General features: G+C 42.6%; 1 protein-coding gene across 1 annotated transcript; it reads right to left on the reverse strand.

Annotated features, from left to right (window-relative positions):
* Positions 1-1033: 1033 nt before the first annotated feature.
* Positions 1034-37150, reverse strand: LOC144671980 (uncharacterized). The gene is made up of 11 exons (XM_078533919.1): positions 37119-37150; positions 31448-31541; positions 30871-30925; positions 21312-21452; positions 20186-20346; positions 13610-13708; positions 11870-12015; positions 5743-5914; positions 2382-2494; positions 1276-1363; positions 1034-1090 (listed from the first exon to the last, which is right to left on the reverse strand). The coding sequence occupies exons 1-11, from the start codon at positions 37148-37150 to the stop codon at positions 1034-1036; spliced, it is 1158 nt and encodes a 385-aa protein (XP_078390045.1).
* Between the last annotated feature and the right edge of the window lie 34939 nt (positions 37151-72089).

Below are 72089 nucleotides of genomic sequence, written 5' to 3' on the forward strand. Positions count from 1 at the left end.
CCTAGTTTTGAAGTTTTTAATTGACCTAGACGGTACACAATTTCCCGCCGAAAAGTCCCAGGTTTTTAATGCACTTTGTACCTGGAGGTGCATTCAGAAATCACCTCTGTAGCACCTGCTACAGTAATGCCCCTTTAGGGAAGGAGACCTCTGTTTTCACTTGGTCTGACCAACATGTGAATCCTAACCCACAGCAATGAGATTGACTCTTAAATGCCCTCTGCACAACGTCCCTTAGGGGCGGGCAATAAATGCTGGCCCCAAAAAAGTGTCAATCACATTGGCACGACGTGAGTGAACATTGACAAAAATGAAAGGATCTAACCCTCTCCCTTGACATTCAATAGTATTGTAGTTGCTGAATGCCCCCATTATCATCCTCCAGGAACCGTTGTTTACATGCTGTAACTAAATTTGCAGTTCGAGCCTGGGAATCCTGCGGAATGTAACTCAGTTTAACATCCGAGAGGAAGAATTCACAGTATTTACTATTACAACACTGAAACAAATGCTTAGTCAATCGTGTAGGGGTCTTGAAATACAACGTTAAAATCGTCTTTCAGGGAGCTTCTGATTGCATTCCGGCTCAATGTAATGGAAATAAAAGATATGTCGCTGAAATGATCAAATTAAGAGAACGAAGTGCATCACTTATGATTGATTGAGTTCAAAATTGTAGCTTCCAAAATACACAACACAAGGGCTGCGTGTGGCAGGTGAACATTAAAGCATATTTTTGACATGAGTCCCATGAAATGGACCAAGGCATTGCACAGGAAGGTTTGAGTGTGACATGTTGGGCGCTAGATGAATGTCTTGCTTGAAGTATCATGTGCACAATAAGAGAAGGCTGGAAATAACGAATGCAACTTCAAGAAGAAATGAGAGGTCGGACTGCATAGCTTAACTCAGTTTATTGGAAGAAAATGTTTCCATTTGTTTACATCAACACGTGCCATACATTATCACGGAAGCTCAAAGTTAGGCACTACACAATGTTATTTTCTCCACGCAGGTTCTTTCCATTAATGTTTTAGCTTAATTCCTGTTCCGAGACACACTGATAGAGATACATATCATAGAGCTGCGCCTGCAGAAAAAAAAAAAGTTTTATAAAATGAATTATGTAAATGCAATATATCGTGTAATACATTGTGGAGGTATACATAAGTGCATACGAAAAGCTTTGGAATTTAATGCGGCAGTGGATATGAGAAGATATGAGAAGACAAGAAGAATACTTCGAATCAGGGAAGTAACAGGACAATAACAGACAGTGACCTTTTTCTCAACCACATGTTGGACGTAATCACGATTTGCTCCCAATTGTTTTTTCTCCTTCCTCGCTAGGGTGGGTTGTGTGCTGAAAAATAGAGAGAAAAATTAAGAACAGACCTGGGAACTGTGCGAAGATGAGCAGTTCTTCGTTATCCTTATTCATAGCCAGTTATTATTTCACACCTGTCAATCTGAATCTGCAGAAATTCTCCAAAGTCAATTCCCTAGCGAATATTTGAAATTTGAGGATCAACCCTGCATTTATCGATGGGGATAAGGGAAGAGGCGGTGGCCTAGTTATGTTGTCACTAGGCCAGTAATCCAGGGGCCCAGGGTTCAAATCTCTGCCGAAGCAGCTGCTGGAATTTGAATTCAATAATCACCTGGAATTAAAATTCTAACGAAGAACATGAAACCATTGTTGATTTTTGCAGAAAGGAAAAAACATTAGCTTCACTAATGCTCTTTTGGGAAGGAAATCTGCCGCCCTTACCTGGTCTGGCCTACTCCAGACACAGCAAATGTTTGACTCTTAAATGTCCTCAAAACAAGGGCAATTAGAAATGGGAATTATATTCTTACACATCCCATGCATAAAAAAAACAATCTCTGCTCAGCATGAAAAGTAAGATTTGGGTGTAGCTATTCCTTTTTTACATACATAGCAGCGATAATATTCTATTTCAGCCAGTGACTCTCTCGCGGGCTTTCTCTCTCTCTCGCCCATATCTCTAGGTAGTCCTATCTTTCACTTTCTGTCTCTGTGTCTTTGTCAAAACCTATGTTCCATTTCCTACATCGGTCTCTTAGTCTTTAAATATCTCGTTATATTTATTTTGTATCTTTTTCCCAGTTCCTCGTGGCTGCGATCTCTAAAAAAAACTCTGTCTCTGATATTCCCTTTCTTCCACTTGGACTCAGTGTATTATTGTCTTTCTATCGTTTTAACAATATCACTGATTCTGATGTCCTTTTCAGCTTCCAAATAATCTGACAGCCTCTCGTGTCATCAATAAATTATTTGTGAGTGACAATGCATGGTTCTTGAACATAACAATTCGTGTAATTTTTGTCAGTAGCCGGATAAACGGGATAGCATATACCTGTAGTAACACTTTGCAAGCATCATCGAGACGAACATGAATCCAATCAGTATAATCAGAGCCAGGAGATAACTGTCTCCAGTTAGCCAGTTCCAGATTTTTGATACGCACCACTTGCAATTGAGAGATATGAACAAGGTTACATGTTTGACAGACCCGTAATACATAAGGAGTAACTTTCATACAATTTCCTTTTAATGCAATTCACGATTACGTCCACATGCTATTGTGTTAAGTTGTGGAAAGGGGTGATCTATTCCAGGTTAAGTAAATTACGAGATATTCTAGTTCCTTCCTAACGTAGCAAATTACCTGAGATCAAGACAGTGAAAAGTAAACAAATAAAATTGAATGCCCCTTAAGGAAAGTGTGGCTACTGCACTGCAAATGCCAGGGTAACATAGAAAACAATTATTCTATCTCAGAAATATTTGAAGCTTTTCTCGCTCACCACCATATTCTGTGTATAGAGATAATTCGAGCATCCCTTCACACACACCACTAAGAGCTAAACAAATCTGCAACCAACTGTTACCATCTCGGGTAAAATATGGATTTGGTACCGAATGAATCGGCATTTACACTGTCCAATGATTATTCCTCCTTAATGTCCAAAGTGCCGATGGACTCCCACTTGATTAATCCACGAATATTTTTGCAAAATACTGCAATGGTTTGCTGTTGACTTCGGCAGTCATACTGACAAGGAAATTCTCCCGCTGTTTAAAGCCTGTATTCATGAACACTGGAATGATTTGTGTACTGATGATCAACCTGCCTCGCCACAATATTAACATTATTGCTTCCATAGCCAGCGAGTCCCGAAAAAAGGCATGAAGGTGGATCCATCTGGCTGAACAGAAGAGATGCTACCCATTCGCCACACGACCCCCTTCGACCAAGGAAGCGCTCCAGGAAAACTAGATAGCGCGTATACAGGTAAGTTTCCTCTAAACTGGCAAATTAAACACTCTCAGTTCACATTCAGTAAGATTTAGCGACAGCGTAACTTTCGATCTGTGCAGGTCGAAATGTATTCTTTCTTTCCAGTGCATGTACAAGATATGTCATACATGAACTAAAATATCCTCTGTTAATTTACATTTAACAGTCAAATCAGCTTCCATCAGCTCACGCCAGTGCTGCTTAGTGACACCATGCCTCTTCCACAGAATGGTGTTCCAACGATATTGAGCCACTAAACACGCCAGGGGTAAACACATTGCAATTTATGGACAGACTAAATCTGCACCTGCAGTGCTGCACACACTAACAGTTAAGCACTATACGGAGGACAGACAGAACAAAGGTCCTTGAACATTGTGCCCTGAAACAGTCCCAGTTTTAGTGCAATACATGGTGAAAATATTAAATGTGGAAAACAGTCAGGATATCAGTGGCATTTGCAGTGAGAGAATATTGATTTAAGTATTCTTGTCGCAGAACCGGAAACTTTCATTTATTTGACAAACGTTATGCTTGAACTGAAGGGCGGATTAGGTGGCAGGGGAATCCAAAAGCGTTGATCTGTGGGAAGTTGAGACAGGAAAGATAAACTGGTAAACATAATGATGGTGCAGCTTGAAATGCGGTGATAATGGCAAACCGTTAGCGTAGCAAAAGATGGGTTCAGAGGTGGTGTTAGTGGAAAATGCCACAATAATTACTACAGTTCCTATTCCAAACTACTGAGGTTGAGTTTATGTTCTGAAAATCTTAATCTCGATGCTGTGTCGGGAACCATGTAAAGTGCTTAATTTCAAGATCGGATACAGTTGCTGAACAAATATTCGGGAGCAGGAGGACAGAGTGAGACACCAATGACACGTTCAACGGGAGACAATGATGGAAAATGTAATCCCAGCGAACTGGAAGCTCAGTGTCACTTTTGCTAAATGGAGCCATGTGTTCAGAAAGCCTGTAACCAAGCTAGGTTTGTTCTCCAGTTGTTGAACAGGCCACGTGTGAGCACAACATATACTACAGTGACTTGTAAAGGACAATTATATTTCAAGTTCAAATTAATTGTTGTTTCACCTGGAATGCCTATGTAGGATATTGGATTTCGGAAATCGAGGATGCAAAATAATATATATTGCATCTGGTGCCTTGCCGTGTAAGGTGCGCAGAGATGAGGAAGGGATTTTCGGAGTAAATGGGCTGTTCAAGAGGGTTTCATGTAGGTAGCTGTCTTTCAGAATGCTGCTTTTGTTGCAGAACTACAGATATGGTTAGGACAACAACGCACCGGAGTTTGTGGTAATGGTGTAGGAAGGCCTATTTATTGTGAGTGTTGATGGAAAGGAAACTGAATAAGAGAGGAAAGCTATGGTGATTCTGTGCCGAAAGCTATAGCGGTGTGATGAGAAGAGTATGTAATGAAAGTTATACGCCGGAGACCTTTAAATCGTGATGCAGAAGAATCCTCGGCTTTGGAAAAGAACAGAAAGCATATGCAAATGAATTGTTTGGAAGGCAGCAAAGTAATCTGTTTTTTCGTGTTCAATCGACAATTGGCTGCAGGGGGGATTTACGCCCCTCACCCGGGCAGAAGATCCGCTTTATTTAGCTGCCGGCCAATCGGATTGGTTGACAGCTGTTCAGTCCCAGCAGTGACAGAAACTGCAATGGACAGAAAAATAAGTTCATGAGGACCTCAGAGCTTAAGTCCCTGTCATGGCGGGAAGGTTTAGCTTTCGGGACTTCAGGATGGAGAAGCTATTGAAGACTTCAGGAGTGCATAGTGTGCGATCGGGTTGTAAGGGAGACGCCGGTAAGCGATAGAGGGTTGGCAGGTGGATACGCTAATACAGCAGCCACCGGAAGATAACAGAGCGGCGGCTGCACCCAATCTTAGACGGGGGCTTCAGAAAGTGGCGCCCGCTTTCCACCCAAGGCCTAAACCCGATGATTTACGGGCTTCATTCTCACAGGAGAAATGCTCCCACAAGCCTAATATTTGAGTCTGAGCTGGAACCGGCCCCTAATTAGCCACTAATTGGCCACTTAAGGACTTCAACTGGGGAAGAGCGGAGGGCCTGCCCGCTCCTTTGCGGAAAACCGTTGGGAGTTCGGGCCAGAGGGAACCCTACGGTCGGTTAATTTCAGTCACCGATCCCCACCAGCCCACCCAACGAAAAACGCCGGCAGGGAAGCATCGACCTCAAATTTAACGTTCATTATTTCACGGCCCTTCATTACCTTGCAAAACAGAGACGTTCACCTTCTATTCTTCTAAACTCCAGATCATATATTGCCGATTTACTGAGGCACACATTATGAAACATGCTTTCTAATCGCACGGAGAATCTACTGAGCTAAATCTGCCTCTACATCTCTCCGTCAAATAATAGATCCATACCGCCCAGATGAGTGAAATATTTGCCACGTCCTCTCCCATAATATCAGTGAGATGTTCCCTTGGTGTGTTCGAAATGATAAAACTTGCCAGTAGGGACAATGGTGCCAGGTATGTCATGGAGCGGAAAAACAAACGCTTGATCCATGCTCTCCTGTTCTTCGACACCGTTTCACTGAAATGATACACATACAAATTGTTTGCATTGCTCGAAGCAACAATACATGCTCCAGAAACTCCATTATATAATTTCAACTTTAAAAATACGTCGCAGGGCGACGTTACATTTCAGCAATGTGAACAAGGTCATTACTGAAGCTGTATGTTCATATGTTAGTATCATGCCATCGTCTCCAATATCTTCTGTGGATATATGTCTAATTTTAGACTCAGCTCTTTAATTGGGTACATTGTGGACGCCATAACATGCTAGATTATTTTCCCTCTGAATTACTTTAAATTGTATCGTGGGCAGCTAACAAACATAGCAGGTAAAAATAAAATAAGTGCCCCTCCTCCAATGAACTCACACACAGGTCTTGTAACTGGATAACGTTATTTTTGTTTCGTTTTTTTTTTAGTCGTTTTTGGAGTTGCACACATCTATGGAAGCAGAGCACATTCCATCACAATCCTGACGTGTGCCATGGACAAATAGCTGAACTCCCGAGGTGAGGTGAGAGTTAAAGCCCTTAACATGAATGCAACATTTGACCGAGTGTGGCATGAAGGGGCCCGAGCAAAACTCGAGCCAAAGGAAATCAGGGGGGAAAATCTCCGCTGGTTGGAGTCATACCTAGCATAAAGGAAGGCGGTGGTGCAGGTTGGAGGTGGATCATCTCAGCTCCAGGACATCACTGCAGGGTTTCCCTCAGGGTAGTGTCCTGGGCTCAAATATTTGCAGCTGCTTCATCAAGGAGCTTCGTTCCATCATAGCGTCAGAAGTGGGGATGTTCGTTGATGATAAGACAATGTTCAGCGCCATTCGCGTTTTCTTACCTACTGGAGCAGTCCATGCCGAAATGCAGAGATTCCTGGACAATATACAGGCTTGGACAGACAATTTGCCAGCAATATTCGTGCCACACCAGTGCCAGGCAATGACCATCTCAAAAAAAAAGCAGAATGCAACCACCATCCCTTGATACTCATTTGCATTACCATTAAGGAATCCCTCACTATCAACTTCCTGGTGGTTAGCATTGACCGCAAAATGAACTGGAATAGCCCTATAAATTATTTGGCTGCAAGAACAGGTCAGATGCTAGGAATCGTGCAACCAGTAAACAACCTCCTCTCTCAAAAAAGACTCCCCACAATCTACAAAGCACAAGGCAGTAGTGTGATGGAGTATTCCCGAAACACCTGGTTGAATGCAGCCCCCTTAAGAGTCAGAAACTTAACACCGTCCAAGGCAAAGCAGCTCGCATGATTGCCACCACAAAAAATCACTCCCTCGACCACCGACGCACAGCAGCAGCAGTGTGTACCATCTATAAGATGCACTGCAGGAAATCACCATGGCTCATTCGAAAGCATGTTTCAATCCCACGGCCACTACCGTCTAGATGAGCAAGAACATCAAATTGTTGGGAACAGCACGAGCTGGAAGTTCCCCTCCATGTCGCCCACCATCCTGACTGGGAATGATATCGCCGTCACTTCACTGTCACTAGGACAAAATACTGGAAATATTTCGCTCACAGCACTATGTGTGTACCTACACCTCATGGGCTGCAGCGGTTCTAGAAGGCATCGAACCACTACCTTATGATCTACAGCTCGGGATGGGCAATAAATGCTGTTCCAGTCAGCGAAACCCACATCATTTACTTGAATGAAAATGTATTTGGAAAGTTATATGAAATCTGGTCCACACTTCCTTTCCTTTAAAATTCCTTTAGGGCTCAGCTGATACCGCCAGCTGACCGCTGGCCCGTTTAACTGTCTAAACTGACTTGTGCCGGTTCATGGGTTTGGGGTTGGGCGGGGGGGGGAGGTGGATGCTGAGGTCGGAGCACGGGATATTTATGGTTGTCGTGCAGTGGGTTTCGGAGCTTAGGGATGACCATTTGGTCGTTTCCCGAAGTCCAGGGTTCTTGGTCGGAGTCAGAGGTAGGACGGGTGCAGGTCCGGTTGTTTGTGTCGGGATCGTGGACCCGGGAATTCGGAGGTCTGGAAAGCATCATGGGGGATCGGAGCCAGGCATTGGTGGTCGACATTCCTTTGGATTGGTGGTGTCCGTGGTCGGGGCCAGTCGGTATGTACGTGTGGGAGACGCGAGGCCGGAAGCCCATGGGGCGTGGGGTTAGGCTCTGCGAGCTTATGGTCCATGGCAGATGTTTGTGAGCATGTCAGTGTGATTTGGGAAAGTTGTGTGAGTGGGCAAATGCAAGGCAGATGCATTATAATGTGGATAAATATGAGGTTATCCACTTTGGTAGCAAAACAGGAGGCAGATTATTATCTGAATGGTTATAATTCAGAGAGGGGAATGTGCAACGATACCTGCTTGCCCATGTACATCAGTCGCTGAATGTAAGCATGCAGATGCAGTAGGCGGTAATGAATGCAAATGGTATGTTGGCCTTCATAGCCAGAGGATTCGAGTACAAGAGCAGGGGTGCCTTGCTACAACTGTACTGGGCCTTGCTGAGACCACCAGGAATATTTAGTGCAGGTTTGGTCTCCTTAACTGAGCAGGGGTGTGCTTGCTACATAGAGAGTGCAGCGAGTGTTTGCCTTGCTAATTCATGGCAAAGCGGGACTGACATGTGACGAGAGATTGAGTAGTTAAGAATTGTATTCGCTGGAGTTCAGAAGAATGAAGGGGGATCTACTGGAAACCTATAAAATTCTAACAGGACTCAACAGGGTAGATGCAGGAAGAATGTTCCAGATGGTGGGGGAGTCCAGAACCAGGGGGCACAGTCTCAAGATAAGGGGCAGACCATTTGGACTGAGATGAGGAGACATTTCTTCACTCAGAGACTGGTGAGCCTATGGAATTCGTTACCACACAAAGTACTTGACAACGAAACATTGTATGTTTTCAAGAAGGAGTTAGATATAGCTCTTGGGGCGAAAGGGATCAAAGGTTATGGGGAGAATGCGGGAGCAGACTATTGAGTTGGATGATCATCCATGATGATAATGAATGGTGGAGCGGGCTCGAAGGGCCGAATGGCCTACTCCTCCTCCTAGTTTCTATATTTCTGTGTTTCTAAGTGCCAGATTCTCATAACTGCTTAATTAAATCCGTGATTTCGATTGGGTACGAAATCTGCCTCCATTTCATTAAATGAGACTTTAGACAAGTAAGAACGCGGTTGAAAGTTAATTAACCCTGAAACGCTCTTTCAAGGTAGTGAATTGTCGGGGAAAAATGAATAAAAATTCAAGGCGGATGATACATGCGGCAGCGATGGACAAGAGGAACTAAAGCAGCATTAATTGTCAGGTGAACACTGGAAAGATGTTCCAAAAATGGACAAAGCTGTTAATCGAGAAATTAATGAACAGATTCCTTTAGTCACACTGGTTGAATCCCCTTTGGGAGCCATGGTCACACTTATATTCATCATCATCCATGCCATTCGTACGGGGCATAACCGCAAAAGGTGGTGTCGCAGAAGTTCACTTTTTTTGAAGGAATTTCGCTGGGCATCCTCAAAGTTGCATCCATATCCATTGAAGTCTATTGACGTCAGGCCATACATACACAAGGCAGCATGGACACTTACTGTGTTTAGGACAGGGGAGATTAAAACCTATTACAAATAATATTGCGGTGCCACCACTACTGATTGAGCTGGACAACTCATGAAGGACATATTTGCTGGATTGTGCTTCTCGAGGTATGAAGGGAAGAGCAAGAGGGGAAAAAACTGCTCGACCTGTCCTGATTAATCTACCAACAACCATGAATAAAATAGCATCCTGAATTGGGTTGATTCACAACAGATATTGCAGTTGAATTCTTGGCATCATTGAAGCCCAGCGGTTCATGACCGGAAGGTAAATTTAATCTCACAATGTGTAACCTTATCAGCGTATATATTCTTCTCTCCATAATTTACGTCAAGACAAGGATCGCTCTTGTTTAAATGGCAATGTAAATCTGGCTAAACAAAAACAGCTCTTCTTTTTTGTTAGTTCATGGGATGTGGGCGTCGCTAACTAGGTCAGCATTTATTGCCCATCCCCAATTGCCCTGTCCAGAGGGCTTTTAAGATTCATTGCTGTGGATCTGGACTCACGTGTAGGCTAGACTATGTAAGGGTGGCAGATTTCCTTCCTTAAAGTAAACTAGTGAACGACATGAGTTTTAGCGACAATCGGAAATGTTTTCAAGATCATTACAGACTTTTAATTCCAGATTTTTATTGAATCCAAATTTCAACATCTGTCGTGATGGGATTCAAACCCCCGTCCCTAGATCACCAGGCTAGTAACAATATCTCTACGTCACCACCTACCAGTTGTTCAGTTATCCAAATAAGGATAACGGAGCTCAATAATACCACAATGATCCGATCAGATCAAAAATATTGAGCCGTGTCACATCCAGTTATGAATTGTGATGGGCAATTAAACATCTAACTGAAGGAAGCTGGTGGTGGTTCCAGGGGGGCACAAAATTTCTGCCACCCTGAATGATGGAGCAACACAAAACATCAATGAGAAAAAAAGAGGTTCAAAGGTTTGCAGTCATCATTAGCCAGCGGTATCGGGTTCTTGAGCTACCTCGGCTTCCACCTGCGGTCCAAACATTCACAAATGCCTGTGTTTAGCTAAATTGATTTATTGCACATAATATCACATTCATCCACAAGCTAAATGGACTGGATGAAGCAAGCACATGCACTCTAAAATCATACCAGCCTAAACCCTGGATACTTCTGCTCCTAAACTAAGAAGGTGGTCCTGCACAGCTACAACACTGGCGCGCACCCGACAATGTGGGGACAACGTTTCTCCGGTGTGACCTGTCCATTGAAAGCTGGACAAAATTGACCTGGGTAAGTGTCGCCCCAGCGGCCTATTCCCCATCATAAGCAATTATACACGACGCATCGATGGAATTTCTATCAAACAGCACTCACACAACAACAAATTGCTCTGTGTTTGGGCTCCCTCAGGGTCAATTGCGTACTGGCTTTGTTGCAACGATTTTGCATACATGAAAAAAAAGGTGTGAATTAAAGGTGTGAAATGCGACTGAAATCTCTTGACATCAAAGGGGCGGGGCAAGGGGTGTGCGGTGGTGAGGGGAGGGGAGGTGGTGGTGCTTTTTACTGTGTTTGGCATGAAGCAGCCCTGATACAAGTAAAGTAAAAGGAGATCAGGGAATCGCCTGAAAGGATTCATGTGCTGAATGGATTCATAGCGAACAGAGGGGAAAATTGAGATGCTTGTATGGGTCGAACATTCCCGTTCCATTTAATGGCTGCAGCATTTCATTAAATAGTTTTTCTAGACCCAAACATCTTCAGTTGTTTCATCAGCAATAACTCCTCCATAATAAGGCCAGAAATGTGGACGTTGACTAATGATTCACTCTGTTCATTGCTAATCCGGACACCGAAGGGAGAGAAGTACTTGTTTTGTTTAATTTCAGGAAGGCCTGGGCAATATTCCGCCTTTGGTTGAAAACTAACAATGGACACTCGAAGCAGACAAGTGCAAGACAATAATCATAGCCAACACGAGACACCTTAAACTTGCGCTTTCACGTTAAAAGCAATTCCCATCGCTAAATCGCCCAGAAACAACATCTTGGAGAGTCTCCATTGAGCTCTAAATCACCTTGACCAGCCATATGCATGCTACGGCTTAAGTAAAAGTCATAAACTAGTAAATCTGAGGCTATGGACTCACCTACTGCTTCTGCTAAGACTCTGCTTCAGCTACAATGCAAAATAACGAGCGTAATGCGACATGTTTCACTTGGCTGGAGAGTGTGGTTCCTAGCTTCCTTGCTAACTTTTGAGTTCTGACTGCCTGTCGCTTTCCCCACTATACTTATAATGTCTTCTTTTTTGCTGCCACGTTGCACAACCTTGTTGATATTATCATTATTTGCGAAGTACAATGCAGATTCTGAATACAGAAAATGCTAAAACGTCACCTGTTTTCCTGGAGCTTGCAAATAGTTGTGTTGATGATCAATGCGCAATCATTCTCGAGCTGATTCAGCGTGTTTTGTACAGTTCGGGTGATCGTCTTTTCTATTGTTGTGCATACTTCTTGGATCTGATTGACACACCGTATTGGCTGACAGCCCAAACGAATTGGACAGGCATAGAGAACACAAAATAACACAATATAGGTACCGCATCTAAAGGATGTATTGACGATTACTGTGTTCACATCGATCATTAAATTAAAATTCCTTTTATCCAACCCCACCACTACTGTTGGCAATTCATTGTAAAGTCGTATTACTTCAGGTTTCACCAAATTAAGGGAGAAATGGAAATTTAAATGTTGCATATCGTACGAAATTATTATATGACATTGGATAGCTTTAACACATACTAAAATCAGGTTGGTTGTGGAGGGGCGGATTTCCAGAATCACAAACATTGCGTTGTGGTTAACTTTAAATGCTGACGTTCAAAATGTGTCTGACGGCTAGAAATTTCAAAATGTATTGTCCTAGACAACTAGTATTAAGGTTATACAAACTAAGGTCTCTTTAAACTTAAACTTGATGATGGCATGCCTGTTTCAAAAGTATGATAAAACATCCACTGAGCTAAAATTTTATTTTTGGAAATTTCAATGTACGCGCCCATTCCCGATACCAAGGAACCATAAGATTTAATATCATTTTTGTCGTTGTCCTCCTGAATTTCATCACGAGCCTCTACATCACACACCTGCTCTGCCTCCAAAACTGGGTACAAGGTGCACGTAAAACCACAGCACAATGTTGTCGTACGAGATGTTGTTCGTACTTAGAAATGTAACATTGAAAACAAATCGATATTTAACATCCCAATATTCCGTACGGCAAGCCATGTCGAATTTCAAAGATTTATTAGTGATGGCACACATTTCCCTCCGTTTTTCAGCCATCAGTGTCTGTTCCTACATGATAAGGAGATCCTTGGAATTCACAAAAAATGCATCACCCCGCTGTTAAAAAATTGGAACACTTCTCTTACAGTGGGATCATTTCATAAATTAACCTGATTTAGACTCAGAAATACCTGCTCTAACATCCACCAGTGCAACTGCTCCATGAACGTGTTGCAGGATGCACTGGTGCAACTCACAAACATTACTCCTAAAACTCTCTGCTGCCCTCAAAGTTGTTACAAAATGAAGAGCAAAAGCAGCAAGCATCTCCAGTTATCTTCAAGCCTGAATTAGCCACCCTGGGGCATAGATACCCGTTGTGTTTTTTTCTCCCCCCCGCACAAGATTGACTTAATAAAGTGGCATTGGCCAACTGACTTCATTTAAGATGTACTGCATTTCAGGTGGCTGTGATTCAAATATCTGGTCATTGCCCTCTGGATGGCAACATGGGAGGAGCAAAATAATTTACATATTGGAAGAATAGGCTTCATAATGTTTTCAATTCACAGCTTCCACGCGTTAAACTACTGTATACAACTCTGTTAACATTGCATATTCTCATTCAAATTAGACCTAATGCTTACTAAGATAAGTCACCCAACCCAGCGCCGTGCAGGAAATAAATTCTGAATTGCCACCATGTAGATCCATCTCTTTGATGGCGGTCCTCAGCCCAATTGATTCCTACAAGCTAGTAATCAAAAATCCACACTGCGAGTGATCTGCAAAGCCTCTTTAAAACATCTTATGCCAGCTTTGATGTGGAAACAGACAGCCCTACCTTGTTTGGATCCGGGATATAGATGGTCGGCATATCAAAGCCACATTTGTTCAGCCCGGGTCTCTTGCACAGTTCTTGTACTATCTGCATCATAACTCTCTGAACAAGAAAGCAAATGAATTCCCCTCTATATTTGAACACATTCATATTTTAACAGGTAAAATTCAATTATAAATAAGTAGGACTTGTGCTTTTAGAGTTTTACATATTCGCAGAATGACACAAAGCACTTCAGAACATTAAAATGCATTTGAATTACGTTCCGTACTGTATTGCATTTAAACAGGGGCGGGATTTTTTGCAAGGATCGATCCAGTAATCAATATCGAGATAATCAGTTAGCTTATTTGCATGATGTCGGTGCTGGTCAAACAACATATATGTTCACGAGCATCAATATATTCGTGAAATAGTGTCGAACAATGTCTTTTTCATGGATGTTCATGCAACTATAGGGAGAGAACTTTCGTTTCGATTGTAATCCAAATTACGACCCCTATGTCTTTATATCAGTCACGAGTATGGTCTGGGAACCAGCCAGATATAGCAGGCCAGATACTTGAATAAGGTATAAAATACATAATAACATTATCAAATAAGAATTAAACAGGAGTTTGCAATTTGGCCGCCTATTCAATATCATGCATGACTGTGGCCTTAAATCCTGAGCCCTGCCTGCTGCCCCACCATCCTCAACCTTTGAAGTCCCTGTCAATCAAAAAATTGTGTAACTTATTTTTGAATACTTTTAATGATTAAGGCTCCGCTGCTAGCTGTCGAAGGTAATTAGGAAATTGTAAATGCTTCCTCATTCGCTTCTTAAATGGAAGGCTCCTTATTTTCAAACAGAGACATTTGGCGCTAGATTGATCATCACTGGGAAACAACACCTCAAAATCTACCCTGCCAAGCACCGAAGGAGTCTTATATGTTTCAAGAGGATCAACCCATTTTTTTCTGAATGCAATGAGCGTAATCCCAATCTGCTCATGATTTCCTCACAAGGCAACCGCCTCATGCCGAGAATCTCCGGATCAACCTTGCCTGAAGTTTGTCTGATTCAAATATACCTTACGGGCTATTGACTCTGGGTGAGGAAAACTGCTCACGGTACACTTGGTGTAGACTAACAAATGGCATGTACTGTTGTAGCAAGACTTCACGACTGCCTTCTTCATTCCGCTCTTCCCTTGTAATAGGGGCGATATATCGTTTCCTTTACTAACTGCTTGTTTTACCAGCAGGTTGACATGATTGCGATTCATCTGCAAGTATGCCGATGCTGTTCTGTACCACAGCATTCTGGAGCCTGTTTCCGTTTTTTTTTTTCTTCTGTTCTTTCAGTCAAGTTCTGTTCTTTGCACAGCCTCATATTTTTCCGCATCATGTTCAAGGTGCCAAATTTGCATCCATTCGCTTAACCTCTCCACATGTTTGGTGTCTGCCACCGATTGTGCTGGCCTAACGATCTTGCCTTACATTTGGCTTCGACACAGTTGACACTTTCAGGCAGGAAATTAATACAGATCATTAATAGTTAATGCCTCAAAACTGATTCATCTCTCACTCCACGAGTTATAGTTTACCAATTGAAAGTGACCCATTTATGTCGAAAGACTCCTATCCATGCTAGCATATCACAGGAAACGTATGTGTTCTTATTGCAATAAAAAAAGTTAAGTCCTGGAAAATCGCAGCAGTTCTGCCTCTGGAGAGGAATTACGCAGCGTCGAAACGTTACATCTGTCTCTCTCTCGACGTTTTTTCCCTCATGATTTCTGCTTTCACTTAAGGTTTCCAGCATCTGCCCGATTTCGCTTTTATTGATGTCCTGATTGAAGGAATCTTGAAAATCCAAATAAACTAAATATTCTGCTTCGGCTTTATCCACCCTACTTGATGAATTCTCAAAGAACTCTAATACATATGTAAAACACGAGTTCCCTTTCAAAAAAATACATAGCATCTGCTGGATTGCATTATTATTTTCCAAATGTTCTGCTACTATCACTTTAATAATGTGTTCTAGCAGTTTCCAAATGAATCACATTCGGTTAACTGACCTGTAGATTAATGTTTGCATTCGGCATCCTTTCTGGAACAGACTTCGCATTTTCGTGCTTTCAAAGCGCTAGAAAATTTCTCGAAGTTCGGGTATTTTAAAAGATAATATTTTTATTACACACCACTGCTTCCAAAATAGCCTGGTTCTTGAAAGCTTCCACAAAGTATTGAACAAAGTTTACTTTCCGCATTACATTCTATGAACTCATCTTTAAACTTACACAAGGCAAATCTTTTTTGTCCAATCGAAATCAAGATCGATTCACAACGTCTATTGCAATGTATTTTTTGCAAGCCTCAGTATTTCCTCAGGTACAGTTTTTCCTATTATGTAGCTGGACTTGCGGCCGGGGTGGGGGTGAGTGGTGCTGGGGGCGTTGAGTGTGCGAGATCAAGAAACAAATCATACAAGTGACTTCCTTAGTTTGATATTCCTTATCCCCATCCAAACTGATTCTATTTCTTCTTCTCCAGAAATAAGACAACTTCTCACTATTGTGGCCATTTGATTCTAAAATAGCAGCGATACCCTACCATTTTCCTTTCATTCTGAAAGTTTCAAAGTTCAGAAATCCTTGAATGTTCAGGACCCAGTCTGGATAAATTCTATCGACGTCTCTGTAATGGTTATCACATTATCGTTATTCATCTCTATTTGTGCTCTCATTTCATCCATCTGGCTACCAACGCTGTGGAATTCAGATGCAGAACCCTTAATTCGTTTCGTTTTTACCGATTATACGTAATTTGACTTAATGTTTGGTGTTGTCAAATATTTGCACGATTGTTCCCATAAATCTAGGCTCCTGTATCATTAATTGCTTCATTACCTGTTCTATTGCCTTTTCTTTTTCTTTAATTTTATAAAATTCCCCTCAGATGAGCCGTGCCCAACAGAAGTTTTTTTGAGCAGGCGTTCTTCACGTATCATTATGTTATTCACCGATTCATCAGAACACTAGTCCGAATGGGTTTTAGGTGAATGTGGACGCTCTGTTGAGTTCCCACGGAACTGCTGCCAGTGCAGCAAAAGTCAAATCCCCATGTTCCCACGCGATTTTTTGTCTCAACGCATTCAACTATGATCTTATTTAATCTGAACCAATTTGCTTTTGTCACGGGTAGAAGAGACTTTTGATTCCGAGGGAAGAATACATCATAATTGAGAAGTGCCTGGTATCGTCCTAAATACACTACGCACTTGCAGATATTTTGTTGAATAGAAGTACAAACGCCAATTAAATTTCGTTTTTTAAACACCACTGAGATAAACGTTCTGGCTCCCTTTTTTATGAGCAGAATGGAATTTTTTGCCAGATAAACGTGCTTAAGTCAAATAAGTTTTATCAACGCTACATTGAAATATTTTGTGCATTAAATATCCCTCATGCTTTTCGTGGCCTGCAAATATTGAGCTCCTGGGTGGACACCTGAGGATAGTCCAATGTTGTACGGGGACCACTCACCAACTCCGCCGCCAAGACCCCCCAGGACAGAGTTTCACGAAAATTGCTGCGTTGTTCACACTTCCTTTGGGCAATCACCAAACTTTTGGAATAATCCGATCAGAAAATGCGATATAATTCTCAAACGTGGGATGGTTCTGACTGTCTGACATTAACAGTTCCAAAGAAAATGTTTGTAGGATTAAAAAATATAGTTATAAATTCTTGGTACAAATAGTACTATCACCCCTCTCCACGATCCCGAAAACCCATAGGACATAAAGCTCAATGGAAGCCCACACTGCCTTCAAACCCACCATAAAGCTCACAGCACTGCCAGACTCCGAAGTGGACACACCAATACCCTTCCCATAACGGGGCTGCCTCGACACAGTAAACCCTCATAGCGGACAACCTGCACCCCATAGAACCCAAACGCAGCCGTACTCAAACCGCAGCCCACTGACTACCGGACAGTCTTCCCCACTGAGCACTTCCCCACTGAGCACCCCTTGACTTAATGACCACCCACTGACAAAAACACCGCACCAAACCGTTCTGCAGCCACCCGAGCCCAACTGACCACGCCCACTATCGATCTGTCTCCCTCTGCTGGCCACTGGACTTCACACTGACCACCCCACTCATTGCCCAACCCCGGTGATCACCCAGCAGTGAACAACTGAAAACGCCTACCCTCTGACCCCACTCGAAACCCCAATCATGTACACTTTCCTTAAGATAAAAAACCATCCCCCGGTATATCAAACAGGCTCGAGGTTGATTTTGTAGGCCGAACAACAGCGAATGCTGTAAAACAGTTGGAATGGCAGCCTGGCCTCCATTTCTCCAAGCTTGCGACACAAGGCTTCTGAAACCCTTTTGCTCTATGTTGTTCTCACGCGGCCTCCGCCAGAAAGTCAGGAAGGAAGAAGTAGTGAGGGCGTGGCGGGGTGGGTGGTTTCATTTCCAGGTAACAAGCAGCAGAGAGGTAATATGACTCTGATTACTAATCCGCGGATATTACGGGTCATTGATTATGTGCAAAATTACAGGATTATTTTGTAAACTTTCTCTTTCCTGCAATTACATTTATTGCCAATTCTATAACAAATTACATTAACAGTCGAGAACCTGACAGGTACTGAAGAACAGATTATTATTTTTTGACATTGTATTCAATTAAAGAATGTAAATTTGTAGACACATGAAATTTTAAATCGATTCTCTAGAAGTGGGACGTTTACCATGGCACAAAGTCAAGGTCAAACTGCTGTTAATTCATGGTACGCCAAATCAGATAGAAGTCACAGAATAAAATACTTTGTTAACAGGTGATTTTTTAATACGAACAATTAGCATAGTGATATGCATAGCTTTTAATTTGTTCATTGAGTTTTTTTGGTTAAAGAATGTTGGTTAGCCCCAACAAATAAATTCTCCAAATCAGGTCAGGTAAAATACCCATGTCCATCTTAACATCAATAAAATTCACAATAATACATCCTCGTCCGTTAAATTGTTATTGGATAATATATTCATTTATACAGTTTGACGGATTAATTTTAATGTCATCAGATTTGAAATGCCAGTCCTAAGCTATGACTTCATTGACCTGCATTTTTATAACAGAAAACAGTCCATCATGCTTTACCAAACCCACCTTTCCACATGCGAAGTTTTGTTACTTAAATATTAAAGCAACAAGAATACACAGCACGATATCAGAATAATTATTCATCTTGCTTTTAAGAAAAAAGGGCTTAGAAAAATTGGACTTTCCAACCAGTATTCGCTTAATGAATGAGCTGGGCGTTCTAATGATATCATGCACTTAATCATAACGTAAGCAGTATGGAACACATGCCAGAACAAGCTTATTCTGTTGGCCATAAAGAACATTTGTAAACATTCTGTAACATATCTGCTTTCTCTCAACTAATTTGAAAGCACTGATCACAGGGCACCGTTCCATTATGTTGAGGGACCAGTAATATTTTATACAAAGTAAGCAAGAAAATAATCTAATCCCAATAAACTATTAGGGGTATAAAGCCACAAAATTCCATGGTTTGAAACTGCCAAAATATAGATTGTTATACATAATGGGAAAACAGAAAAAAAAACCTCTAGAGTATCTATTTTGTAGTCTAATGTTCAGAAGTTAGATGAAGTGAATTTGAATTAGTGGGAGAACTGTTGTCAAACACACCCCACTGCACATCAAATTGCAGATGCGACCAAATCACACCAACAGATTTATCAGCAATGGAACCAGACGTCAGTGGCTACTGTGCGTAAGACAATATCATGAAACAACTGTCTCCCTCACTCCTCAATTTCGAAGATATAGCCTCTGAATTCCCTCAAATACCATTCCGACTTGGTCTGCAACAGCTACTGCTCATCTCCCGTAGTTTCAATCTCTTTAACTAAGTTGGTGTTCCACGGGATTTGCAAGGCTAAACTTGTGCCTCAAATTATTGGTATGATTCCAATTACTTCCATAATTGCCCAGAACCTGCTAGCAACTCTTCGGCCTCCCCGTGATCTATAGAGCAAATGGTGTTCTGATCGCAACCAGAACCTTTTTTCTAGCAAATGCACAAAACATTGAAACCAGTGGAATGTCTTCAGCTCTACACAGCCATTCTGACACAGGCTTTCAGCGTTTCTTGCGTATTCCAATTAAAGTTACCTCTAAAGTCCATAACTAATCAGCTCTCTGGACTCCAGTAATTTGAAAATGGTGTCGGTATCACGTCTCCAGATCGCTAGCTAAGTTAGCCCACATGTTGTGTCATGTTTCCCTGTCTCCTAGCATCACTCTATTAAAGAAACATGTTTAACTGCCTGAACTGCCATTTTCTATACGGTGTGCTGTCAATGACTAAATCTTAGAAATTTAGTTTCCTTTCCTTCTGAATAACATTCTTCCCAGAGCAAAAGAAAACTCAAAATGTGGACATGAACCATGAACTACGAATTCATCACACCTGGACAACGTTATGGGATTTAAATGTGCCAATGAAGCTAAATTGCAGATGTGCTAAATTAATCTCCGTACCTGTCTGTCACTCTCTTGACCGGCTTCATCGGCTTTGCTAAGATAAAACTTCAGTTTTTCACCGTGTGTTTCGTTTAGCTTCTCAACAATGTTCAGAGTTCGTTTACACAGAGCCTGGCCCATCGGGTCAAAGAAGACAAGGATTAGGTCGGCCTGCTCTCCTGCAAGACAGTAAACACGTGAAAATTTAGTTAATGCATATTGTGTTCGGATGTATCAAAAAGGTTAAGACCATGTCTTCAATATGTATCTAAAAACCACCAATGAGTTAGCAAACTGAAATTTGTCTGACTGAGCATACTACGGTTCACATTTTTGTCACAACCCCCGCGTATTTAACTGCTCTCAAACAGCATGTAATGAGGTACTAAATCTGGTCTTAATCATATGGGAGGTTCCAGTGAAGTTGAACCTTGCCCCTTGATATTGAGTTTCTCTACGTGCATGTTACCTGATAGGGAGGCTCTCATCTCCACTTTATTGAGTGCAAAATAAAAAGCTCATGCACATTAACCTGGATGAAATATGGTGGTGTTTCTCAGTCCCGGTACAAGCTGCCACTGCACACCCGTGGAGCAGAACCTGGAAAGACTAATTCTCCAGAATCCAATCAGCTGCAGTATTTTTCCCTCCGGCTCTACCTCCCCGCCCCCATCACCAGGCGCCTTGGGGAAACCACCATCGGCCACTTCCCCTGCAAATCACATACAATCCTGACTCAGATCTATACAGCCTCGCCTTCAATTTAGTTGCTTGGTCGTTCTAAAAATCCCTTCCTAACAGCACTGGGGGTGTAAAGGAGCGACTTGGCTGGCAACTGTGGGTGGCAGACAATCACCGTGTCAGAGATAATTGACGATTGGCAGCAAATGCAGTACTTGGCAGCGATGCTTAAACCCTATGTCCTTCCGTGTATTAATTTCACCTGCAATTCACTTCCTCCCTGCATATTCATGTTCCTTCACTCACTCAGAATTTACATTCAATCTCTCAATTGGCCTGCAAATGTAAACAACTTTTTCATTTATTTTGACAAAACTTTCGTATGGCTTCCGAAGTATTTAAAGCTGTTGTTTAAATTATACCTTGATTTATATTTATCCAACTGTGCGGGTTGATCACTTACCAAGCCAGGTGAGTGCTCTATCTACATCAAATTCGTAGGTCATGTCTCCATCCACAAGACCTGGGGTATCAATAAATGTCACGAGGTTAAACTTCTTCTGTTTAGAAGTGCTGACCTCAGTGGCCAGGTAGTCTGTCAGCCCTGTAGAAACACAAAAAAAGAGTGCCATCAGAAACCAAAGTAACATTTGTCGTGGGCTTCTCAGAATGCAACTTTCCAGTTCATTTCTTGGCATTTGGAAGTTCAAAGGTTTTCCTTTCCAGATGTCCTTTCTTTTATTGTGCGTCATTTCACGTCACAAAATTGATGCACACTTAGGATAAGTCGTAGAATAGATAGGATTTATACAACATATTAATAAACCCAAAAGTAACATGCAAACTTTACCCTTATTCATCCTTTACCTGAAGGATTGATTCCACTGTGTTGCATAAGTCGTTATATATAAAAAAGTGAAAAAAAAGAAAGGCACTTCTAGATTCTGTGTAGCCATTGCACTGAAATGTCCGACACCCCACGCATCTTCCTCTACCACAATGGGACTCCGAACGCCCTTCCAATGCCACCACACATTAACACTTCCCAACCCGAATACCCATTGAACTCCATTATAACAGCGAACCGCTTCCACTTCTCTTCATGACTTCCAGATGATATAATAGTACATCGCATTAGAACGATGAAACACTGTCGTCGGCTTTCCTGCAATACTGCCAGTTCACCCATCATCCCCTTGCTTCTGATCTACTCTCTTATGGGACATGAAATGAAAGGATTTGAAACTTGTCATATTTTGTTCAACCGCTCCCATGTACTCTCCTCCCCCTCAATCAGTCATGTGCTCCTGGCTTATGATCCTCAAAGATTTCTGGCAACCATTAATTCGGAAATTTACTAATCTTCGATATTCACTCGCACACAAATGAATCAGGTATCTTTGTTTCCTTGGAGATTCATCTCTAGGTTATGGTTTATTTTGCTCACCACCTGTATTGCACAGTCTCTGTATTTTGGTTGCATGGTGGAAGCTAATGTTGCATCAAAAAAATGTTGACTGACTAAGCTTAGTCTGCCTTGATATCAAATTCCGACTGAACTGTTTATGCCGTTACCATTTTCCAATTTGTTTATATTTTGCCTGTTGCAATTTTATTCGACGCTGCGGACTCTATCATGTTAGGCCCCCTCACACACAATTATCGCAAATTATTGCATATGCCTACAGTGTTGTTCCCACCAAGTTGCATTTCTTTTTGATTTAGTCTCTATGCATGCCTCGTAGATTTCCTCTTTCACAATAGTTCACCCCCACGCACACACCCAACCGCTCCCGTTTATTTTGCCTGTAAGTTATATTCATCTGCTTTCCCCAATAAAAATATAGTTCGTTTCTTTCGTGGCCATTTAATTTCTATTCTAATTTTAATTCCGAAAACATGCCTAATTCCTCTAAATATTCGTTATTTCGTCCGTATTCTCTTGTTTATTCAACATTTAATATTTATCATTTTGCTTCTTTGCCATTTAGGTTCCTGTTCCCCTGTTTATTCATCTTTCGCTTTCCATTCCACCTTCTATACACTGTGCAATGGCTACATTGCTGGTTATCTCTGAGTATTAACTCAGGACTGCTTTGAAACACGAACTAACCTATATACTAGATTACTGGAGTCCTGCAATGCACACCGTTAAAATTTAGGTGCGCTAACTTGGCTGTCATGGAGGGAACTGCAGGATTATGACTCATCAACAGTGAAGGAACAGCCATACATTTGCAAGTCAGGATGGTGAGTGGCTTCAATGAGAACATCCAGTTAGTGGTTGGCATTCGTGTGGTGTTTTGTATTTGGACAAGTAACCCAGAGACCCAGGTTAGTGCTCTGGGTGCCCGAGTTCGAATGCCGCCAGGGCAGATGGTGGAACTTCTATTCAATAAAAACCTGGACTTTAAACTCTGATGGTGACTATGAAACCGTTGATTGGTGTAAAACGCCTTCTGATTCAAAAATGTCATTAAGGAAGCAAATCCGTCGCCCTTTCCAGACCTGGGCCACATATCACCCAAACCAACAGGAATGTGGTTCACTGATATATACATTCTGAAGTGGCCTAGCGAATAAAGTCAGTGTATCAATCTTCTATGAAGGCTAAAAAAAAATGTGATCTTGGATGGACCAACAGACATAGATCTAGGCATTATTGGAAATGACAACAACATACTCAGTCCTGCCGGCCCTGCAAAATCCTCATTACTAACATCTGGGGGCTAGTGCCAAAAGTGGGAGCGTTTTCGCACAGGTTAGTCAAGAAACAACAATGCATAATCCTCGTGGCACCATATGTATAATAGCTTGTCACAGTCATCACCATCCCTGTTTAACTCCTGTCCCACCAGCAGGACAGATGCATCAACGGTGGTGGCGGAGTGGCATACAGTCGGGGGGGAAGTTGCTCTGGGAGCCTTCAAAATTGGCTCTGGACCCCATGAAATAACATAACATCAAGCTAAACATGAGCAAGGAAACTTCCTGCTGATTATCACGTACCACACTCCCTCAGCGGATGAATCAGTGCTCCTCCATGTTGAACACCACTTGGAAGAAGAACTTATGGGGCCAAGAGCGCAGAGTGTGCTCTGTTTCGAGGACATCATTGTCCATCACCAAGAGTGACTCGGGAGCCCCACTACGGGTGGAGCTCTCCTAATTCTAAATAACATAGCTGCTGGATTTTTTCTGTGGCAGAAGATGAGGAAGCCAACAAGAGGCGAAAGCAAGCCTGATCTCATCCACACCATCCTGACTGCCGCAGATGCATCGTCCATGACAGTATCGTTAGCAATGAATACCGCACAGTCACTGTAGAGGCAATGTCCCGCCTTCATTTTGAAGATACAGCCCATCGTGTTTAGTGCCACTACTACAGCCAAAAATGGGTTTGGTTTCGAAATGACCAAGAAGCTCCAAACTGGGCATGCATGCAGCGCTGTGGCCAACAGATGCAGCAGATTTGTGCTCAAACACATCCGGTAATCTCATGGCCCGGAATATCCCCCACTCTAACATTACAGTCAGGCTACGGGATCATCCCTGGTTCAAATAAGAGTGCAGGAAGGCATGCCAGGAGCAGCAGGAGGCATATTTAAAAATAAAATGAGTTGTCAACCTCGTGAATGTATAACACAGGACTTCTTGCGTGTCAAACAGCATTAGCAGCAACAGAAAGGTAGAGACAGGAGATCACATGACCAACGGATCAGCATTAAGCTTTGCAGTCCTGCCACATCTAGTCGGCAGTGCTCATGCCCAAGTTAACATCCTACTGGAGGAGGAGGTTACACAATTATCGCCGTCCACAATCATGGGGGAGCACAGCACATTAGTGCAATAATAAGCTGGAGCAGTTGCTGCAAGATTTAGCCAGAATGTATGGTCCATCTAGGCCATCACCGACGCCAGCATTAAGACAATTCGATGTACTCCACGTGATGCCTTGAAATGGCAGAAGGCACTGGGTGATGAAAAAGGCTGTGAGCCCTGACATTATTCTGGCAATAGTACTTAAGATACATGCTCCAGAATGTGATCCATCCCTAGCTAGCCTTTTCAAATGTAGCTACGAAACTGGCATCTGCCCGGCTACGTGGAAAATTACCCAGGCATGCCCTGTATGCAGTGAGCAGGACAAATGCAAACAGGCAATTTGTGCAGCTACTCATTAAAACTAGTAAAGTAATAGAAGACGTAATCAACAGTGCTGCCAAGGAGCACTTGCTTAGCAATAACCTGCTCAATGAAGCTCAGTTTGGCTTCAGCCAAATCCACTCAGTTCCTGACATCATTAAAGCCTTAGTTCAAACATGGAACACAGAGCTGAACTAGCGAGGTGATGTGCCAGTAACAGGCCTTGATATAGAGGCCTATATTGACAAAGGGTGGTATCAAGGAGCCCTAGCAACACTTGAGTCAATGGGCATGAGGGGCCTAATTCTCCATCAGTTGGATTAATACGCAGCACAAATGAAAATGGTTGTGGCTGTTGGAGGTCAGGCATCTCGGCTCCAGGGCATCATTGCAGGAGTTCATCAGGGTCATTTCCTAGGCCCAAAAATCTTCAGCTTCTTCATCAATTATCTTTTTTCCATTGTGTTCTAAGAAGTGGGAACTTTTCACAATGTTTTGCACGATTCACGACTCATTAGGCACTTCAGCAGTCCATACCGAAATGCAGCAATATCCAGTCTTGGGCTGACAAGTCGCAAGTAACATTCACGTCACTCAAGCGACAGGCAATGGCCATCTCCAACAAGAGATGACCCAGCCACCACCCCATGACATTCAGTGGCAATCACATCACTGAATCTCCAATACCAATATCCGGGGGTTTACGATTGACACGAAGATGAACTGTACTAGCCATATCAATACTATGCCTACAACAGCGGGTCAGGGGCTAGAAATCGTGCGATGAATAATCCACTTCCTGACTTCCCAAAATCTGCCCAACACCTACACGGCGCAAGTCAGGAGTTTGTTGGAATACTCCCCATTCTCCTGGATGAGTGCAACTCCTACAACACTGAAGGATGTTGACACCATTGGATGATAGCACATGCACAAACGTTCACGATCTCCAACAACGACGCCTAACAACAGCAGCAGCATGCACGATATACAAGGTGCACTGCAGTAATTCCCCAAGGCTCCTTAGAAATCACCTCCCAAACTCACCATCACTACCATCTGGAAGGACAAGGGTAGCATAAATGTGGGAGCAGCACCAGCTGGAAATTACTCTCCAAGTCACTTATTACCCTGACATGGAAATGTGTTGCAGCTCCTCCGCTGTCTCTGGGTCAAAATTCTACAAATCCCCACCTATCAGCACTCTGTGTGTAACTACACCACATGGAATTTTGCGTTTCAAGGATGCAGCTTCCCACCACCTCCTCAACAAGAGATGGATATGAAATGCTGGCCAAGCCAGCGAAGCCCACATTTTCTCCCCATGTCCTTCTTGTTGTTAGTGCTCTTGGGTTTGGAAGGCACTGCTTAAGGAGCCTTGGTGATTTTCTTCAGTGCATCTTCCAGATGTTAGATAGTGCTGCTACAGAATGCCAGTTGCGGAGGGAGTAAATGTTTTTGTGCGTGGTGCCATTCAGCGTGCTGGTTCCTTCCGTATGATGACAAGATTCTTTAGTGCTGTTGCATCTGCTGTTATCTGGGCAAGTGCTGATAATTCCATCAAGGTCCAGAGTTGTTGCCTTGTAGTTTGGGGACAGGTTTTGGTGAGTCACCAGGTGGGTTATTCGCCGGAGGATTCCTATCCTCTGACCTATTGTGTTAGCCACAGGATTCATATTGCTATTGAAGTTTGGTTTATGGCCAATAGTAACCTCCGGGATGTTGCTAGTTGGGAATTCAGCGATGGTAATGCCATTCAATGTCATGGAAGAAAGGTCCTTGAATTGCCCTTGTGCGGCACAAAAGTAAAATGTCAATTTTTAGCCCAAGCCTGGATGTTGTCCATGTCTTGTTGCATTTTCAAATGGGCTGCATCAGTATCTGTGGAGTCATAAATAGTGCAAAAATTGTGCAATCATCCCCACTTCTGACATTATGTTGAAATTAATGCCATTGATGAAGCAGCTGAATATGTTTTGCCTTGGAACACCGCCCTGAGGAACTCCTGCAATGATCTCCTGGAACTGTGAGGCCTGAACTCCATCAACCACAACCATCATCCTTTCTGGTAAGAAAGACTCCAGCCACCCGGACACTTTCCCCACTGATAACCATTGGTTCCAGTTTTGACATGGCTCCTTGATGCCACAGTCTTCCACATGCGTCCTTGATGTCAATGCCCGTCACATCACCTCACGTCTGGAGTACAGCTCTTTTATCCAAGTTTGAAAAATGCTGTAATAAATTCAAGGGTTGAGTAGGCACGTTTGAAACTAAACTTGGCGACAGGGAGCAGTTTTTTGTAAGCAAGTGCCGCGATATTGGGCTGTTATTGGCCCCTTCCATGACATTACTGATGATACAGATTGCACTGATGTGACTTTAATTGGCAAGGTTGGATTTGCCATTTTTGTTTTTCTGAACAGGCCGCACTTGGGCAATTTTACACCCTGCTGGCTCGAAGCATGTGCCCTCCTTGTACTACAAAAGCTTGGGTAGGACCGCGACAAGACATGGATCACAAGATTTCAGTACTATTGCCGGAATGATAACAGGGCCCATAGCCTTTGCAGCATCTAGTGTGTTAAACAGTTGCGTGGTGACAAGTGGGGTGAATCGAATTGGCTGAAATTTGCATCTGTGACACTGAGGCCCTCTGAGTGAGGCTGAGATAGATCACCATTCGGCATGTAGAGCCGGACAAAATGAATACTTTAAACGCTATTTAAAAACAATCATAGGTTATCCGATATTTCACTTGCAAGTTGTGTTCGGGCCATTGTATTGTTCTGCATGAGAGGGGATAAAATGTTAATAGCTGCATAGCCTGCATATGCATGGAAAGATGTAATCGAATTGTGATGGTGTTTATTATGTGGCAGGGGAGTGGACCAAGGTATCATGAAAGTAGGTCCTTGGAACTCTGAAAGTGGAGGGCAGCAGAAGATGTGCATCGTGATTGCATGGAAACAGAGGAGGGTGATCCTTTAAATGCGGAAGTATCTGGAGTGGAAAGTGTGTGCAAGGACAGCTGTATAATGATTGTGGGAGGAAACGAAAGGGATGAGAGCAGAATTTTTTTTTCCGAGAGGACACGGCGGAGGGCATTGCAAAACATTTTGACTGGACCATCGGGTTGGGAAAAGTGGAAGCCCAATGGAAAAAGCACGTATGGAATGCTGCGCTTTCAGAAGAGACGAAAAAGAGATGAAGTATTATGGGAACATGGAATAAACTCCGCAGTGGAATCGGAATTTGAGAAAACATAATGGAGCTACCTGTGGGGATTCGTGAGCTTACTGTGAATGTTAATTGAATAACCATCTCGAGAACTGTGGATAGAAATATGCAGGAATCGACGTGAAAAGCCACTGATCAAACACCTGAAGGTGAGAAAGGGGTGACAATTCAAAACAAAGCCAATGAAAAATTCAGTGCACGGAGAGAACAGGGAGCAGCATCAAATACCTGTCAGTGTGCCAGAAACGAAATAAGAAAGTAATGAGGAAAGGTCCTGAGTATGTTTGCAGTATTTGAAAGAAGACAACAAAAAAATTCGAAAAGCTGGAATCCATTGCGGTCACACAGGAAAATGCATTTTATTTGCAGAAGTCACTTGCAATTAAATGTAACGCTGTTCAATATGAGAAGAATCCCAGGCAGGTTGAGTAGTTTGGTGATTGACAAGGTTTGGGTAGCACTCCATTTAGGGAGCTCTTGCACAACATGATAGTGTTTCTGGTAAGCCTTCCTGTTTCCTCATCAGGCGAATTTATTTATATCCCCTTAAAACTGCATAAATAACTACCCAGCCAACCCCATCAACAGCACCCTCCAGCCACTCCCCACCGCCACCCCCCCCCCCCCCCCCAACCTCCCATACCCCGGGCAGCATGTTCGTGTCATTAAAACGTTTTCAATCTATATCCCACAACACTGTTCGCCGTCACTCATCATTTTGTCCGCAGCCACGCCCTTTCCATTTAATGGAACAGCCTCCAGCATTTCCACCACATTGACCGTCATTCCATCAAATAGTTCCCCGCCCTCCAATTTCAGAACTTCGAAGAAAACAATCCCTCTGTGACACAATCGTCCTCTGCTCAGTCAGGCCCATCAGCTTGTCGCTCACTAGGACAAGTTCCATTGCAAACGCAAATGATGCAACATCTGCTCTTTTGTCTCCTCTCTTCTCATCATCCAAGGCCACAATTTTTCTTCCAGCAGAAATATTGATTCACTTCAATTTTTCTTTATCAATTCAATGTATAGCATTCGCAGCACAATGCGATCCCATGCAGATTGGAAGACGAATCCTAGAGTGGGGGATAGGTTTTCAGAACACTTCCCTTCAGAGTCCATGCATGGCACTCAACTTCATGTCACGTGAGATTTCAATTGATTTACTTGCTCTCTCGGAAAATTTTCCAATGATTGTCAAAGCAATCTCGGAGAGCAATACCTCATATTTGAGTTGTGGCCTTTAATGGCAAATGTACTCATCACGGAGTTCAATAATTTTGAATGGCTTCTTCTACGCTACTTTGGTTAATATCTCTGTTTTTTTTATGTTCTGTGCTTATAATCCTTTCTTTATTCGTTCACTTTATATTCAGTGCGTTCTTATACAACAATTCGCACGTCAACTAGCTACATACTAGGTTCACTTGCTTTGCACATTATCAATAAACCTCTTTGTAATTCCGTCCCTCCTTGGCTTAGCTCTATTTCAGATATCCCTTTATTTTTATTCATCCTCCAACCCTTACCCTTTCAACGTTTTCAAAATCTAATCTGTTATTCTCTTTCCTCAGATATGACGATGTGTCCTTATCGACATCAAACGCTTTCTTTTGCTGCCCGAGCTGGCGAATATTTCCCACGTTTTCTGCGTATTTTTGATTTTATTCGTTAAGGCGTTTGTTATTACTTCTTGTTATTGCATAACAGGAAGGAAGTGATCTCACTAGGGAAAGCCAAGAGAAGGTTTACGAGAATGGTGACACGAGTGGTGCTTTGTTAGCGAGGAGGATGGATTGGATATTCTCGGATTCTATCACGAGTCGAAAAGCTGAGGGCATGTTTAATAGAAGCAAATGAAACAATAATAAAATTAAATTGTGTCGTTTGGGAGGACTTTATAAGAGCTTATTTTAGCAGGAAGACCAGTAAGCGCTGTGTTCAGATTTAATGTAAATTGGTTTATGGTGAACTGGGGTCTGACGATTTGACTTTCACAGAGAAGGCGTTGAGTGTTTGGACTTCACTATTTGATAGGCTGAGGCTGAAGACCTCGTAACACTTGATTGAACTATGCCTGCTTGTGGATCCTTTAATTGCAGGGAAACTCTCTAATAAGTGCATCGTGGAATTACGTTGGCTGGCACTTATTTGGCTGTCTCAGGCGCTATGGGCCGAATAGGCTCCTTCAATGCTATACAATTCTATGTTTCATTTTACGTTCTTCTGTTCCTCCCTCGTTCTCATCTTCCCTCTCTCAAGCTCATTTGTGACGTATGCAGCTTGTCTCTGACTCGAAGAGAGAAAAATGAGAACTTACCTGGTAAGCGCAACTCAAAAATCTGCCAATCAGCAGAATATATCAAATATGCGTCACACCACACAAAGGTTTTGTCACCTTGCATCATATTATGTTTTTTAATCAAATACAGCAGGCGCTGGCCATCTCTAATTACATTTATTTAACCTGTTGAATTTGCATTCTTCCGAACATTCGATAAATCTGCATAAGTTCAGACCAGTGAAAAACAATTAATTTAATTGTGGATAAATATTCCATTAAGGTAATCGGTACGATGAGAGAGACCAATCCACCTTTCTGCTCTTTACAATATTACTAACAAGTCGGAATGTACCTTCGATCTGTTCCAGAGTCTGGAAATGTGGGTAGAGATGTAGCGTAGCATTGCCCTGTGCAAACATAGACAAGGATTAGTAGCAACAAAAGCTCAGCCTCGTTTTTTTATTAACAATGATCATTGTATGAGATGTTTTGGTTTTTGATCGAGTACCGACGTACGCAAGTATCTATCCAATCGTCATTAATGCTCCATGTTGCATTTGTTCATCTCAGACGATAATTGTCCTAAAATAGTCAAGTGTCTACTTTGATGAACAGCACGGAACTGTCTGTCGTTTCTATGCACCCAGGTGTGAGTGTTGTTCCAACATGGGACAATTTAACTGCATCTGAACATTTGGTGGCGCTCCCGGAATATTTCAAAAGTTTATCTTCAGTGGCGTTGGGAGGCGGTGGAGCAGTGGAAGGCCCTTATAGGTCGACAAAGAAGATAATACCTTCTGTTGTCCTGTTTAAAGAGAGGACACTGCAATACACCAAGTGTGGTATCCTGCTCATTGAACTTACCCCCAAACAGCTAATAAAGCCACAGAAAGGACCGACGTTCTGCATAAGGTCATGGGGCCACTCACCGTGAGCGATTCCCTTTTCTTTCCACTGGTGACAAAAGTAAATCCTTGAGTTTCTGTTGCAACTCCTGTTTTCTGTATATGTTCTTCAACATACCTAAAAAGTGAAGTGACCAGAGGGACACATATTAGACTTGTCAGCAAACTGGCTGCTTTCACAAACTGCCAACTGAAATCTGTCTGAAAACTATACGTAAGTAGCTTAAGAGCTGCCAATCTATGGAAAGTCGGAGAAACGGATTAAATAATTAGCAGCTCTTAAAGTTTAGACGTTAAATACGGAGACTGGATGAAGACATGTTGACATCTTCTCCCACCAAATCATTTCAAATAATTTCATTTCTATTATTATTATGTGAAGTACTTTTACTTTATAACATTTCTGCACATTCCCTGTCATAAATGTCTTATTCCTATTATTGTAATAGGCTAAGTTTATATGCAAGCGTTTCAGTTATCTCATGGCTTATATTTCAACTCCATCCCTCTTTTCACCCACAAACCCATAACCCTGATTTCATGGGAGTCTGAACTTCAACGTCTTGAATATCATCATTGACTGAGCATCCACAGATCGAGGGGGTAGAGAGCTAAGAAAAATCATACAATGCTGAGTATGATTTGCTCCTCAGTAAAATGACTATTGGCTCTCAAGTTCCAGCGTACACAACCAGGTGAAACAAAAACTGGCGGAATTGTATGGCCCCTCTACAGCGGAGAGGGCCTTAAAATGTGGTGATCTGTTTACTTCGGAAGGACAGGGGAACGTAGCTAGCAGGAGGGGGTCATAAGATTTCGCAGAATGTATTTGCCACCACTCATCAATAATGGATTTCATCTGGCTTCATCTGAGTTTGCTGGGCTTTAGAGGAAGTTTAGTGCGCCAACGAACTCGGTTTAAAAAAAAAATGTATTTTGTAATTAAAATCTAAATGATAGAAATGTTAAGATATGATGTAACATTGAGAAGAGATGAATTGGTCAATAATGATAAATATGCAGGTATCAATGTGCACGCTATAGCATTTAACAATCTTTTGTGGATTGTTGGTGAACATTGAGGGAGTGACATTCCCATGTTTCTGTTGCTCTTGCACTTAGGGAATGGAGATATCTGAAGGTACATAATCACAAGTATTACTTAGTTAACAAATAATTACTGTTGGCGTAAATAGCTAGAAAAAAACAGCGTATGATCATTCAAAGCATTCATGTCATTTTCGATTCAATATCAACAAAAGAACTTGGATTGGAGATGTAGTATCCATAAGGGGGAGGTAAGGTATACGATGGTGAATAAGGCACTGTTGGGAGTAGTAGCTATAACATAAGCTATATTGTAGGGCAGAGAATAAATCAGGAGATTATGATGGCATTTACAAAAATACAGTGCATTAATCATGGGTGACTTTAAACTTCATTTAGATTGGGAAAATCAAACTTGCAGAGGCAGACATAGCAAGAATTCATTTGCCGTGTTTGGAAAATTCACAGTAACAATATTTTGTGAATCCAACCCAGGATCAGGCTATTTTTGAACTGGTAATGTGTAATGAGGCTGCGTTATTAAATGATCTCAGAGTGCAAGATCCCCTAGGAAACAATGACCATAACAGGGTATAATTTAGCATTCGGGCTGATGGTGAAAAACCTGGTTCGGAAACAACTGTGCTAGACCTGCTGAAAGGTAATTAAAAAGGAATGAGGGCAGAGTTGTGTGGAATGGACTGAGAAAGGAATTTTGGAAAAGACAGTTGATGAACAATGACAGGCGTTAAAGAAAATTGTTCTGGACTCATAAGAAAAATATATCCTAGTGAGAAAGAAGGGTTTTAGGAAGAGGTCAAAGCAAAGCTGTTTAACCAAGTAAATTAAGGATAACATCAAATTGAAGGAAATAAAAAAAGCACAAATGTTGAACATATTAGATGCAAGCCAGGGGATTGGGAAAGTTTTAAAAAAACAACAGACAATGAAACAAACATAATGAAGAGCGAGATAGCAAAGTGTGAAGATAAACTAGCAAGTAATATAACTAAAACAGGACAGTAAGAGCTCCTTTAGAAATATAAAAGGGAAGAGAGAGGCCAAAGTGAACATAGGCCCTTTAGAAAATGAGGCTGGGGAAATAATAAAGGGGAAGCAGGAAATGGTAGAGATGTTAAATAAATGTTTCGCATCAGTCTTCACGTTAGAAGGCATTAATAGATTTCCAAAAAGTACCAAATAATCAAGAGGAATGGGCAGGAGGTGATAAATGCAATTTAGATCACTACAGGAAAAACTAGTTGGGAAACTAATGGGCCTAGAGCCGTAATATCTCCCGGACCTGATGGGCAGCATTCTAGCATATTAAAGGTAAAATCTACACAGATAATGGATGCAGCAGAAGTAATGTTCCAAGAACCCTTAGTATCAGGGCAAGCCCCAAAGGATTGGGACGCTGCCAGTGCAATATTCTTATGCAAAAAGGAGGGAGACATAAATATATAACTGTAGGCCAGTTGGATTAACATATGTCATTCGTCAAATGTTAGAGTTTATTATAAAGGATGTGATAAGAGACCATTTAGAAATACATAATATAATCAAACTGATTCATCATGGCTTCATGAATGGAAAATCATGACTGAGAAAGGTGTTACAATTCTTTGAACAGGTAACAAGCTGGATTGAGAAAGGGGGACAAGTAGATTTATTATTTCTGAATTTTCAAACGGTGTTCGATAAAGCATCACACATATTAATGGTCTTAATAAAATAAGAGCCCATTCTATTGTTGGTAGCATATTAGTATGAATAGAGAATTAACTAACCAACGGAAGGCAGAAAGTTGGGGTAATGGGGCATTTTCAGGGTGGGAAAAGTTAAATAATGGAGTGCGACAGGGATCATTGCTGGGGCCACACTTGTTTACAGGATATATTAAATCACTTCGTTGAGCAAATTGAATGTACTTTAGCCAGGTTTGCGAATGACACAAAAATAACTGTGAAGGTAAGTGGCCAGCAGGTCTAGAGAGGGAAACAGGCAGGTTAAGCTATTTGGGTAAAAATTTAGTAAATTGAATGTAATCTGAGAGAATATGAGGTTACACAATTTGACAAGAAGAATAGAGGAGCAGGATATTATTAAAAAGTGGAGAGTCTGTAGAAATCTGCACCACAGTGTGATTAAGGGGTCATCGTGAATGAATCAAAAAGCTAGCATACAAGTTCTGCAGGTAACAGGGAAGGCAAATTGAATGCTCGCATTTATTTCAAAGAGAATTGAGAAAATAAAAACAGGGAAGACCCGATAACTCTATACAAGGCGCGAGTTCCACCACATCTAGTATATTCTGAATAGCTTTGGTCCACTTGTCAGTGGAAATATATACAGGCATTTGAGGCAGTCCAGAGAATGTTCACGACGTTCATCCCGGGTATGGAGAGATTGTCTTGGAGAAGAAATTCATTAGGTTTGGCCTGAAAACATTGGAGTTTAGAAGAATGAGAGAAGACCGAACTGAAACAAAAAGGTTATTTGGGGGCTCGACTGGGTAGATGCTCAGAGGCTCTCTCCACTTCTGAGAGAGCCTTGTAGCAGAAATTTCCAAAAACACTAAATAATCAAGGGGAAATTGGAGGGGTGATAAATACAATAGCTGGAACTACAGAAAATGTAGCAGGGGAATTAATGGGGCTGATGGCCAGTATGTCCCCTGGATATGCACCCTGTGCATTCCAATGACATTAAAGGATATAGCTACACGGATTTTGGGTGCACAGGATGTAATCTTCCAAGGATCCTTAAATTCTGGGCAAGCCCCAGAGCGTTGGGAAACTAGCAATGCAACAGTCTTATTCAAAAAGGGAGGGCGACAAAAAATAAAAGGTAACTACAAGCCAGTCAGCTTAACATCTGTCATTGGGGAAATATCAGAGGCAATTACAACGGGTGTAATAGCAGAGCATTTGGAAAGACATAATATAGTCAAACAGAGTCCTCCTGGCTTCATGAGCTGGAATCATGCCTGGGAAATTTATCACAATTCTTGGAGGAGGTGACAAGCCGGTTAGCTGAAGTGGAATCTCAAGAGTAAGGGGTCGCTCATTTTAGACAGAAATAGGGAAGGATTTCTTCTCTCAGAGTGTAATAAATCTGTGGAATTATTTACAGCAGAGGGCTGCAGAGGCTGGCTCGTTAAGCATATTCAAGGATGAGGTGGAAAATAAGGGCATCGATGGTTATTGGAAATGGCAGGAAAGTGGGATTGAAAATTATTCGATCAGTTATGATGTCATTGAATGGCCGAGCAGACGTGATGGGCAGAAATGCCTTCTTCTGCCCCTACCTCTAATGGTATTCTGGTACTCATTATGCTGTATTTACTCATAACTTCGACATTATTTAAATTACGTGAGAAATTTCATAGATGGTACGCGCTATAAAGGACGTACTTAGGGCCACTGAAGTTAGGCGAAAATGCACCTTCACTTGCAACAAACATCAAAGACACGATTCCTGATGTTTTACCTGGCCTCATTTTAAACCGAAGCTGCCCTGTTTGTACCTACAGTGCTTCTCATTGTTAAGAATGCAGAAAATCAGTGGAAAATTGCTGAAGGAACAGGGGCGTAACTTCCAACTACATTCTTAAAGAGATGGCAGGCCGGCGTGACGGTAAATAAGTAAATGCTGACACAAGTGTCATTGAATATTTCGGTGTCACATCCGGTCTTCAGAGCCGCTTGGGGCCTGCATGCACGCAGGGCCTAAAGAATTGCAAATCCGGAGGATTGAAGGATATCCTGATAATCCCCGTCCTGTAAAGCCCTAGCTGCCATTAAAATATTAAGAGGCAGTGAAAGTGACAGAAGAGCGAGGAGGAAATTGGAAAGGACAAGTGGGAACGTTTTGATGGGGAGGTTATAACGGGGCGGTGGGATGGAGGATCAGTATAAGGGAGTGGGGGCATCGAGCAGTGTTCTGGGGGTTGTGAGCTTTCTGATTTAGGGGGGAGAGGGTTACAGAAGTCACAGTGCGGGGGAGGTCGGGAGGAGTGGAGATTCAGAAGTTCGCATGGGTGTAGGAGGCATGGAGATTGGGGGGATTTGCTGTCATCTGTGGTCCGGTTTGGGGAGGTGCGGGTGTCGCGGATGATGGAGTACAGATACCATAGTGGATGTGAGCTCATGGTAGGGCTTTGGTTCGTAAGGGCGGATGGGTAGGGCACTCGGAGGTTCGGGTGTGGGGTGTGCGGCTCCAACGGGGTTATGATTGGGGACAAATTGACGTGGTAGTGGGTCAGTCGGAGAATGCCGGCAGTCGGAGTTTGGGGGCTGATGGGAATTTCAGACATTGGGTGGAATGTGGTAAGTGGACTCGGTTGCTGGGGAGTGGAGGAGAGGTGAGTTCTTAGAGTGGGGTGGTCGGGAGTCAGTGGGTGTTGGAGGTCAGGCTTTCTGGCCCTGTGTGGTTACAGGGAGTCGCGTGGAGTTGATTTGAGTGTTTACAATAGATGCCAAGAAGAAGAATTTTCTCCTCGGACTCTTTTATTCTGAGTAACAGTGTATCCTTCGAAGAGCCATCAAAAGTTTGTGATTTCTCCCTACTTTTGAATGATTCCCAATGCAAGGACATTGTCCGAAATGAAGTCTGCATTGATGGCATTTCCCGTGGAAACCCTTACCTGGGAACTTCATGAGAGGTGACCGAGCACATCTCAGGTGTACCCCAACCCCCAACACCTCCATCACCCCTCTCCACAACCCCTCCCTCCATCCCCCCTCCCCCAAATAGCAAAATCCAACGCTTGCAGCGTGTAGGATACGACCTTATACTGAAATAAGACTTGTGCCGTGAATTATGTAGCACTTTAAAACAAAATCTTGACGAAGACTTTAATTAACTTGGCTGGTGCCCTTTGGCACTGAAACAACTTAAACTGTGAATACGCTTTGTCAAATGACTCAGACCTTATATACAAAGGTGTTGGTTGTAATATTGGAACAGAGGTTCTGACATATGTGTATACAAAGGTAATTAAAAATGGCAGTTCAACAATATAAGCCGGGCAAAGGGTAATGAATATTATTTGTTTGGTTGGCTAAGGAAGATCCTGGGAAATTTTTCAGCATTTCCCCACTCTTTCACCGAAAGTTTTTTCTTTGAATACCCATTCGATGTCAATCATGAGGATATTCTTCATGATAGAGTTGATTATAAAGAGTTGGCGCACAGGATGAAGAAGCGTACTTCGCAGCCGGTCAGGTAATTTGAAAATAAGTCTGTTATGTTCTGTTGAAGGAGATGCGGTATCCACAAACCCCTTCTTCCTCAAAATAGTATCAGGGGAGCATTTGCAATTAACAAAAATATAGATGTTGTCTCGCTTTAACTTTTCATTCAACAAATGTGATCTTCAAGACTACTGCACTGGACTACCAATCTGAACTTTATTGTGGCGACGAGTTGGGTTGTATTTCAATTTCACAACTGCTTGGTTTCAAGCGAGCATTCTGCCAATTGTGGCACAGCCAAAACTAATGTTTAATGTATAGACAACATGATTTTGAGCCGGAAGCTAGATATTTTTTTCAAATTTGGACGCCCGCCGCTCCCATATTTTAGACATTATCATCGCTGAAATAGAGTCTGAAAACCCGGATCGTCTTTCCTCTCTTTCGTTAAGCGTTGTTTTTGACAACAGTGCATTTTTCAACTTAAATTTTTGAGGTGGTTCATTAAAGGTCTTGTGAATATTCAACTTCCCTGTAATTATATTCCTAAAATTGGTAACGGCATAATAAATGACTACATTTGTTAAAACAGTTCAAAGTTGGAAAGTGAAAGCAGTGCTGCTACTTAAACCTTCTTGTGTCTTGTATACCCTTAACATTAGTTAATGCCCTCAAGGTAGCTTGAGTTGGAAATAAATAAATCCTTGCCTGAGGCGTCAATGACCCAAGATGAAAATCAAATTGACATGCTCACCAATTGATAAAGGAGCTCTTCCCAGCCGAATGGTTGCCCATCAGCATCACCATAATTTTCTTCCTTGGTGCCAAGAGCCTGATTCCAAGACGCTTTGCAATGCCCAGAAGGCCTACCGAGAGAGAAAGACATCTCATTCAAATCGATTCATTTTTTGTGCATTAAGCACAATTTTAACTTCAATAAGAGATTGAGATTAGTCGCCAATTTTATAACACAATCGAAATCCTTTTCCCTTGAAATCACTGGTAAGTCATTCGGTACTTTTTATTGTACATGTCCTCAAAAAAGCTAACGTGTGCCCACTAATAATAGTGAGATGGACGAAATATCTGCGTTAAATTGGCTTTACTGTTGTACATACGACATTGATTGACAGAAAAAAAAGGTTAGAAAACAATTTCATTCATGAACGCTCACAAAAATAGAAAATGCCGAATTGCCTGCCAGTTTCCCAACCAATTGAGTGTTCCCCTCGAATAAGTGGCAGGATAAGGAGAGAAATGCATGAAGTAGCATGTAATCTCGAGAGAGAAGTGAACTCGAGGGGAGAGAAACAGAGGACGGTAAATTTAGCTGCATATAAATGCACCCTGGGGAGAAGTTCGTTTCATTCTCTTGTCCACTGAAATCAACTTGAAAGAATTGAATTCTAAATCTCGGCCTATGAGTTGGTAGGCGGGTTGCTACACAATTTGCTGTTTTAGCCCTCGAAACGTAACTAAATAATGATCCACTGCTGCCAATTATTCCGCTCACTCTGCCAATCTAATTCTCTTTCGTATTCTCATTAATCAACTTTATCGATGTTATTCACAATATGATAAGTTGAACAGGCATAAATGGTCCGCCAATACATCAGGATATAGGCAACACAAGGTGAGTAGCCAAAAACGTGGCAGGTCGATGATGATGTGAGACCGTTGAGGTCATTTAATATGTTCGTGAAAATAGGGAGCACAACATTTTGAAAAGGTGTGAAGCCAGACATGTATCATATGGATGCTGTTTTGGACTCCGTATTTAAGTAATCAAAACGTTGGAATTGCTTTGTGCAGCATTATGGAATTAAATTGGATCCAGTAATCCGTCCAACGATAAGATTCGGAGAAAATTCGTTATTAACTCCCTAAGGATGTGAGAGGCGATCTTAACGAAACATATATTATTTGAAGTTTAATGCAGTGGAAGCCAAAAGTTAATTCCCTTAGCTGGGTAATAATCTGCATGGCATAACGGTATGAAGACATTGGAATCCATTTTTTGGATTCAAAATAGAACAAAATATTTCACATTGCGTTCGTGTATCATTTGCATTGTTTACTCTAGAGACTGGTAGTTGTTCTATTTTTGGAGTCTGTTTGAGGCTGATATAAACAACTTCACGCCTATTTTCTCACTCCGTAAACCCTACTCTCATAGCCGCACTCCGTCCATCCCGCTCGCAGTCGCTCACTCTGCACACATAACGCCCATTACGTCACAATGTAAATCTCATTTATATTTGCGCACTTTTAAATCATACTTTGATCGACCTTATATCTACTAACAACACAAAGATCCAATGCGTTGTGAGCAATAAGTACAAGCAACGCTGGAGTAAAGCAAAGGGCTAGCCGTCATCAAAATTTTGCCGAAAGCAATGTCACAAAGTTGAATTGGTGCCAGTCTGCGTGAAACCCGAGAGCCAAGTGACTCAGAAACACCAAAATAAAGCTGCCAGTTGGTCTCATTTGCACACATACTGCGGAAACCGTGCTGCTTGCTGTAAACATGTAATGAAAATATATTTCACTCTTGTACTTAGGAAAATGGCACCCAGCCACTTACCGTGTTTTGAGTCCGTGTAGAGCAAGTGACATTCTCTGAGGATGTTCTCATTAACGGGGAGACTGAAACTTTCGGAAGGATTTGCAGCGGATCTTAGCCTGAGGATTCCCGACATTGTGCCTGCTGTTTACACCACGGATTGCTTCAAACGCTCACAGCTGACCAGACTGTCATACTGGCACGTTACGTAAAGGTCAAATATTCATGTATGAGTGACATAACATGTGTAAGAGCATTCCAACATTTTTTTTTGTCACCCGTCTGTGTCCGTATCCAATGAAATTAGTTGACAGGCTGCTCTAAATAATTTGCAAGTTTTATTTAATAACAATATTTTTAGAAGGGTTAAACAATCTCTTCATATTTAATTAATAGGAAACAAATTTAAAAAAAACTCCGATGAGACAATTTTATCGTAGATCCCATGCAACTTCAACAAAATCTCAATAATCGTTCTGAAGCAGCCCAGTACTGCGCCTTAAACGGTGACTGGTGGCGAATAAATAGACATATATCATCATTCATTAACGAGTAATAAAAAAAAATATTGCTAATATTACGGTCATGAGCGCGATTAATTTAAACAGCCCTGACTTTTTCTTCTCACCACGAGTCCCTAAACAGAAAGTTGAGTTTGATTTCTGATTTCCCCCTTATAACTGGTGGCTTACTTTCACCAAAACGCATGTTTGAAGTGATCCAATCCTCTATTAATAAATGCAAAGCAATTACGAGGTGAGGTAAAACAAGAAGGTCGTTTTATTTTTACAGACGCACAAATCAGGGGTTTCACAACATCCTCCCCATTTTGCGCCCAATAATGAAAGTACCAGAAGCGGGGAAATGGGTACAGCACAAGGGCACAGCAATAACAAAAGTTATGTTTCACGTGAAACAGACAGCAGAATCAAAAGCCCAATGGTATACAGCATTACATTTCAGCAGGCTGAAATCTTGCAGGATGCTCCGACTTCCCAGAAGAGATTGCAGCCCCGATGGAAGAATAAAGGCAGAGATGAATGAGTTTGATTGTCACAGATACAGGAGCACCGATGTTCCAATGGTACACAGTGTTAACGGGTGCCAGGTGACGTACCCGGAAAAAAGATCTTCCTGCTGCTACATATTACCTGGTGAAATGCTCGACGGCCTGATTTCAGTTCCACAAGACTGCACGACAATATTTACATATTCGATCAGCTTGCGGGGAGGTCATGTAAAATACACCCACCACAGCCCCCCCAATCCCTCCTTCCGCCCGCCACCATCTCTGCACCCCGCCCCGCCCCCCCACCCCCCCACACACCTCCCTCCCCCCGACGCCGCATCCCGTTTCATCTCCTGGGTTTTGGACAAATAACCTATCTATTCAGCCCTGGATTCTTGAGTTGTTGAACAGATGAATCAGGATCACTTTTACCCCAAAAGACATAGCGTCTCCGTGGGCCAGAGATCTGTCGTAAGAATGTAAATTATATTGTTGCATGTCTTTTAAATTTGATATTCTGCAGTCCCAGGGCAGTCGCGCTTATTTAAAGGGAAATATGTACCCGCTGGCTTCTGAAGGTTAGAAATGCCATTGGCATGAGTCATGGCCAGTTAGGCATGACATAGTAATGCTTTTGTAAATTATTATTATTGTTAGCATTATTATTGATAATGATAATAATAATAATCATAATAATAATAATTAAATCAACCATAATGAAATAATAATAATAATTTACAAAGTAGCCAGGTTCACGTGGAAATAAATATTTCCATTCCTGCCGTCTGGACGAGAAACATCTCCCGCATTGGAGAACAATAAAAAATGAATTTCGTTTCAATTCTGATAAAAGCAAAATGCTGCAGATGCTTGAAGTCTGAAACAACACCTAAAATTATGGAAAAACTCAGCAGGTCTGAGAGCAATTGAGGAGACCGATTTAAAGTTAAGGGTCCGCATGGCCTTTCTTCAGAACCGAAGAAAAGTCGAAATGAAATGGAACTTATAGTGTTTACGGGTTTGGAGCAGGTGAAGCGGGTAAGAAGGCCAGCTGTGTGAAGGGGGTGTGGGGGAGTGGTGGAGGGTGTCAAAGGTGAGATTGACACCACAAAATGACAAATAAAGTGTTAAGGGTCGTGGTAAGGGCTATAAAAATGCTGATAGTTGTACAGTTTACTTATTGTTTTAACCCCTTTTTTTATCGCACATCCCTATCCCATATTCGATCGTTTTTCCTCCCACAACCGGCCCCTCACCCCACCCCACACCCAAAAGGGTCATCTGTTGCCTGATCATACTGTTCTTTTCAGACTGATTACCCTTGTCCTGCTGATACCAATTTTGCTTTCTGACCGTAATGTCAGTATCTGCACCTGAAATTGGGTTAGACTTTGAGGGCCGGGATGCAGGAAGTTGCAGGCGAACGTGCGAAATAGTAGGAGAATTAAGCCATTCGGCCCCTCGAGCCGGCTCCACCTTTCAGTTAGATCGTGGATGACCTGTTTGTGTTTCAGTTGTACGTTATCATCTGCCCCCGATAAACTTTATTCCCTTTGACTAACACGAATCGATCCCAAAAAATATTCAGCGGCCCTAATTCCACTGCCTTCTGAGGCAGCAAATTGCAAAGTGCAACACTCTGAGAGAAAATAAAAACAAACTCTCCTCACCCCTGTTGTATAAGGGCGACAGCTAACTTGAGAACAGTGCACCCTTGTTCTGGATTCGCTCTTTAAATTTGCAGACCTAAACTGAACACTTAATTTGAGATGCAGCCTCACGAATGCCCTGTATAACCGAAGCATAATATCCTTACTTTTATGTTCAATTCCTCTCGCAATGGAGGATCTCATCCCATAAGCCTTCTTGACTCTATGCTGCTTCTGCAATCTCACTTTTCTGTGACTAATGCACCTCCGAATTTTGCTTCCTTTCTCTCTATATGGAATTCCTCCCAAAGGAATTGTTTCACTTTTCCCACCTTATATTGGTTGTGTTAGATCCTTGCCCCCTCACTCAACGTATTAATATCCGGCTGCAAATTCCTTATGTCTTCCTCAAAACATCCTTTGGTACCTTGTTTTGTGTTGTTTGCAAAATTAGCTACAATGCCTTCTCTCCCCTCATTAAGTGATTGATGTAAATTGATAAAAAAGATGAGGACTCAGCACTGACCACTGAAGGGCTCCAGACTTCACACCCTGTCAATCAGGTAAAAAATCATTAGCACATGACCAGGTATCTGAACATTTGAAGTTGGAACAGGAGTATTCCACTCGATTCCTCGAGCATGTTGCACCATTCAATAATTTCATGGTTGACCTCATTGCAAACTGAACTTTACATGCCTGCCTACCCCCGATAGAGTTCCACACCGTTGTTAATCAAGGACCTATCTAGCTCTGCCTTTAAAAAAAAACAATCAAAGGATATGTTTCCACTGCATCCTGTGGAAGAGTTTTAAAGTCTTAAGACCCTCTAAGAGAAAACATTTTGCCTCATCTCTCTCTTAAATGAGCAGCCTTAATTTGTAAGCACTGACAACTTGTTCTAGATTCTCCCACCAAAGGAAACATCCTCTCCGCATCGACCCTGACAAGACTTCTCTTGAAGTTTCCAATCCAGTCAGCTCTCCGAAACTCAAGTGGATACAAATATACCATGCCTAACCTTTCCTCAGAAGGCAACCCGCCTATTCCTGACATTAGTGTACAAAACCTTCTCTGCATACTCTCTGTCTTCTGCCAGTCGGCCAGCATTCCCTCCAGGCTAACATCTTGCCCGCTAGACCATGCTGTGGCACCGATTTGAATGTGTTCTGGAAATCTAAGTGCGTTATACCTATAGGCACCTTCTTATCCACAGAACATGTTACTTTTCAGGGAACTGCAATACAGTCGTTCAACAAGAGTTTTCATTTCGCAAAACCATGTTGACTCTTCCCAATGAACTTGTTTTTCAAAGTACCCGGCCATTTAATCATCTTTATTCACCTACTCTAGAAACTTCCGCTTCTGTCCTTCTGGCAGGGGCCTCTCCTGCAACCATACAGGAAACCGGACACAACCAGAGAGCTGTAGGCTATCAGGGCGTTATGAATTTTTAAAAGCTGAGTGTTCACTTTGTTCAGTCCTCTTGCTGCCCTATATGATGGTGGTCGAGGATGGGGCCCAGACTGATTGGGGTAATTTTTGCAGTTCAGTTGCGTAGTATGTTCAATGTCCTCTCTGGGACGGCCAGCTCTTGCTCAACTTCGGATGGCTTATTAACTGGGTGGGGTTTCACCCTTACTCTTTCTGGGCCAATTCAGGAACTTTTCTTTTGCACATTTAAAAACTTTATATAGTTGCCAGTCAAATCATTCATTGGCTTCCTGGCTCGGGCACAACTTAACTTTGGATAGGTCGCTCTCCAAGCAGCTTCCATGCCCTCTGGAACATCACGGTCCTCCTGTGAAAAAGGTAGTTCCTGCTACCCTACCTGGAGCTTTCCAACTGGGAAGGTATTGCCCTCCCCATTTGCTGATTGGTTTGAGAACTCCATTTGTCTCAATTTAATGCCAGAAATCAGGATTCTGCCAGCCATACTTCAGGCATGTCCTTAAATATTTACATTCAGTGTTTAGTAAACTGTCATCTTTCAGGTTTTCTACCTACGTCGGGCTTCTCCGTTACTAATTATTTCCATGCTATAGGGCTTCTCTGGCTCAAATGTGTCATGGAGGAATGTTACGGGGAATCTAATTCAGATTCTAGTGCTTCCTTGGACGCAGTTTAATTGTACTTGTCTTGGTTAGACTGTGCTACATTCGAGATGCTCCTGTTCGAGGTTTATGGGTGTTATTAAATGCTTTTGGGACTCTTTACCTTCTCCAGGCGTGTGCCCGAATGCCGATTTCTTCTGCTTGCTCTTGGCCTCAATTCTTTCACCCGACTGCCAGGCAAATCGACCGCAAGGGAGATATCATTCTTGCTTCTGGTAGCTTGGTGGCAATTGCTACTGTAACGGGGTCTGCAACAAGGTCGCACGGTATGTGGGCCTCATGGAGCGGTGCAAACACAGATCCTAGTCCAGCTCTACCAACCAGGGCTTTGGCCTTCAGGGAGGCCTCAGGCCTTCGGTTAGATTTCGGTTTGCCTCTAACGTTAAGGACTGGCTGGCCGCTGTGCCCCGGAGCAGTGCCTCGAACTCACTAACATTTTGTGCCGTGTAGGGAGACACAGTTCCTGAAAGTACATAATTCCAGAATATCAATGGGAGTCCATCCGGCTCAGATATACATAATGCATTGCCGTCTAATGGATAACCTTCTGTAGCGCGTAGCTCTGCTACACGACCCGCCGGGAAATCTTCGAGGGCAACTCCGCTGAAGCCTTATGTGGTTAACTGCCTTACCTCGCCACCTGCATCATCTGGAATGGCCTACTCTGTTGCAATGGGAACACTTCGGACTCCTGATATTCTCCTTTTGAACTGTAGGCTGGAGGGGGCTTCTCGGACCGCCTTGTGCCTTTTCCTTTTTAGGATCGGTTGCATTTTCTATCTTGGACGCCCTGCTACTCTTTCCAATACTCATTGGTATATTTTAGAAAGGATCAGTTGAGTTTAATGGCCGATGGGTCAGACATAGCTACCTGCTCTGATTGCTGCATCCCTAAAATTGAGGATTCTCTGCTTCTCTCCGTTTAGCCGCATGTTAGAGGGTAGGTAATTTTTGGGGCCTTCCGACAGTACTGCTTCATGTAACCCCTCATAGGTGCAGGGGATATTTAGGGATCTTATGTGATTCGTTTCACTCTTTCAAGCTCTATGTAGGTTTTGGTTGCCCTCTTGACGAACATTCTGTATTTGCTGGTGGCCTCCGTGAGAAAGCCGTATGGACTTGGGAAGGCAGGCTGAGCGTGCTCAAAATTTCGTGATACCTTAAAGGATAGCATGGAGTAGAAAACTCAGGCTCTCCCTGACTGCTGCCCCGAATTAAAAATATCTAGGTCACTAAGGGTAATTTTAGCAGCCGATCTATTATCTGAATTGTGGTACAAAATGGTTTCCCATTAGTCACTTCAGACTTGGGGAGGGATCTTGCATGCTGGAGTGCATAAGACATTGTTTTGTGTTAAGGGGATAGGGGATGCTGCCGCAAAGAAAGAGCTGTATCTTTCCAGCGCCTAATTGTCCGTTCTCTCTCTCCTTCTCTCTCTCCCTCCATCTTCATTTGAATATTAGCTCCATTTCCAATTTTCGGAGCTGGAATAAACTTTCCATTGCTTCTTCACGTGCTCTCTCTTCCCTCTCTCTCTCCCTCTCCCTCTCCTGTTCATTTTCCCTTTCCCTGTCTCTTTCTCTCCATCTGTCTCTCTATCTTTCTCTCTCCTTGATTTCTAACTCCAATCAAAGGTTTTTCAGCACGATTTCGGTTCGGGAAGAGGACTCGGAGTCATGAGTGAGCTTTTCATCTGACTGATTTGCTGGTAACGCCGTGTGCAGACGTTCTACCACCGCCGGAATTACTCAACTTCTTTTGATTTTGCAGGGTAATTTGAACTGTATCTTCTGAACTACAGCTTTCAATTAATCTGTGTTAATGTTATCTAAACATTTTCCGCTTAAATTATCCTGGTGAACAAACATTTAAGCATCAGATTTTAACGTTCTCTTAGTTTTAAGAAAAGTAAATTGCCGTGGAAGCTTTCTTGCCTTAGAATTAGTTCAAGTCACCGATTTCCCGTTTTTGGACTTTCAAATGGCTCATTTACCTCGAGTTTGGCTCGTCGCTTCACTTGGACTCAGGTTAAATTCAAATTGGTCAGCACTGGACGAGCCCCTAATTTCTGTTACGGACAAGAGAGGGATGGATTTACAAAGATGTTTCCCTCCTCTCAGTAAACGTCCGTGAAGATAAGTTGTTTTTGATTTCACATTTCCCCTTTAGGAAGTAGTGGTGTAGTTTCGCTAACACGTCAGTTTGGAGTTATCAGAGCTTCTATTTAAAACCCCACAGCAAACTCGAGATAATGTAAAATAAGACGGTTGGTTTCCTTTACACACACACACGCACGCAGCGTGGAAAGGCGTATAACAATGCCCGCCCTTTTTGCACTCACACAACAAAAGAGGGACAAGGGAAGGAATGGGGTACAGGGCAATACCCGATAAAAGTAAGAGTTGATATTTCATGTGAGCCCTGAGCCCAGAATCAAAAATCTAATGTTATTTCCTTGTATGGGTAGCAGACTGAAATTGTTGCAGGGTGATCAGCCTTCAGAGAAGCATAATTTCCCAAATGGAAGAAGGCACGCAGAGACGGATGTGTCTTATAGACGTCGATGCAAGAGTTCAGATTATACAGTCGAGCACAACGTCGATGAGGGTCAAGCAATTTTCGTGGACAGAGCTCTTTCTGCTCATAACTGATATGTCGCAAAATGGTAGACTGCCGCTGTTGAGTTCCACACAACAATATTATAGTTTTCAGTAGCTTGCATCAAAGTCATATGACAGGCATCCCACTCCTTCTCCTGGGTTTCTGACAAATGATGTTTTTTTTCTGGATTGTACCTTGAGAGGGTGATTGCATGACTCAGGGTCCATTTAATTCTTGCCGACCTGACGTCTCCGTGGGCCTGAGCTCTGCCTTAGAAATGTAAAGGGTTTTGTTGGATTTCCTTGCAGGTTTTTTTTTCTCGCAGCCTCAACTCGCTATCCTGTGTTTAACGTTCTTTAAATCGTGAGAATCAAACCCTGGTGAAGCATTTCTTGGTGGAGGAGAGGAATTGGTTTCGGCTGAGTGGCAAATTAATCGACTGACACTTGCGATCCCATCACAATCTCCAACTGTTACGTGCTGAAAGTTATAGCCTTCTATCCACAGCATAACACAAAAATCATAATTTCAAATGTGCGCCAAACCAGGTCTGAATAACCTGCTCCTTGTCCAACAGCTGTACTTTTAACTATCCATACTGTGGACACTCTAAAGTAATGTCTATTTAGCGTTTCTGGCAACCTCGTTAACTTTGCCTCTAAAGGCGACATGAGAGGTATACTGAATGCAATTTTATGCAACATTGTCTATATTTTTATGGAAGTGTGAGCTAGCATGGAGAGTTATCTTTTTCTAAGATAGAAATGGGCTGGATGCAATGTTTTCCCAGTGAACCGTAAGGGACTGAGAATGGAATAAAGTTTCTGTGACGTGTGATGACTGTAACTCCACTCAGAATGGAATTTGCTTGTTCGTTGTATGGGCCATGTTGCCCCCGAAATTAAATCTAAGTGGAAAAAATATTTTACGTGTGCGTATGGCATATGAACTATCGTTTGAAGTTGTCCCCCGGAGTCGATCACAATGACATACATCCGAAAAGACACTTGCTTTTGATAGCACTCAGCAACTGTCGCGACGATTTATTGAGATTCACAGCGTTTTTCCTTGATTTTACGGTTAGGTGCTCAAAGTTCTAATCAATATACGTATATTTCTATGATTTTGCGGCTGCTGCGCTCTTCCAAATTTTGAACTTTGCATCACGGACGAATTATCCGCTTGTTGATCATTGTCTGGTATTTTATTTTTGAACTCAGAGATGGAAGGATACTTTGCATATGTCTAATGAAAGGTATTAGCAAGAGCAATGTTGACACATTTTTGAAGTATCCAACCACTGAAGCATTATAAGTAGGCTTATTAGGTTGCTAAACGGGAAGCAGCTTATGCATTTAGTTTTATTTCTTGTTACTCTATCAGCATCTCTCTATCTCTCTTTCTCTCTCTCTATAATTCAATTCCTTTATATCCATCCCTCCCTTCCTCCCTCCACCCATCCATCCACCCACCTACACACCCACTCACACATGCACCCACCCACCCATCCACCCACCCACCCATCCACCCACCCATCCATCCACAAACCCATCCATCCACCCACCCACCCATCCACCCACCCACCCATTCACCCACCCACCCATCCACCCACCCATCCATCCACCCACCCACCGATCCATCCACCCACCCATCCACCCACCCACCCGTCCGTCCGTTCGTCCGTCCGTCCGTCCGTCCATCCGTCCCATCCACCCACACATCCATCCACCCACCCATCCACCCAGCCATCCATCCATCCACCCACCCATCCACCCACCCATCCACGCACCCACCCATCCACCCACCCACCCATCCACCCACCCACACATCCACCCACCCACCCATCCACCTACCCACCCATCCACCCACCCACTCATCTACCCGTCCGTCCGTCTGTCCGTCCATCCCATCCGCCCACCCATCCACCCACCCACCCATCCACCCACCCATCCACCCAGCCATCCATCCATCCACCCACCCATCCACCCACCCATCCACGCACCCACCCATCCACCCACCCACACATCCACCAACCCACACATCCACCCACACACCCATCCACTCGTCTACCCGTCCGTCCGTCCGTCCGTCCGTCCGTCCGTCCGTCCGTCCGTCCGTCTGTCCGTCCATCCATCCATCCGTCCATCCATCCATCCATCCATCCATCCATCCATCCATCCATCCATCCATCCATCCATCCATCCATCCATCCATCCATCCATCCATCCATCCATCTATCTATTTATCTATCTATCTATCTATCAATCTATCTATCAATTTATATGCCTATTGAGCAATATATGTATCTATTAACCTATCTACCTACGCAATCTATCTACCAATGTGCATATCCACCTCTGCCTGCCCCTCAAAATTATGACGAGCCTACTTAGTTCCCCGTCAGTTCTGCTCAACTGATGATTATCCTCCTCAGATCTTCTGCCTATGACAATTACTTACTCAGAGAATGGTTCAAGCATGCACTGCACCAGCACATTTGAGTGGATCAATTATGGATTGAAACAATTCTGACTTAGCCAACAACGCCCAAATCGCAGGGAAAAAAAAAACACTGCCCCTGCAGTCTATTGTCGTGGGAAAAGCTTTGTATGTGTACGCACGAATTTCAGAAGAACAATCAGATGACCGTGACTGCGTAATAATGTTGCATTTAATGCCTGTGATTTTGTACCAGGATATTGCAATTTTGGCATTTGAACAAGTAAAACAATCAGATATTTGCTAAATTTGCCAGAGAAAATGAAACGGTGTTTTGATGGGTGTGTACATTAATAAAGTTTGAAGAATAACTTAAAAAAGTTAGGAACCTGATTCCTGTGCAAGAAGTAAACATTAAGTACGCATCTGGGAATAAGAACCCATTTCGGAGAATGTAAAGTTTGCAAAGTATACAATGCTGCAAAAATGGCAAATGATAATGAACTGATTCACACAGATATCAGAAAATAGGACCCAGTCCGGTAACTCACAAATAAGTTTTATGCTTTTGATCAGATTCGTGGCAAACTTAAGAACGCAGGCACTCCTCTGGTCAGACAACTGAACAGTCTGTTGGATAATTCTGATTTGACGTGACTTAATCTTTAGTTCTGTGATAAACAAAAACACACACATATAAGGTCTGACATTTAGAAGTACACCATAAATATGTAGCTTTGTAAGGTTTCAGAGTATCCCTTCAAAGGATACTGCAGAGGGAAAGGAAAGCCTATCACAAGCTAACATGTTTTCCTATGTTTGCTGATGGAGTATATTTGGGGGTATTACACTATTAATGCTTCCTTTCTCATGTTGGCGCCTAACAAATATTGACTTCTGAGGCAGGAAAGTTGTTTGTAGTCAATAAAGATACAGGATTAACCCAGTCACTGATGATAGCAGGTCAAACGAAATTGTCTGTAAGTCAAATGAAAAAAAAAATCTCTCTGCATAAATAAGTATTTATTGATTTCGTTGGGAATTGTTTGCACAGTCCTCTCAATGAGGATGCTTCGAAATGTGAATATGCTAATACGCTGTTCGAAATTTACATATGGGTTTGCTACATAGCTTATTGGAAATTACTTGGGTGCCCATGAGCTATTGCAGCCTCCAGTTATTTAAGGAAATCCTGCAGAAAGTGAAGTCTTACAAGGATATTTGAGGGATTTGAAACAAAGGAAATCATTACTTTGTGTAAACATGATGTTTAAATCGATAATCTTACTATCGGCGTGTTGAAACTGACAGAAATCCGGCCTGCTATTTTTTTGCTAATGCATTAGAACATCAGGTTAAGAACCAAAAGTGAATGACAGTTGGAGAATTTGCCAAACAGCCTGAATTAATAATGCAAACAAAGCACATGCAAGATGTACGAAAACGAATGATGAATGAAAGGAAAGGCATGCTTTTATTGAGAATGGGGAGACAAAAAAGGCATGCGTACAATGTTAGCGCTATAAAGCAGCATGAAAGAATAGGATTCCCTGGAGGTAGCTTGGCACATCAGAAAGAATAATTGACAAAGTATATCAACAATGTATTGCACAACGTTCAATTTCAGTGGTATTTAGTGGTAGTGCAGGCGATAAGGATAATTTGTGAATTGAATACAAGTGAATATCAAACTCTTTTAGCTGAAAAACAATAATTAAAACAAAATGTTAGTGATATTTTTATAGCAGGATGAGAGGGCTTTTCTCGCCGTGAGTATTATCCTGTATTAAATTATGATGGGGTGAACAAATCTGTCCTTCACGACAGTTCTGATGTGCATTAGGCTGTAACGTTTTTCAGAGACCTAGACGTAAAAGGAAAAGTGCTGCAGAAAGGGCAGAAAATGGATATTAGGAGTTGGAAGATAAGCAGAATGTTTCGTTGTATTTTCTTCCTAAAGAATGGTGAAGGCTCTCAAACTACAAACAAAATCCGGTGACATTCTAGTGTACGGCTTTAAAAAAGAACAGTGGAAGTGCCGAAGTCAAAGAGGATGAACGAGTACGACAGGGATTTTTTTTTAAAATTCATAACGTCTATCGCCCCAGCTCAGATGCATTACCAGGAATTAACAATATTGTTCATGGCACAATTAACCAAACTGAACTACGGAAGCGGCTTTTATCCATCAACAATATTATCCCACTGTAGATTTTATTTTAAAGCCATGAAAAACGCAACAGTAATATATAACACTTAATCGAGAACGTGAATGGACTGAAAAACAAACTATTTACAAGATTGAAAGAAATAGATTTAATCAGTATTTAAAGAGCTTTTGCTTGCCATGAAGAACCCCCAAAGTGTTTACCATGAAGCCGGTTATGATTGGTCGGTTGGTTAAGATTAAACATTAAGGTGTTACCAATTCCATATGTTTGATTGTAAAATGTGAATTATGTGGACGGGGGTGAAGTAATCTCTGCATTAGACAGCAGCACAGTCGTCAAGATGTTTACAATATTAATATCTGTTGCATTTTGTTAGGGCTGCGTTAAAAAATTCTTAACGCAAGTCAGATTGTTTGTTTTTCTTGGACGAGGAACAATAAGCTTCCAATGTATTTGGGGGATCGAGCATTTTATTTTTGTTTGATGGACTTTTAAGACCACATCGCACTGGGGAGTATTCTGGCAGATAATTTATCGTTTGTTTGCGTATTTGTGTTTTTGCATTTTGCATCGATAGCTTTCAAAAGATATTCAGTTAACTTTTGGGTTCCCTTCGGTATGAAGAGCTACGAATCAAAATGTAAAAAACTAAACTAAATGCAGTGATGTAACCATTTAATTTTAGAGAGTTTGTGTGAAGGCTAAACAAGCAATGTTTTCTCTGACTGGAACAGTTTCAGTTTGGCAGCTTGCGAACAGATACTGGTGTTGAATTAGTACTCTGAGTGTAGAGCAGACAATAATTTAATATGTGCATTATACAGTAGAAAGGAGCATAACAATGAAGTCGGGGATTGCTGATTGATCAAGTGCTTTGTTTCTATTTCAGATTTTCCAGAGATGCCCAGCCCTTTCGAAAGTGTTGAATAAGCGACTGCATGCAGATTTTGCGTCATCAAGACTGTTGTGACCCGAGTGAGATAGCGTTCGTAGATATGCGCCTTGTGAGTTGTGACGGTGCCTGAGGACCTTAGATGTAATACGTCTGCTGGCGCTTTGTGATTCCCTGGTTGAAATGATGGATTTGCGAAGGTAGAAACAATACATTACAGCTTTCAAGTTTCAAAGATTCCATGTAGCACCATATTTGTTCAGGAGGTAATGCGAGTGCCCATAACTAAGCGTGTCATACCTTTGTTGCATCAACATTAAATAACGCATTTTGATTTGAAACGCCCTTTACTTGTTTAAATACTGTTTGAATTAAAAATTACATTATTGTTACAGTGCAGAACGACCATTGTGTCTGCACAGACTCTCCAAAAGTACATTGTGACTTAAAACCATCCTCCCGCTTTTCCCCCGTAAAATTGCACGTTGCTAATACACAGACAATCATCTAATGCCCTCTGGAATGCCTCAATTTAATCTGACCACCACCCCGACCCCGCACTGTCAGGAAAAAACATTCGAGACTAGGGCTACATGCTCTGTGAAAAAACGATTATTTTTTTCTGACATCACATTGCACCATTTGCAAATCACTTTAAATCTGTGCCCTTTCGCTCTCCATCGCTTGACTAGCGGAACGGCTTCTCCCTGCCATGAAAAACTGAAAGCTAATGTACAAATGTTAGTTAACAACATGGAGGTACTGGGAAAAACAATAGAGAATTGGAAATGAGATCAATTTACAAGGTTGAAAGAAAATGAATCAACCAGTATTTAAGTAAATTTTGTTTGCCAAAACATTGGATCTATAGGAACCCACATACTGCTTACCATGACGTCTGTCACGTTTGGTCGGTTGGTTACGATAAAAAGTTATGGCGTTTCCAATTCACAACGTATAATTGTAAAATGTGTGAAATTGGGGGGTGGGGATGGGAGAGGGTGAGGTATTCTCTGAATTAAATATAGGATAGTCGTAAAGCTGTTAGAAATCTTAAGATATTTTGATTTTTTTATATGGCTGAGATGAGAGGCCTAACTTCAGTCATATTTGTTGTTTCTCTTGGACGGGGAACGTAAAGCTTCCAGTGCGTTTGGCGAAGCATGCATTTCATTTTTTCTGTGATGGCCTGTAAGACGAAAGTGGGCTGGGGTGTACTCTTTCGGGCTCCGTCATTATTTTGAATACTGATATCAAATGTTTTCTTCGCCTCCGCCACTCCAAGGAGAAGAGTCCCAGGTTCTCTAATATATCTTCATAACTCAAGTTTCTCATCCCTGGAACCAGACCTGTAGACGTATTCTGAGCTACCTTTAATGCCCTTACATTCTACACATAATGTCTTGCCCAGAACTGTACACAATGCTCCAGTTGAGGCCTAACTAGTGTCCCATATAAGATCAGCATAACCTTGCTACTCTTGTATTGTTCTCTCCAACTCTCCTGCTTCCTTCAATGATCTATGCGAATATATACCCAGGCCCCTCTGCTCCTGCACATCCTTAAAAATGTACCTTTTATTTTATATTGTCACTCTATGTTCTTCCTATAAAATTAAATCGCCCCACTGTTCCCTGCATTTAACATCATTTGCCACATATGTGCCCACTCCACCAACTCGTTAATCCCTTTTGAAATCCTATACAGTCCTCATGACACTTTACAATGCTTCTAAGGTTTGAAGTTTTCGCAGAATTTGAAATTATCACCTGCACGACATTGCCTTGATCATTAATATATATTAGGAAAAGCAAGGGCCCAATACAGACTCCTAGGGAACTCCATTACACACCTTCCTCCTGCACGAAAAACATCCATTGGCCACTAGGCTCTGTTTCGTATTGCTCAGCCAATTTTGTATCCACTTTGTTTTATCCCTTTTATTACATGAGCTACAGGTTTACTCAGAGGTCTGTTGTGTTGCACTGTATCAAACACCAATTAGGAGTCCATGTTCACCACATCAAAGGCATTTGCTAATTTTAGTTGAAATGTATTAAATTGGTGTCGTGGCAATTGCTTTCGTTTCAGCAAGAAGTTATCGGGAAATGTAAGAGTTGTTGAATGCATTTTTTTTCACGTGTTGTACATGCGGAAGATTAAAAGGCATTTGACAAATCCCCACATAACAAATTGATTGAAACAGACGGAGCGACTTTGCCTTAAATCGACAATGGTAACATGGAATAGAACTGGCTGTGAGAGATTGTTCCAACATATAGAAACCTGGCAGAATCCTAACACAATATGAAGCTTGTGCACTTCATTCTGGAGCTTGCCAGATTGTGCCACCAAGTAAATATCTGGAACAATTCCAACGGTGTGTAATCAATGAAAAGTTGGCGAAAGCCTGATAAATTGTACTGTTTCACAAATGCCTGATCATTTCTACATGTATTTTGATAGTCCATGTACATGTGGCCTGACCGCTTTCAAGTTTAACCCCCCACAAACATCTGGCAGGATCCTAATCCAATATTTTGTCATAAACACACCTGCATAAATTCTGATACATCGTGAACTAACGAACATTCCTACAGGTTTCTTCCAGATCCAGCATGATTTTACCAGTCACCTCTTTTAACACTAACGCTCACTATATAGTGTATTATTGCTTGTATGATATCAATAAATTATTATCGGAAAGGAAGAAGGTTTTGAATTATCTTCCCGTTACAAGATTTTTTCTCTCAATCGACTCCAAATCTTTACGTAAGTGCCATCTGCTGGTCAAACTGACTGTTTACAACCTTGCTATTATAATTTTTCTTAGGATGAACTTCTTTTTACATATGTGCATCATCATTTAGACTTATTGTCTGCTCCTTTGCTCGAATCACCTGTCTCGAACATTCTCTTCAATGCCTTTAAAACAATTGACACTTGTCAGTTGTAACACAAACCAAGCGACGCCACCTAGTTATAATGTTCACAAACTTGAAGTCTTTCCAAACTGCAGCCCCTGCTAATGTCCAGAGAACTCCTAATCAGCCCATCGCCCCGCTGCTGGCTGAACGCAGTTGTATTACGTTTTAAACAAAGTCTTAATTTCGGAATACATACGTTTTTTCCGGTCCCTGTAGAATCTCGCCCCTCCATACTTCTGTGATCTTCTCCAGACCTAAATCTCTTCCGAGATGTCAGTATTCTCAGAATTCTGGCATCTTAAGCAATCCCGATTTACTTCACTTCACGATTTCGGCCATGTATTAATATCTTCAGAATTCAATCTCTAGATTCCATTATTAACTCTTATTGTCTTTCTCCAGTTAAATTAAAATAGGACATATGGGCAAATATATATATTTATTTTGCTGCATCAATTTCATATTTTGTTTGATAACGCTTGCAGATGGATTTTAACGCAATTGGTTTTTTGTATTGATGTACTTAATTGACTGTTAAAACTCACCCAGACCCTGTCGGTTCACGATAAATCGTGAAGATTTATATATACTGACACCACGTTGGGCTTAATATGTGAGATGTAATTCCCCAATACATATTGACGTCTCTTACGAATTTCCCACATTCCATGGAGATACACACTGCAGCCACGGCACACTTGTGGTGGAGCCAGTAAATGTCAATTGTTGGAAATGGCATGTCACACAAGTGGGGTTCTTGGCAATGGATGATATTTCGTTTCATGAAAGTCCATGAAGAAACAGCCATGTGGGAATAATGTCCTTCAAATCATAATTGTGTCATGAGCTAGGGCACAATTAGGGGAGTCAAGGGGAGAAATGCCAGGATTTTGGTGGAAGTATGTATTTAGCTTGCCCAGTTTAGACTACTTTTATTGCTGATGTGCAGAAAGTTGATCGCCGTGCAAGCAGCGATAGTAATGCCGTTAAGTGTCAAAAGGAGCTACTTTGAATCTCATTTTTTTTCTTGGCATGGTATTTCTCTATCTTTGTGCGACACATTTTTTGTTACTTTTCTCTAAATCTTAAATGATGCACATATTTGTTTTCTTAATGTATGCGTGGACTACTTCACGATTTGAGGTGCTGTTAAGGTATTGAGCACATTTCAATAAACAACGCAATTTGATAGTTTTGATCATAAGAGGCAAGACAGGCTGCCAGGGAAGCAGCCCGAAGACGGCTGGTCCTCAGGCTCTGCCCCAAAGAACATCTACAGTGATATGTTGGGACTGAGATGATTTGCCTCGAGCAATCACTAACTTTTTTTCCCCTTTGTAATAATCATGATTTTAGCAACAAAAACGATTAACAATGATTCTCATTGTAATACCAATAATAACACAACAATCAATTGTCGGCCCTCTGGGCCACCTTCTGTCTTGGTAGAAGGGGCAGTAACTCGCACCTTACCTATATAACCCAGGAGTTTTGGCCGTTGCTTAGATCAAGTCTATTCTGAGGCCTGGAGCCGAATGGTCCTGGCTGAACCCTAGCTGAGAACATTGATTGCCCCTTGATCGCATTTCTAATGCTAATTTTCATTATATTGTTGATAACAGGCGCTAAATTTTTTGGGCGATAATTTGTCTGTTCAGATTTGTCCTCCTTTTACTGGACAGTAAGTTTCCATACATTTTTCCACCGCGTCGGTTATTGCCCTTGTTTATCTGAACTGGGACAGTTGTCTTAGTGCCGCAGCTAATTTTTGGGATCCTTAACGGTTGCTATATCAATTACTGTTACACAGTTCTTGACATGTCATAGTCGAATAAGAACTGGTGAAGATTGACATCACAAGTGGCCTTCATATATCATACACTCGGTACTTCAAGCAGAAAATAAGCCCGAATGCTGCAACTTTGTTTTTAACTAACGTGCTGATATCTGCCATCTATGATATTGCACGTGCTCGTTGAAGCTCTTCATAGGGTGAGTTGTTTAATATTCCTGCACTATTTGCTTATTCAATGTGACAAGAATAATTAATGCGATCTCATCTTTTGGTTGTCTGATCAATTAGCTGTCTATACCATGCTGTTTCAGAAAGTTTATCATTTGCGAAGGTCATCTCCTTTTTGAAGGCCAGAAAGGACTCAGTGGAGTCAGTGCATGAAATATGATTTGGAGGAAGAGTGGTTCTGTGTGTGAGTGCATCAGAGTATGGTCAGGTGAGAGTGTGAGCGAGCCGTTCTAGATCAAGGAAAGGTATAAGAGACCGTGCACATGATGCAGGATATATTTTGATTGCCTGGAGGCTTTGTGAAAAATCTCTACGTGTCATACACACCAGTCAGTTTCCTGTGACAACATACAGCGAACACTAGGGATGGCATGAACTTTCTAGACCGCAAAAAGTTTTATTACTTTTCAGGAACTGAGGAGCTTTTTGTCTCCATATGTAGCTTGGCAAGATCCTGGTGACCGTAAAGCCCGCTACATCTATTGTCACTACTCACTGGGGATACTGCATTGTAGTTTCCAGCCCCATTGTTCCCCGAGCAGAAACAAATATGAAAAGTTTAATTAGACCACCCTATTGCCTTACCTAAATGTTAAAATTAGGTCAGCAGAATATGAATACCACGTTTGTAAACTTAACAGGTAAATAATTAATTATTAACCCAATTTGGTTTCACCAGTAGCAAATTAAGGAAACACGAGCTGCGAACTTTTAACTCTTTAACTTACACTCTAGTCCTTCTTAACCGCGATGCACAAACACACACACACACACACAAACACACACACACAGGGACACACAGGACATAGAGAACTAGGATTTTAAGGGTGCACTAAAATTGGTCAATAGCACCAAACCGTAGCACATAGGTTTATAGGTTGATTTTCATTGTTGTCTTCCCAAATTCCTAGTAACCAATTGTTCATGACACGGGCTGGCATTCCAGTGCCTTCAGCCTTTAGTTTACCGGCTGAAAACCTCCTTTTTGATATCTCTGCTCGTGATTTTCCCCTTTTCGGCGTGTCAATGTTTTTGTTTCAGGGAGAGAGCAGGTTACAGAGGTATGAGCTAGCTAGCCTTGTCGATTTCCGATATTCCTGCAAACACAATGGAGTGAGGTTTTAGATGTGTTCGCTTTGCAGGCTAGCATCCCTCCACTCACAGTTACCTCACAGTGCCTTCATCATCTGATTAGGAGCCAATTGCAATGTTGATGCTAGGCAGTTATTCTTATTTTGGGAATTGTTTTGGAACAATTTCGTCCAACCTGGCCACTCTGTTCCATGAGATAGAAATGTTGAATATTCCACATCCTGTTCCAGTGAACACTTCTTTCAGCTCCAGCCATAGTGTTTTTCTTTAAGCCATAGTCCAATTTCAAAGCCAATGTCCACGAAAAAAAAGATCTTTCATTTGCACTATAAACATATTATAAACCCCATATAAACATTGCAGGATACAAACCTTATCCAATCCTGGCCCGTTGGAACCACATGCAATGATGCTGAACGAATCCAGGAACGTTGCGATATTCCAGGCTTATTTCATGGAATATCGATTACTTTAAAACTCCATCCAACCCTGACACAATTTGGATGCTCTGTGAAACAATGTGTTCACAAACACAGGCACAAAATCTCTCTCAGTCTCTCTCTCTCTCTCTCTCACACACACACCCACACACAAACACACAAACACACACAAACTCACTGAATCACAAACCACAATTGGCCGGCAAGGTTTACAGGAAACCTCTTCAGTAAATAACTTATTGCTCCCTCAGTGGAACTCTTATGTATAATAGCCGTATATAATTGAGGTCACTCTTTTGTTCGAGTTGTTTTGCAGGGCACAACAAGTTCGAGGATAAATGGAAATTAAAGCAATATTTTTTGTTGAAAGTTGGCCAAAAAGCTTAAAATTACCTCCTAATCGGACAGCAATCATGAAAAAAAGGGACAGTTAAAAATGCATATTTAAACCGGCTACTTTCAGAAGCCCCAGTGCGTTGAGAGGCGGGTGCGGAAGAGCGAGAGAAATGGTGTGCGGGGCAGAGGTGCCAGCGGAAGGAGTAAACTGTGTATCATGATCTTGCATGATTATACAAAACAATTGGTGGTGTATCATGATGTTGCCAGCTGTATACGTGATCTCACCGTGCATGTAACTTGGTGCCTCCTGATTTGTCTGCAGATTCACATTATCTCGAATAATTGCAAGAGCTCATGCCTTTGCACAGCATATCAGCATCCTATCGGATGAATTGAGTTTTGACAGCACATTTTTCTGCTAAGAGATTTGTATATCATTATATCAGTTTCTTTCAGGAGTATATGGGCCTTTGCAGTGTATTGAAAAACTAAGTTTAGTAGAGCGAATCATACTATATTTGGGACATGACCAGATGTGTTGATCTTTCAAAGCAGAACAATATTATCTCATAAAGTGTCCACGTTAACAATTCCTAATTTGAAACATTTCACTTCGGAATTCTTTGCTCTACTGTGCCTTCCATCTATGAAAACATGAAACTAACTATCAAGCTCTATCTTGCCTCTGCAGGTCGGTCCAGCAGCTGTACGTCTCCCTCACAGTCACATGCAAAATCATCCAACTGACGCCCGTATCTCAGCCTTTCTGCCCAAATCAATGTTTAAAAACTGAAGAACGTTATGGTTACAACTCGCGAAGCACTGCCAGCTGGCTGTTGGTTGAAGGCTCACACCCGAAAACAACTTAGCATCAGGGCAACTCCAGGAAATAGCAATTGCAGGAACATTGAATTTCAGTTTTAAATAGAATGATACTCTTCTATTGAACTTCTGATAACTCTGACATAAACTCAGCAATATGTTTTCAAACTCCAAAATTTATTGTAGACCAGACACATAACAGAAAATAAATTTTGCTAAACAATATTTTTTTTCCCAATTTTGTGTCATGTTCCTTCCAATCATTTTTCACCGCTGAACTTCTGTGAGTTGCACAACAGCTTGTGCAAAGTCTTCATAAAAAAGAAACAGTGAATATCATTCGTTTAAAAGGATGTTCAAACCCTCCAGCGCTAGATTCATTATGCTCAAACTCCCAAATATATGATTGAATGAAGCCATATGCAATAGCATCGAAATAAGAGTGGGTCATTCGATTCGTTCCACAATTTCTTAACATCACTGGTGATTTTCGTTTATCGACTCTTGACCATTACCATGGATGGCCTCATTTAACAGACCTTTGGCCGTCCCTGTTTGGAAAAAAAAAATGCTCAAAATCGTTAGCTTTGTGCCCGATCAGAAGTTCACACTTCCATTGTAACCTCTATTGCGCTCCGCCAATGAAAGACCTATCGTTTTCTTTTGCCTTTGGCTTTGCCATCTCAGTCATTAACAGCGATCGCATTTTGATGTTTGTTCAGTTCTGAAGAAAGTTCATCGCCCTGAAAACTTAACTCTCATTTTCTCGAAAGTTTATGCACGACCGACAGAATATTCTCAGCATTTTCCATTTTTAAAAAAACATTTTCGACGAGAGAGCACCTGGAGTCATGTGTGCAGTTTTGCTCACCATATATAAACAAGGGTGTAATAAATTTTAAGGTGGTGTATGGACTATTCGTTGGATATTTTCCTCTCATGGAAGGAGAATTAAGATAGGAAGCCAAAAGGATTAGGATATTGCAGAATGAGAGATGCTCAAAATGAAACATGTAATGTTCTGAATGGGCTTGGCAGAGTGAAATGAAATGTGAAACTGTTTCCCTTAGCCGGTCACAGATTTAACATTAGGGGTTAATGATTTAGGGTTGAGATAACAATCAAGTTCTACACTCATAAGTTTGAGAATACCTTCAGTTTTCTGCTCCAGAATTTTTTTTTATCTCCCTTTCTTTAGTTGACTACTTTTAAGAATGAGATGTTTTTGGTTCTTCAGGTAAGTGCCGCGCACAAGAGCTGCCACCCGTCTAAATGAAAGAACAGCTCTTATACTCCCAGCAACACCAGGCGCAATTGATTTCAACTGCTGGGACCACACACAGACCGGAGGTAAAGAACTAATCATGTCAAGATTCCTCATCAGTATTGGTATGGAGGCGGGAGATGGGGGTGGTGCGCGTGGGGTGGGGTTTCGGTATCCCCTTATAGAGGCCGAGTGCAGGCACAGGCAGAATAAGGCCGGAGTTGCCCCGATTGGCATAGGCGAAGACTCAAAGAACATACAAAATCTAAGAAAAAGAAAAAGATGTGGATGGTGGTCATCCGAAATAAGAAACAGAAAATTTTGGAAAAACTCAGGAGGTCAGACAGCATCTGACGAGAAAGAAACAAAGTTAATGTATTGAGTCCACATGATTATTCCTAGCTGAAGAGACGTCGAAATAAGATGACATTTGTACTGTTTTGTTGACGTGGCGGGGAGCGGCCGGGGGGAGGGGGGTGGCGGGTGGGGGGTGATGCGGTGTGATGGCGTTCGTGGTGGTGGAGCAAATAAAGCAGCGTGGATGGTCAGCGAATGATGGGCGTGTAGGAGAGATTGACATACATGCCATGCATACAAGACAAACTGAGTGCCAATGGCATTGGTGAAGACTAAAACAGATGCTAATAGTGGCACAAAGAGTGAAAGCAGTTTATGTTAATGGCAGGACATGGATCATCATTTTATCAAAGAATTAATTAAAAAAAGTGAAAGTGGCCCTGTTCGTGGGGGTTGTGGTTGGGGAGGTGGGGGTGGTGTTGTTGGGGAGCGCATTGGTAGGTGGAAAAGGGTTAAACAAATAAGAAATGAGAATAAATGTATAAAGGAATAAAAATGATCGTAATTAAAATATAACATATAAACATGAACTTAAAAAAGTTTTAAAAAGGGGCGAAGACAGAGGAGAGAGTTCATGGGCTGAATTTGTTGTTCCCAAAGTTAAGGCAGTGCATTGATCGAAGATGAGGTGCCGTGGCTCCATTTTGCTTTGGACCTCAGTTGAAATTGCAGGCGGCCACGGATGGATATGTGGGCATCAGAGCAGGATGGTGCGTTGAAATGGAAACGGCAGAATGGTATGGGTCTTGATTGCGGACATGCCAAAAGTGTCCTACAGCCAGTTGGCCAATACTTTCTACCCATCTTTCAGCTGAACTTTTAGAGTCGTGCGTTGGCGAGCAGCCTTTCACCTTCCACCAGCCGTACATGTTATTTCACGCAAAGAGATAATAATGCCCTTGAGTGGACTTCAACTAGGGACTCAAGCGGCCAGAGGTCGTGCGTTAACCACCCGCCATATCATGAGGGACAACTGGCAGTGGACCGGTAGGCGTTAGGCTGACCACTATACTTTTTCTTATCCTTGTCATGTCAAAACCAAACTCCTGCCTTGAAGTACTCCGACGTGGGCCATAAAATCCTTACCTAAATATCGCAAATTTAAGGCTTAAATTTTACGCTTAGCGGGCAGGCGCAATTGGCAGACTTCTGACATGCCAGGAAACGGTCGGTGCCTGCAATTGAAAGCCGAACACTATTTCTCGCTGGCTGGCCAATTAAGGGCTGCCACGCATTAACGGCAAGGGACTGGTGGGGGTGGTGACCCGGGTGACGCCGGGTCAAATGGTCACCCGAAGGCCAGTTTAAGAGCAGCACAGCTGCCCCTTGAAGGCTTCCAAGGAAGACCATGTCTTCTGCTTGCGAAAAATGAAGCAATGCTAGACAAGAGTGGAGGTCCTTTGGGCACTCGGCGACCTGGTTTCATGATGATTGCCTCGTGGTCCTTCTGGAGAAGATGGCTGCCAGGCGGAACACGCTTGTCCACAGAGAAGGAACGGGGAGTCCACTGCAACAAAGGAAAAAAAAAAGTGCTTCGCAGGAGGTAGCAGAGCTGGTCAGCAGCCACGAAATTCTGCTGCACAAAAGGGTGCCTTGACACAGAAGTATTAACAAATCTGTTGCACATGCCGAGGATAAGTATCGAGATCGCATGAAACAGTGTGGTGAAATGTTAAGGCTTGGCCGCCCACCAGCCTCCGACGTGGAGATCAGTTGTGTTAGGGTCTGAGTGCCAGCTCTTAATGATGCTAAAACTGGCCAAGGGGGTGAGCGATAGCTGTTTGGCCTTAGTGATTTGTGGATCGAGGGCACTGACACGGATGCGTTCTGCAAGGTGATCTGCAGGAGCATTGGACAAGTTGCAATGTTGCTGAATGTAGGGAGTGGACAAATACCTGCTCCTCTGTTCTTTCTGCAGGAGATGGCCCATAACTACATTGAAAAGCCAGGGGCGATACGACGCTCCGTAAAATGCCTAGTCCTAGCAAGGTGAGAGCAGCATGCCTTGGAGCTGGGTAGGTGTCATGCACCTGGGTCAAATGATCTAGGACAGGCTAGACGACATTAACAGTGAATTGCACAGACGTGAGAGTTTCGGATAGTGGAAGCATTCTTGTGTAGACCCAGCATTTGAACACTGAAGGGCGATGGCACCTGATGCATATTCCCATTTTCTCATCATGGCACCTGGCATGCACAGTGACAGCATGATGGCTAATATTAATCACATGTTATCTACTCCATAGAACCATAGAACCGACGAAATGTTACTGCAAAGAAGGAGATAATTCGACCCATATTGTCCATGCCAGCCTGAGGATACCCAGGTGCCATTTCTAAAACCACCTACCAACACCCGGCCCATAGCCCTGCAGCTTACAGCAATTAAGGTGAAGATCCAGGTACTTTTTAAAAGAACTTAGCGTTCCTGCCTCTACCAGCAACGTCGGCGGCAAACTCCAGACACCCACTACCCTCTGCATAAAAAAGTTCTTCCCAAATCCCCCTACACCTTCTGCCACTTATCTTGAATCTATGTTCCCTGGTTCTAGAATTCTCCACCAAGGGAAACAATTTTATACTGTCTACTCTATTTATTCCCCTCCGAATTATGTATACCTCAGTCAAGTCACGTGTCAGCCTTCTTTGTTCTAAGGAAAATAACCCCAACCTCTACAAAGCCTCCTCGAAGCTGCAATGTTCTAACCCAGGCAGCATTCTTGTTAACCTCCTCTGCACTCTCTCCAGAGTGGTTACGTCCTTCCTGTAATGAGCTGACCAGAACTGCTCACAATAGCCCAGTTGTGGCCTCACCAGTGTTTTATACAATTCCAACATTATATCCTAACTTTTATATTGTATACCCATGTCAATGTTCTCCATATGCCTTCTTTGCAACCTTTTCTGCTTGAACTGCTGCGTTCCGAGACCTGACTACTTGTATGCCAAGATCTATCACTTCATTTAACCCTCTTAGTATATTCCCATTATTGTGTAATCCCATTAATTGTGTGACCTCTCGAAATGTATGAACTCACACTTCTCTATGTAAAAAAACATCTGCCACTTTACCGCCCACTGACTAACCCATCTATATTGTTTTGGAGATTATGGCTATCCTCGAAGATATCCACTACTCGGCCAATCTCTGTGTCATCTATAAATTTCCCAATCGTGACCCCACGTTCACGTCCAAATCGTTAATATATAACACAAACAGCAAGGGTCCAAAAACCGAGGCCAGTGGAACACCACTTGAGACACTTTCCATTCATAAGCGCATCCATCGACCATTACAGTTTGTTTCCTGTTGCAAAGCCAATTTTTTATCCACTTTGTCACATTAACCTGAACCCCATGCGTTTTTACTTTCCTGACAAATCAGCCATGTGCGACCTTGTCAAATGGCTTGGTAATATCATTGTACACAACATCCACTACATTACTTTCATCAACACTTCTTGTCACTTCATCAAAAAATTCAATCAAATTTGTGAGGCAAGACCTTCATTTAGCAAATTCATGCTGACCATACTTAACTAGTCCGTGTCTTTCCACGTGATAGTTAATCCTATCTCTCAGGGTTGATTTTACTAACTTGCTCACCACCGATGTAATACTAACTGGACTATAATTGTTTAGCATTTCCTTTGATCCCTTTTTTTAACAATGGAACTGCATTTGCATTTGTCCACTCCTCTCTATCTACTGAAGATTCTAAAATCATCCTCAGCGCATCTGATAGCTCCTGCCTGACTTCCTCCAGCCTCGGAAACAATCCATCTGTCCCTGCTGACCTATCAACATTCAAAAAACTCAACCCTCCCAGTACTGCCTCTCTCTTTATGACTATCCGTCCAATATCTCTCTGTGTTCCTCCTGGAACACTATATCTGCATCCTCCCTTTCCTTTGTTAACACGGAGGCAAGATATTCATTCAAAGCCCTTCCTACAGCCTTTGCATATACAAACATGTTTCCATCTTCATCACTGATAGGTCCCACTCATTCATTAACTTACCTTTTATCATTAATGTATTGGTAAAACATATTTCAGTTATCTTTAAATTTGCTTGCTAATCATCTTTCATTCAACTTCTTTCATTTCCTTATTTCCTTTTTTACTTCGTCCCTGCACTTCCAATATTCGTCTTGGTTATGTGCATTGCTCAGTTCATTGTGCCAATCGAAAGTTTCTTTTTACTGTTTGATCATCCCATTTATTCCTCTAGACAACTCCCTAGATTCACCAGCACAGGGGCCATCACACGATCCCGAAGCGCCACCATTGATGCCAGGGGATCACAGGATTTTCATTTGGACCTGTGTCACACCTGCTCTCTCCACCTGTACAAATACAATCACCTCGACGGGCATTGGACCCTTGACTAGAATGCTGGTGCGTAGCAGTGAGGGAAATTCGCATATGCTTGAAGTGCCAGCGGAGGCAAACAGAGCTCAGGGTGCAGGCAGACAGAGGACTGCCGGGACCAGGGCGATGCTCAGTCAAAGCGAAATTATGAGCTTCCGGACTCATTCATTAGATGGCAGATGTTGGGTCTCCAGGGGGATTTGCAGGAAGATCTTGCATATATCCATGAGGGTATCTGTGCCATAGCCTCTATTGCGGAGGAGTCCATGCAGAGCATGACCATTGTGTTGACCCTTGTTGTTGAGCGCATTGCCTCCGCAATTCAGAGAGTGGAGAAACTCATGAATAAGCAGCATCAGGAACAGAATCAGGGGACCCTGGGTTTGCAATCGGATCTGCAGGGCCTCTCAGAGGCCATGGGCGGTGCTGGTCATTGCCAGTGTGGAGGATGCATGAGGCAGCTGGTATCCATGCTAGGTGCTCGCCCATCAGTGGCGACCAGCGGTGCCAAGAGTGACCTCACGTTGGCGTTCCGAGATGCTTGTCATCTCTGTGGGCGCTTCTAAGGACAGTCTGAATGAGCAGCAGCTCTACCGCCCCTCTACCTGTGACCTTGGCATCTGATGAATTTGCGGTGTATGGTGCGATGTAAGCCGTGGCAATGGCCGCTCCCTGCCAGGTGGCGACAGCATCACTGGCCTGAGGCTGACCGCCATGCCCATTAATGCAAAGAAGTCAGCAGTTTCAACAGGCTACTTCCAATGTTGCTGCCAGCAAGGTGGCGGGGTGATACCAAGATGCAGCACTCGCATACTTAATGTTAAAGTTTCATGATCATAAGAGGCTGATATTCTTACTCTAATATTTGGCTTATGTTTACTCGCGCGGGAATGAAGACCAATGAGGTTATGTTATTTTTTTTCCATTGCCAAAATTAGACAGATTTTATGTATGTCCCAATAGTGAGTACGTTTCTCTTTTCTTTCTGTTTTGGTGCCGTGTACGCCAACATGCAATGCTCCAGCGCTGTCAACAGGACTGAGTGGACTTCAGATTCAAATGAAAAGGTCATTTGCGACATGTGGGATGGAGCCAACAGACCTGGAATAAGGTGGAAGGAGATCTTTGGAAGCCTAGCAGAAAAAATATTTGGATTAAAGCGTATTGGATATTCCATCCTCCCTGAAGGATACAAGGATCTGCCCCTCTGTCTTCAGTGTTCTCCTCACAGTTCACCTCTTTTGGCTCACGACTGGATTCACCCACTGTTGCCGGTGGAGCGGCGTACACATACTCTTTGTCCATGGTGCCCACCCCCACCCTCTCCCATTGCAAGTTCCAGATTGTGGAGGGAGCAGCATCCAGCCACGATCTATGTCCGCCATACTCCCGGCTATTATTGTGTTCCCCTGAACAGTCCAGGCATCAGATGCGCATCTTAAGAAGGCCTATGGTCCTCTCCAACACGGCCCTTGTCGAGGCATGACTCCTATTAAATCGCCGCCCTGTCTTTGCTTTTGAATGGCAGAGAGCCGTCATAATCCAACTAAGGGAATAGCCCAAGTCAACGAGCATCCATCCATCCAGTTATGCTGGAAGACTGAACAACCTCGGCACCTGGCAGTGTCTCAGGATATAAGCGTCAAACGAGGAGTCTGGATGCCATGTGCTGGCTTGCAGAACAAGTGTCCTGTGGCCACACGCTATCGGGACGATAATCAAGGGGAATCCATCCCTGTTGATGAAGCCACACGACAGATCCACCAGCGCCTTGATGGCCACATGTGTGCATTGGATTTAACCTTGGATGTGGGAAATTGAAGCAATCACTGCAAAGCCATTGGCTCGCTCAGCCTGGCAGGCCTCCTCCGTATGGGAATAAATCAATTTCATTACCCTCCTGAACAAAGGTCCTGCCACCAGCGTGGCGCAACAGTGGTCAGCTGACTGGGTCACTCCACCAAGACGCCTCCTTGGCTCCTGGAAGAACCGGAGGCTTGGAAGATGCGGGTCATTGTGACCTTCAGATCCAAAGACATAGGGTTTTTCGCTCACACAGTTGGAGGTTACCTCAGGCCTAATCATCTGTCAATTAGAGGTCTCGCTCTCCCTGGAGGGCCGAGCCTCGTCGGAATTGCATCCCGGACATATTGGAGTAGCTGCATTGCTATAAACAAAGGCAGATGCATTTTGGCATCTTCTGCTGTCCCTTCGGCCTTGGAATATCTGTTGGCACTGCTCCATTTCTATAAACGTCACTCATCCCATAGTTATTTCCTCAGGAATCTTCTTTAGGGCACCTGGTCTGCAGATACTTCTAACCCTCTCTTCCTTCTCAGGAGAGGTCCCACAAGATGAGACAACGACCGCGATTACCAAAGTCACAGAAGCCTGACAGCAGGAAGAGTCTACACTGTGAATATCGTCGTGGAGCTTTGGAGACACAATTGTGTCCTACTTTGAAGCCCCGAAATGCAAATAATAAAGCTTAGAACGGAGGTGAACTGTCAACTTCAAATAAACAACCAACAGCAAACCAGTTCCAGCGCTCCTCAATACTCATACTGGGCGTACTATTGCCCCTTTTACCGATCCCTTGAATGAGGTTTTGCAAAATGTGAGCTGCCCGTTTTGCCTTTGTGATATGTATGGAAATGCACGGACAAAATATAATCTGCTTCAACTTTGTTTTTATTGTCCTTACGTGTCCTCTTAATTGACAGTGTGCGCCGCTCGAATTCCCGCGCGTGAACGCAGACCTGAAAATTGTTTGCATGCGGTATCACACCGTGAAGCTCTCAGGCTGTCATCTTGTGCTATTTTGCGCTTCAATCCGTTCGGGCGCACAGCCGCCTGCATGGCGTAAATTTCTGCCCTTCTTTTTCTCCTTGACTAACGGCTCAGCGGGGCTGGCGGGGTGATCGGTGAGCCATAAGCCGGCCGCGATTGGGGCCGCACTGCAATTCCACACTGGTGGGCCAATTAAGCTCATCTGAATAAAACGTGTGTGTGGTGGTGGTGGGGGGGTTTCAGAAATCGGTAGCCTGTCAATCCTTTTAAATTGGTCAACTTAGGATCTATTAGTCTGGCTCTCAAGCCTATTGCTCCGAATAATAGGCTTCCAAAGCCACAATTAATTTGGTTAAAGGGCGGGGAACAAATGCAGTTCTCTGTTCAGATCCTGCAGTATGTCCAGCGTGGGATACCCCTCTCTCCTTAGTCTAAACACGGTTCCTACCTCATGCTACCCATCTTGATCCTGCCCACTCCCTCTTCACTCACCATCTCCGAAAGGCTCGTAAACCCACACGGTCCAAGAACTTGGAATTACCTGCTAGAACCAGAACGTATCACTTTATCATCAGCCCTGGTAGCTGCTATTGACGCTTGCCAGGCGTTGGCAGGTGTGATGGAGATGGCGGCCAATGTGGCTTCTGAGCGCTGAACTTCCGCCCCGCTTTCGGCCTCAAATGCAAACGTTAATGGACACCACAACTCTTTATTGCTGCAGAGATCATCTGTGAGGATCTGGTCCGTTTGACGTTGATGTTTTTTACATTGTTGCCGCCCCCTTTTCACTCCAGTATTTTTTCGCCGTTTTTATGATGGCGGTTTTAACGTCGCACCATCCGGAGAGTTGTTGGTGAGCTCATTCTCATTGAATCGACCTGCTCCCCAGGCATTTCACACTGCTCTCAGCGTTGGTTATTTCCGGACCTGAATGGGGAAAGCCCTGGCTCACCGACTTCGCAGCCAACAGCCAATGAAGTTGCAGTTGACCTCACTACGACTGTATGCGGTACCAGGATCCTAAGTCCCAGGTTTCAAGTAAAACATAAATTTCGGGGCCTTAATCTATGTTGTCAGTAAAGGAAAGGAAGATATTTGGCGTGTGGGTGGACAGGGCATGGACGGTGAGTTAATTAGGTCCAGCGGCTACCGGACATGGAGTGGGAGTGGTGCTGAAGTTAAAAGCAGAGCATCACTTCGAAACCGCCCGCTCGAGGCCTAAAGCCAGTTATTGTGGCTTTTGTCCTCGGAGTTCAGAATTATAAGGGGCGGCTTGAGTGTAACATTTACGATCCTCAGCGGAGTTTCACAGGGTGGTTGTCGAAAGGATGATTTTTTTTTTGTGGGAAATCTAGAACTGGAGGTCACTGTTCAAAATAAGTGGGCGGGCATTTAAGCCAGAGATGGAGAGTTTTAAAATGTCTTTCCGACCTTTGTAAGACTTTGAAGTTCCCTTCCTCAAAAAGTGGCAGGGGCAGAGTCCTTGGCTATATTTAAGTTCGAAGTAGATAGAATCATGATATCCAGGGGGAAATGTTACCGCGGGCAGGCAGCAATGTGAAGCTGCTGTTAAACTTAGATCAGCCATGATCTTTTTAATTGGCTGAGCAAGCTCGAGGGGACGAGAGCCCAACTTCTGGTCTTCATTTGTACGATTGCATGTTCGCATATACCCCATTGTGTCAAACGTTGTGGCATTTTCGAAAAGAATCTCAACGTCAATTTTCCTATGATATCCAATTATTAATTCCAGTAATGAAACCTAAATTCTGTTCATCATTGATTCAAACAGCCTAGTTGTTATTCGCTGTTTCATTTAAAAGGGGAGTATAAGTAAAGCTCCGTGCTTACGACAACACATTTGTTTGGAAACAACTGTGAACAGTGAAGGGCACTTTCTGTAGTGAAAATCGAGCTAAGACAATGAGAAACTCAATGTAGAACAAACAGAAATTCATGAAATAATTCAAATGTTTCATATATTTAAAGTAATTGACTTGAAAAAAAACACATAATGGCTAACATTGAAAGGAAGTAACATCGGGAAAGACATGTATTTAGAATTCTGAAAAGGCAATTCTTTGCTGCGCATGGCTCCATGCTGGCATTACCGTAACCCGCATGTTGCATAGAATTTATATTAAATAAAAACTTAAACCAATGGCAAACTTTGAAAATTACAGAATTGAGTATATTTGTCACGCTCTTTAAGTCTGAATTTGAAATCAAGATGCTGTCAGAAAACTCGCAGATTGTACAGTTAAGTGACAAATTGAAACTATAGCGGGAAAATATGAAGCAAGACACTTAAGGGGGGATAAAACAGAAAGTTCGGCTACAAACTACGTGCAAAACCAAATTAAAAATAAATTAAACAGGGAAGACAAGCATAGATACATCTGAAAAAAAGGAATAAAAAGAGCCTGAAAGCTCCATATATACCTCGTTGCGAGGGTGCCGCCGTCTCTCAGCCGGGCAGAAGGCTAGCCAGTGTACTAGTTTACTGCCAACAGCACCGAGGTTCTCAATCAGTTCCAACTGAGTTAGTCTCGGTGCC

This window comes from Cetorhinus maximus, chromosome 35 (assembly GCF_964194155.1).
Source record: "Cetorhinus maximus chromosome 35, sCetMax3.hap1.1, whole genome shotgun sequence".
In the NCBI taxonomy this organism is placed as follows: domain Eukaryota; kingdom Metazoa; phylum Chordata; class Chondrichthyes; order Lamniformes; family Cetorhinidae; genus Cetorhinus; species Cetorhinus maximus.

Bases quoted from the DNA above. Each gene is read 5' to 3' on its own strand.
- LOC144671980 (XM_078533919.1), bottom strand. From the start codon at position 37,150: ATGTGCTCGGTCACCTCTCATGAAGTTCCCAG. The intron at 21,453-30,870 runs GTACATTCCGAC...GTGTTTCTACAG, and splicing joins GACTCTGGAACAGATCGAAG to GGCTGACAGACTACCTGGCC. The intron at 12,016-13,609 runs GTAGGGCTGTCT...TTGGGCTGTCAG, and splicing joins ATATCCCGGATCCAAACAAG to CCAATACGGTGTGTCAATCA.